A 72,089-nucleotide genomic window follows, 5' to 3' on the forward strand; every position below is an offset into this window, starting at 1 on the left:
TAGGAAAGATGCTACAGTGACGGACTGGAACTGGGAAAATGCGGTACGAACAGGTGTATGTGCACACTTGCACCGGGGGCAGGGATACAGATGTGTCCGTACGTCTGTTTCCTAGCTCTGCCCCTCCAGGCCCCTCTAGAGGGCCTAGAAGCAATGATATTCTAGGAGCCATGAGTATACCTCCATATTCAACCTTGTCACATCAGGGACTCAGAGGTAGATAAGCGGCTAGAGACGTCCCTGTATTTTAAATGTAAAATGCAACGCTAGCAAAATGGAGTTGCAGGGGACACTCAGGGAAATCCTATAATACCTTCTAATTTTATAGGAAGAGACAAGCTTGTTTTCAGACGTTAAACAAGAAGAAAATAAATACCCGTAATCCCTCATCCAGAGGTAATTAATTGCCTTTATCATTACAGAATGTATCCTTTACGACTGTATCTATGGAAATGTTTTTGCAAAAGTGAGGAAATACTAAACGTGCTATTTTTTGCAACATGTTTTTTTCACTTGGTTCTTGTAAATACCTTTTCACGTTGCATTCATTCTGGCTCTTGTTGGTGACAAAAAATTAAACCTGCTTTAAGCAAAAGAGTGAAAAGTTCAGGTGTCATCTGACATCAGATATGGTAGAATCTAGGATTGAATCACGCCATTGCTGAGTTTGAGACCCACAAGTGGTATGGAGTTTACTTAAAAAAAAAAAAAAAACAACCCAGAATGCTGCTATGACTACTTTAATATAAATTTTCTTCTACATTTCTGATAATTTTCTTAAACTGAGTTTCCCAGAATGGGATTACTAAGGTAAGATGAATGAATGCTTACATTTTTTATGCATATGCAGTTCTGAGGTTTTCAATCCAAAAATTTTTTTAAATGTTTATTTATTTTTGAGAGAGAGAGAGAGAGAGAGCATGATCAAGTGAGCTGGGGCAGGGCAGAGAGAGAGGGAGACACAGAATCAGAAGCAGGCTCCAGGCTCTGAGCTGTCAGCACAGAGCCCGATGCGGGGCTTGAACTCACCAACCTGATCATGACCTGAGCCGAAGCTGGATGCTTAACTGATTGAGCCACCCAGGCGCCCCTGAGGTTTTCAGTCTAAATTAATGAATCCTAGACATGATGCAAATGTGTACGTTCTCATCACATGATTAAAAAAACAACACTTTAGTGGACCGAAATATTTTTGTAATTTAACTTACAGCTTCACTGATAAACCCAAGGGTAGGTGGACACAGAAGGCATCAAAAGTTGGCTTGCTGGCAGGGTGGTGTGGCCTGGCCGTAGGTGAGGTCTTTGTCAGGAGAGCAGCAGGAAACAATCTTCCGGAGCCCAAGTGAGCAGAGGCTGGCGGGTAGATGTGCAAACAGAGGTAGGGAGCTACTGCTGGCCTGCGGCCTGGGGTCTGCTTCTGGGAAGATGGGGGGCAGGTGGTTCCTGGGCCCAGGTCCGGTCTGTGACATTGTCATAGCCAAGGGACTATGCATGGTGGCGGCAGAGCACCACTCACGGAGATGCCTTCAATCTCATGCTCATGGCTGTTAGACTGTGCAGCAAGGGCAAGAGAAAGCAAAATGCAGCAAAAAGGAACCAGGAGGAGATGCCCCTTTCCTCCTACAAGGTCCCTCCAGCGCCCTCTGGGGAGGGGTTTGACAGTGCGCTCACAGGAAAAGAGAAATGCCTGAGTCCAGTCTGTTAGTGCAGAGCAGGTCCTTCAGGGTGAACGTGGAGCTCAGAAGCAATCAGTTGATAACTAGTTGACATGATGCTAAAAGCTACCAATAACTGCTCACTTGAACCTTTTGACCTACAGGAGAATTAATTTCCTTTTACAATTAAATATTGAGAAACTCAGGTGGTCAGTACATGCTGTGGGACACCCCTGATGTGACAGTGACAAATGTAACACATTCTAAGAATTTGTGGACCAAGTCAGACAACCTCGCCCCTAAAATGAAAGGAGGGAGTTCACATTTTGAAACTAAGAAGAATCAACCTTAAATGGATATGAGTAGCTATCTGTGGAAATCTTCTGTGTAGATAACATACTACAGTAATGATTTATAAAGATGCTGCTGATAAAACTAGGATGCAATCTAAATCTCAGACGGGCCTAGGTCATCTCCTTGAAAGGAAAGATAGAAATCTAAAATCCTAACAATCAGGACTAAACTGATGGGAAGACTCGTAATTCAGAAGTCAACGACATTGTTAAAAAGAGCTTTAGAGGGGGTCCTGGGTGACTCAGTCGGGTTAAGTGTCCGACTTCAGCTCAGGTCATGATCTCACGGTTTAGTGGGTTGGGGCCCCGCGTCAGGCTCTGTGCTGCCAACAAGCTCAGAGCATGGAGCCCGTTTCCGGATTCTGTGTCTCCCTCTCTCTCTCACCCTCCCCCGCTCATGCTGTACTCTCTCAAAAATAAATGTAAAAAAATTTTAAAAAGAGCTTTAGAGGGTAAGAATTTGTTACTACACCCCCAAGGCTTCTACAATTCTGATTTTGATAATACAGCCAAAACATAAGCTTGACTGACACTGGGAAAGGCCAATTGATCTGGTTCTAAAGTTCTAAGGGCATATAGCAATTCCTTCTCCTCAATCTTTTGCTCTCATAGAGAAACTTGAAATACAGTGGTCAGCAAACTTTTTCTGTAAAGGGCCAGATGGCAAATATTTTAGGCTTTTTGGGCCATGAGGTCTCTGTCACAACTACTCAATTTGGTCACTATAGTGCAAACCAGACCATACATGATGTGTAAATAAATATGTGTGGCTTTATTTACAAAAACAGGATGTGGCCAGAGAGGGCCTGTGGGCTTCACCTGCTGACCTCTACCTAACCTATCATTGATCTGACCAGACTGGTCCAACTAGCCAGGAAGGAGTGCCTTGGGAATAGATGCAGGGCATATCGCGCTGTTTACAGATCAGCACCTTTGGGTGTGGTCATATCAGTCAGTTCTGGATGAACTAACAGTTTCTTCGTTCTTAACCTTGGAAAGTTAAGGCTAAGAAAGTTAAAGCTAAGACTAGCTCATCTGTCTCATTCATTTACCATTCTCTCTCTTTCTCCCTCTCTCAACCTCTTTTCACCATCTGTAAATGACAGCACCAATATACTAATTTTTATTTTTATTATTAATAAGATTTAATATGGATTACTAACCAAACAGGCTTTTCTTTAGGTTTAGTTGTCAGTTTATATGCATAAGAGAAAATATCCAGTTATAACAATTCAGCTATTATCATCAAGAGTTGTTATCTGCATTAAAAACACAAACTATTATGAAAGATTATATTTTTGTCATCTTGGGGAGCCATAATTAAATACCACAGACTGGATGTCTTAACAGGTTTTTATTCTTCATAGTTCCAAAGTCTGGGAAGTCCAAGATCAAGGTGCTAATTCAGTTCCTTGGGAAGGCATTCTTCCAGGCTTTCAGAAGGTTGCCCTTCTCTGTGTCCTCACAAGAGAGCTCACTGGCCCTGGTCTCTTCCTCTTTTTATAAGGACACTAATCCCACCATGTGGTCCTACCCTCATAAGCTGATCTAAACCTAATTACCCCCCAAACAGCCCACCTCCAAATACTAGCACAGGGGGGTTAGGGCATCAACATAACTTTGCAGGGCAGGAACAGAATTTAGCCCATAGCATATTAATTTTGCTTCTTTATGAAACTGTCATCAAAGAGGCCACAAAAGAGTTGAAAACCTAACCAGGAAGCTCCAATAAACTGTTACCGAGTAATGCTTTCAAGTATATAATTAATGTTCCCTAATAGTCAAGGAACATAGGAAAACAATAAACTATTCGTGGTAACTGACATTACAGAAGCCAGACAGAAGCCGGGCTTTAGGAATATGCTATTTTGGGCCACCTTAACTCCTTATTCTTGTGGCTTCTCAAGCCCCTTGTTGGGCTTTTCAGTTTAGCTCCTATTCTTCACGAGACCGTTTGGCTTAACAACTCAGTTTGACTCAGTCTCATGGATTTTGACTATTTTGGCTCCCTTCCCAGGTTGCCAATAGGTCTACCCACTGAAATAATAGATAAGAAGCATTTCCGTCTCAAGTTAGTGGTCAGAGCTGACCGTGACCCAGCCTGGGTTGGATGAACATTTTCTATACATAATTTCTCCCTGTGAAGAGTCCTCAAAGCTAGACTTAAGATCTTAGGGTCCTATTTTTCACGTCATTTGAGCCTTTACTGTATTAAGATTAGTAGAAAGGGGAGAGGGCTTGGTGGGACAGGGAGTAGTTTAGTTCACTTAACATTTCCTTTTTAATTTTATAGTGAGAGAGAGTGAGTGGGGAGAGCGGCAGAGGAAGAGAAAGACAGAAGCAGGCTCCACACTCAGCACGGAGCTGAGGTGGGGCTCCATCCCACACTCAATGGTAGCACCACCTGAGCCGAAATCAAGAGTCAGATGCTCAACAGACTGAGCCACTCAGGGCCCCAAAAATGGTTTATCTTGAACACAAGTCCCCTAACTCTCTCCACCTTCCAACCAGATTGTTATCTTACGCTTTCTTTTTTTTTTTTAAATTTTACTCTCTATCTATCATCTATCTATCTATCTATCTATCTATCTATCTATCTATCATCTATCTATCTATCTATCTATCATGTCAGAGAGAGAGAGAGGGAGCATGAGTGGGATAGAGGGAGAGAGGGGGAGGGAGAAGACAGAAAGAGAGAAAGAGAGAGAGAACCTTAAGCTCCACACTCAGTGCAAAGCCTGACTCGGAGCTTGATCCCATAATTCTGGGACCATTACCTGAGCCAAAATCAAGAGTCAGACGCTGAACCGACTGAATCTCTCAGGAGCCCTACCTTACACCTTCTTCTGTAGAAATTCTGGAGCCACCATTGAGCATGTATACTCAGAAGAAAATACACACACACACACACACACACACACATGCACACACACACACAGTCATGGGACTGTTGCCTCCATAGCCACCTTTCCATTCTCACCAAGCCACTCTGGTGCAAATGTAATGAGCACTTTGCTAATCTATGTAATAAAACCGCTAAAGCTATTTCTCTTTCTCTAGTTTCTTCCGATTCCAGTTCAACTGGGCTGATACTGCCTGCTCGTGTTCTTAGTCCTCTGCATTCATCGTGATACTCTTACTACTCAGAAACCTTTGACAGCTTCCTAAAGTCAAAAGATTATGTGTTCAGTTGATTTTCAAAGTTCTTCACAATTAGCCCCTAAATGCCTTTCCAGACTTACCTATTACTCTCAGAGAACTTTCCACTTGGTAAAGGNCATGGGACTGTTGCCTCCATAGCCACCTTTCCATTCTCACCAAGCCACTCTGGTGCAAATGTAATGAGCACTTTGCTAATCTATGTAATAAAACCGCTAAAGCTATTTCTCTTTCTCTAGTTTCTTCCGATTCCAGTTCAACTGGGCTGATACTGCCTGCTCGTGTTCTTAGTCCTCTGCATTCATCGTGATACTCTTACTACTCAGAAACCTTTGACAGCTTCCTAAAGTCAAAAGATTATGTCTTCAGTTGATTTTCAAAGTTCTTCACAATTAGCCCCCAAACGCCTTTCCAGACTTACCTATTACTCTCAGAGAACTTTCCACTTGGTAAAGGTGGTCAACTTATTTTTAAATCACTGTAGATGGTCCTCACCTTTGGGCCTCTCTTAGTGCTGTGCCCGTGCGGAATCCTGACTCAAATCTCACGTCTCTTGAACCCCACCACGGTGCCTGGTGCACACAATGCTTGCTTTTCTCTTGGTCCTTCAGCTACCCCACTGCGATTTCTCTGTGCAGATTCCCAAGCCTTTTCTGCCTCAACTCTCTACTTTGACATATTTTGAATAAGATGTCATATTTTGAATATTAAATCCTTCCTTCACTGATGTAGGGCTCATGCTCAATTCTTCCTAGATGTATACAATGGAATTTTTCAGTGACTCTCTTTCTATCTTAGTTTTGGTTACAACAATTTTGTTAAAGAATTATAGAAACACTGCACCTATGATAATCCCTTTTTATAATTACCTGTGGCAAAACTTTGAAGGATAACCCCAGTCTGAAGGTTTGAAGGAGGGAGTAACAATATTACTGGTATACCGGTTTCAAGTTGCTTTTTTACTACTGGGACAAAAATGAGTAAGAAATGGTTTTAAACAGATGAAGTTACTTGCTGCTCTTCTGAAAGTCAGAGTTGCAAGGGACCTCAGAGATCATCTACTCTAACCCATGCATTTGGACAATGAGGCTGAGGAAAATTACATCATTATCCAAAAACACGACTGTGACTCTGTAAATCCAGTGTTTGCTCCATAGGAATTACAGGTGATCACCTGGGTTTTAAAACCACACACTCCCTTGGGGCACCTGGGTGGCTTAGTCGGTTAAGCGTCCAACTTTCGCTTAGGTCATGATCTCGCAGTTCGTGGGTTCGAGCCCCGCGTCAGGCTCTGTGCTGACTGCCAGCTCGGAGCCTAGAGCCTGTTTCAGAGTCTGTGACTCCCTCTCTCTCTGACCCTCCCCTGCTCACGCTGTCTCTCTCTCTCTCTCTCTCTCTCCTAGAAATAAATAAAAATATTAAAACAACAACAACAACAAAAAAACCACACACTCTCCTAATTTTCCTCTTCTCTTCGTCTCCTTTGGAGGAAACTCCTCGCCTTCCCTACCTTTATAGGTGGCACACCCTCAGGGCTTACTGAGTCCCTGGCCCTCTTTGGTCTATACTCACAACTGAAGCAATCTTACCCAGCGACACAGGGTTAAATGCCATCTATGTGCTAACTCCCAGTTTATATCTAGTGCTTCCTCCTTCTACTGAGTTGAATATTCGGCTGCCCACTTGATGCTTTCATTTAATTAAATAATATCACAATCTTTACATGTTCAACCTGAATTCTTGATTTTCTTCCATGTCCCAGGAGAATCTGTGCTCCTTCCATAACAATCTTTCCCATCTGAAATAAGAGGACTTTTATTCACCAGTAGCTTAGGGAACAGACTCTTGGGGGCTCTTCTGAACGCTCTTCCCAGTAAAGCCTGGAATTTGGCCTTCTGTGTCTATCTTGGCATTGCTTAATTTTAGCCAGAATCCTGTTGGCATCTGATTGGGTCCCTCAACCTCTACTGTTCCCCTGGTGATGTCTGATCACCCTGGCCCACCTTCAGCAAGAATCCTGTTGGGTTGGTTTAGCCAGAATCCCCCCTTACCCCTGATGTTTCCTCCTAGTAATTTTCCAACCTACCCCCTGCACCCAATCCCTTGGCTATAGATTCCCACTTTTCCTTGTATTAAAATTGAGCCCAGTTCTGGGCGCCTGGGGGACTCAGTCAGTTAAGTGTCAGACATTGGCTCAGGTCATAATCTCATGATTGGTGAGTTGGAGCCCCGCATCAGGCTCTGTGCTGACAGCTCAGAGACTGGAGCTTGCTTTGGGTTCTGGGTTTCCCTCTCTCTCTGCCCTTCTCTGCCCCCTCGTATTCTGTCTCTGTCTCTCTTTCAAAGATAAATAAATATTTAAAAAAATAAATAAATAAATAAAAGTGAGTTCAGTTTTATACTGAGGTCTTCGTGCTCCTCCGTCCCCCTCTCCCCCACAATTGCAATAGTCACTGAGTAAAATCTGTTTTTATGGCTTCAACTACTATCCAGCTCTGGTTTTTCTTTGACATAAGTAAAAAAAATCCTTGAAGTCATTTCTTAAAATATTTTCTATACACTTTCTCTCACATACCCAGTCCATCAGTGTGAAAAGTAAGGGAGATGATTCATTTTCAGAAATACCAAATAAAAGCTGTCTAATTAACAACAGGTTTACAGCCTATTGGAAATATGTATGAACTCTGCACCCCCAAACACACAATGGAGTCCCAAGCCCTTAGACACTTCACTTCCCAGTTCTTCTTCCACTCTCCATTTTGCAGGCTTGTTTTCGTGGGCGTTGCAATGAGTGCGCCAAAGAGCAAAGGAGGGGCTGAAAGTCTCTGCGTCATTTCAGGGAAAGTACGTTTGTTCCAATCAGACTACCCTTGGCCTTATTTGAACATAGGCGACTTCCGGGTAAGGCTGTAACCTCTGTAGTACTCAGCCAATGAGGAACCAGGGGAGGGACTTGCATGCTAGGAGATAAATGTGTGTTATGACTGCCCAAGTGTGCCTGTTCATCAGACACCCCCTCTTGCAAGAACATTGATTAGAGCCTGGCTTTACTCTGCTCCGAGTCCCTCCTTTGATTGGGTCAGTGGGCTTATTTCTAACAAATGGCAAACACTACTGTTTTTAGCTTCAATAACTTCCCAAATCTGACCACTCTCACAAATATCTGAGCCTAACCAAATAACTTCTACAAATATCGGAACCTAACCAAATAACCTCTCAATTAGACCTCCATTCTCTTGGCTCTCCATCCTGCTCCTCTCTAGTGTATTCTTCCAACACGTCCAGAGAGTCCTTATCATAAGGCCAAGGTGTGTACCTAGGAACCCTGCTTGCTCTCATTTTCTATCAACTCTCCCTTCATTCATACGGCCCCAGTCACATTGGCCTTTTTACTTTTCAAACACACCACACTCACTCGCTCCTGCTCCCAGAGCCTTGTCCCCGCTGCTCTCTCAGTCATGCTCTTCTGCATGGCTGGTTCTCTCACTTCGGTTAGGGCTCCGTCCAAACGTCACTCCCAGGAGCGTTCCCCAACACTACCTTAGTTAAAAATGCCCCCTCTCATACAGAAATGCTGATGCATAGGAGCACATGTACCCCAATGTTCATAGCAGCACTCTCCACAATAGCTAAAACATGGAAAGAGCCTAAGTGTCCATCAACAGATGAATGGATCAAGAAGATGTGGTTTATCTATACCATGGAATACTACATGGCAATGAGAAACAATGAAATCTGGCCATGTGTAGCAACATGGATGGACCTTGAGGGTGTTATGCTGAGCGAAATAAGTCAGGCAGAGAAGGACAAATATCATATGTTTGCACGTATAGGAGGATTAGGAGGAACTTGACGGAGGAACAAGGGGGAGAAGAAGGGGGGAAATGGTGGGGGAAAGGGAGAGAGGCAAACCATGAGAGACTCTTGAATGCTGACAAAAACTGAGGACTGATGGATGTGGGGGGGAGGGGGGATGGGCATGGAGGAGGGCACTTGTGGGGATGAGCACTGGGTGTTATGTGGAAACTAATTTGACAATAAACTATTTGTAAAAAAAAAAAATGTCCCCTCTCCATCAGTCTCTACCCCCTTTGTTCTTCTGTAGGGTACTGTCACCATCGACACATTACAAATGCCTTTGTTCATTTTCTACCCTGTCCAGGAGAGCAAGAATTTTTGTCTGTTGTTTCATTGTTAGATCAATGACTGGCACGGACTAGGTATTTAATAATTGTTTAATGACTAAATCAATGACCAGGTGGGCTTTTATTTAGTTTGCTTATAAATTAAAAAAAATACTGTTACCGGTGTTTGTTCCTAGTTTAGCAACCCAATAGTCCCTGTCATTGTGGGGGCTTCTGCAAAGGAGCTGGACTTTTTCCAGGCAGGTCGTAGCAAATGCGGTATTAGATGGCAGAGATTACACAAGCATGGCTTTGCTCTGGGGCAGAGGAGCACCCAGCTCCGGATAAGTGGCTGCCCCTGTGTACAGACAGAGTGACGATCATATTTCTTCCAGAGCACTTAAAGCCCTAAAGTAGTTTCCTTTTTTATGCAGACGATTCTAATTGCTCCTGAAGCACTGAGTACATTAAGAAATGTTAGTCTGTTTCTATTAAGCCTCTACTAGGCAAGCTCTCAACTTTGGGTTGCTTTGTTTTTATTCTCTTGATAAGTTGATTTTGGCTAATAACAGTACAGTACGCCAAAGATTTTATCTGATCAAAATAGCATAGGAGACTATTGTGATGGCAGATCCAAGAGTTCTATAGTCTTGAATGTTGCAATGAATCCAGTTAAAGGAAATTCTAAGTTTATATATATATATTTTTAAACTTTTTTTTAATGTTTTATTTATTTCTAGGAGACAGAGAGAGACAGCGTGAGCAGGGGAGGGTCAGAGAGAGAGGGAGTCACAGACTGAAACAGGCTCCAGGCTCTGAGCTGACAGTCAGCACAGAGCCCGACGCGGGGCTCGAACCCACGAACCGTGAGATCATGACCTGAGCGAAAGTCGGACGCTTAACCGACTATGCCACCCAGGCACCCCTCTAAGTTTATATTTTTTAAAAATAGGAATTTTAAAAATCAGTAAGTTCTTATTTTTAATGAGATAAAAAATTCCACCAGACACTGAACACCAAAGTCAGATCCTTTCAGTATTATTTTGAACTTTTCAAAATACATAGCACAAACAAAAGTTATTTCGCTGAAATTAAATCTTTGTGAGAGCTGGCTTTAATAGACTGCTTTTTTAATGTTTTTGAGAGAGAGAGAGAGAGAGAGAGAGAAGGAGAGGCAGAGAGAGAGGGAGGCACAGAATCAGAAGCTGAGCACAGAGCCTGACGTGGGGCTCAAACTTATGAACTGTGAGGTCATGACCTGGACCAAACTTGGATGCTTAACCAACTGAGCCACCCAGGTGCCCCTAGATTGAGTTTTTAATGCCAGAGTTAAAGAATGATCATTTACATAGAGGCTTCTTTGAGGCAACAGGCTTGAGCAATGGAAGGTAGAAAGGGCCCCCAGTGACCCCCTGGCTGAATACAGGCAGGCCCATCAGGCGACCCACCTCAAAATATCCAGAGGCCACACTGACCAGTGGGCTACGTACAACCTGGCAGTTACCAAAAAAGGGAGAATTCCATACGTGGCCACACTTCCTCATCTTCCCCCTTTAGGCACAGCCACCACCTCATCGCAGTCTCTCCTCTCCTGTCCTGCCTGCTGCTCCCTTGCACTGTATACTGTATTCAGTAAACGTTTATCACCTTTGTTCTGTCTCAGGTGATGCACTGTGAGATCATGACCTGAGCTGAAATCAAGAGACACTTAACCAACTGAGCCACCCAGGCGCCCTAGACACCACAATTTAGTGTACCGATAGAAACAGTTATGACACCTAGTTTTTCCGTGATGTGCTTTAAGTACTAATTAGACATTATTTGATAAGTAAAAAGAATGGTCCCTCCAGATAATAAAGGCTGAAAAGGTCCTGAGAGTGATGTGCAGTCCCCAAGCATGATCAGTCTAACATCTCACTCCTACTTGAGATAAAATTTCATGTTAAAGGATGAAAAATCTGAGGCACCTGGGTGGCTCAGTTGGTTAAATATCCGACTTCAGCTTGGGTCATGATCTCCAGGTTCCTAGGTTTGAACCCTGTGTCCGGCTCTGTGCTGACAGCTCAGAGCCTGGAGCCTGCTTCAGATTATGTGTCTCCCTCTCTTTCTGCCTCTTCCCTGCTCATGCTCTGTCTCCCTCTGTCTCTCAAAAATAAACAAATGTTAAAAAATGTTTTTAGAAAGATGAAAAATCTCCCTCCTGTTGCCATTTCACAAATATGCCAATATAAGTACCATATTAATCACTAAGGTCTAGATAGTTTCCTTTTTGATACATTATCATACAGGTTTATAAAATATCAATTGTTTCAAGGAATCAATAAAGTTATATTTATTTCAACTGAAAAAAATAGCCCTTCAATATTTTTATTTCTCCTGAATTGTCTCCCACGGAAGTTATCCTCACAATTGGCCTTAAGAGGAAACTGCAGAAGCAATACTCTATTTTATACATTTTTTTCCTTAAAAGGTGGTGAGTGACCTCTGGAGGCAATTGGAAAAAAGTATCCTTCTCCTTTCAGGAGTGAAGGAGGAGAGGTAGACTTAGAAGATCGATCCTTCCATTTAGAGGAGCTTCTGTTTTTGAAAGTTTAATCAGGATGAGTTAAACCACTTAACTTTAAAGTTAAAACCACTTAACTTTAAAGTTAGTTCAGTGACCCTCAATTCAGTTAGGTCATATTTATTAACGGTGTAATACAATGCTACAGGGGAGATAGAGATGCAAAACCTTCTGAGTTTACAGTCTCCCAGGAAACTAAAGATAAGTGCTAAAATATTTATAATACAAGCGAGAACGTGTCAGAAAATTGAGGAGTAGCGTAACCACACAGGAATTCGGATTTTTGGTTAGGGTGACCAGAGGAGGTCTGCTACATTCAATATTTCCTAAAGACCCACTGTGTGCTGGGCACTGTGCTGAAAGATAAATAAGACACAGTACCTGCCCTTTATACACTTTGAGTACATACGGTGGGGAAGATGATGCATGAAGAGGAACATTCCGTATGCAGCAGGTGGACCTTCGAAGGGATGCACAAAGGAGTGAAACTCAGACAGCCTCATGCTGGAGAGGAAGGTCAGGAAAGGCTTGCCACAGGAAGTAACACCTAAGCGGGTTCTTACAGGTAGGAAGAGTTCTGGGACAGCCTTGGCATCATAAATCTACTCTGGTCCATCTCTCCCACTCATTACAACTAAAAGCTCATGACAAAACACAGCAGCAATGGCCTGAGGATTCCGCAAAGTAACAGATTGTGAAGGGGAGGCAAAACTTGAAAAAGAAACCTGCAAGGGGGATGGGTTGCCTGGCCGCCTTTCCTTTCTCTTGTGATTTTGTCCTGAGGGGAGGCCCCAGCTGGGAACTGCTCGGCTGCAAGAGTAGATAGAAACCCTGTCCTTTATCCAGGGAAGCTGAGGGAAGGTCCCAGGAACTGAGAAAAGGTTCCTCTGTGAGTTGGAAAGCGAGGAGGGAGAGGACAGAGCCACAGAAGGTGATTCCGAATTTTGTGTAGGAACCACTTTAAGTTGTAGGTTTGTTCACTGCTGAGTTGCACTTGTTTTCAGCTAAAGCAGCAAAGCAAAGGCTTTGACAACTAAAAGTCAAACCCCAGGCCAAATCTCAGACTAACCCCTGAGTGGTACATGTTCAGGACAGACCCAGAGCAACGGAGCAGAGGCTTTGAAAACTGAACTGAGAAAGAAACTCTCACCCATGGAAGGTGACATAAAACTTGTAATGTGAATGAACTCCACCAGGTTGAAAGCCTGCTTAAACAAACATACACTCTCCAGAGGGGGATTTTAACAGGATCCAGCGTCAGCACAATGTTAACTGTCACAATGTGCAGGACGTGATAGAAAACAACCTGTGAAATAATTAATGGAAGGAAACTTTGTTTAAAATGGAGTCAAGGACAGTTGGTTAAGTGTCCGACTTCGACTCAGGTCATGATCTCATAGTTGGTGAGTTCGAGCCCCACATCAGGCTCTGTGCTGACCCCCTCAGAGCCTGGAGCCTGCTTCGGACTCAGCTTCTCCCTCTCTCTCTGCCCCTCCCGAGCTTGTGCTCTCACGTACTCTCTCTCTCTCAATAATTAATACGTAAACTTAAATAAATAAAATAAAACAGAATAAAATGGAGTCAAAAGGCCAGCAGGGGGAGCTCTCTCACCCCACCACTCACAGTCAATTGCAGATCCAACAGCAGGAGACATGCCTGGCTGTTTGGCAAGTTGGGTATTACTTCTAAATACTACTTGACTATCCTAGGAAGAAGGGAGAGAGGTTTTCCTCCTCCTCTGGCAACAGTCCAGACAATGAGAGACTGTCGCAAGTCAGCCAATGAGAGTCCACCACACTGTGAATTCTCAATTTACTCCAATGGATGTTTTGTTTATAAGAATTCTCCCAACTTCCCTCTTCCCTCTATAAAAGAGTGTTCCTCTCCTTTGTTCTCTGGACTTGCCAATGGTTTTGCGTAGCTTCCTGTCCCAGACTGCAATTCTTTGCTATTCACAAATAAATCCTTTTTTTTTTTCCCCCAGTAAAATAAATGGCTGTTTTAGTTTTAAGGTTAGCACCTGTCATACAAAGACAGGAAGCTGTGGCCAAATCCTTCGGGAAAAGACAATCACCATAACAACCCCGAGATAACACAGGTGTTGGAATTTTCAGACAAAGACTCTAAAAGGGAGTTTTAGGAGGTAAAGACAAACACACGTGACACAAATGTAAAGGCACATTTTCAACAGAGAAACAAAGTATAAAAAAGAACGGAGTGGAAATTTTGAACTGAAAAGTACAGTATCTGAAAGAAACAAATTCATTAGATAGGTATAATACATACCAAAATGGAGATGATGGAAGAAAGCAGCAGGAACTTGAAGATAGATGAGTCAATAGGAATGATCTAAACTGAAAAGCAGAAAGGGAAAAAAAGGGTGGAAAACAAAACATAGAAGCATCAGAGACCTGTGCAACAACATCAAAAGGTCTAACATACAAGTCATTTGAGTTCCAGAAGGACACGTGAAGGAGATTGAGAAAAATTATGTGAAAAAGTAATGGCTGGAAACTTCCCAAATTTGGCAGAGGGCATATCTACAGATTCCAGAAGATTGCTGGACCCCGGCACTTAAATTCAAAGAAAATCATGCCTAGATCTTTCAAAATCAAACTACCGAAAGGCAGTGATAAAGAAAAAATCTTGAAAGCAGCCAGAGAGAAATGAAACCCTACATAAAGAGCAAAGATCAAATGACTGCAGAGTCCAGGATAACGAGAAGATGCTGGAACAATGCCTCTAGGTGTGGAAAGTAAAGTACAACAAAGCCTATATCCAGTGAGAATATTTTCAGTAATGAAGGTGAAATAAGGACATTCTTAGATAAAGGAAAACTTAAAAAGCCATTGTCAGCAGACCTGCCCTAAAAAAAAAAAATGCTAAGGATGAAGGTAAAGGATACCAGAAGGAAACCTGGATTCTAGGAACTGAGGGATGAGCAGCAGCAAATTTAACTATCTAGGTTAATATAAAAATCCTTATTTTTTTATCTTAAACTTTTTTTAAAGTAGGCTTCATGCCCAGCGTGGAGCCCAATGCAGGGCTGAAACTCACAACCCTGAGATTGAGAACTGAGCTGATATTAGGAGTCAGATACTTAACCGACTGAGCCACCCAGGTACCTCTCTCTTAAATTCTTTAAAATATGTATGATTATTGAGAAGATAGGCAGGAATAAGGCTCTTAGTTATGGGAGACTAAGGTACTGTAACAAAAATCCAGTTATTTAAGAAACAGGTTTTTTCTCTCCTAAAAAAGGAGGCATTATTTCTGGCATTTCTGCTCACATTCTATTGGCATCCTTTTAATTTATTTTTTTATTTTTTTAATGTTTATTTATTTTTGAGAGGGAAAGAGAGAGAGAGAGAGAGACAGAGCACGAGCAGGGGAGGGACACAGAGAGACGGAGGCACAGAATCTGAAGCAGGCTCCGGGCTCAGAACTGTCAGCACAGAGCCCGACACGGGGCTTGAACCCACGAGTGGTGAGATCGTGATCTGAGCCGAAGTCGGGCGCTTAACCGACTGAGCCACCCAGGTGCCCCTAACTGGCATCCTTAACTGCAAATTCAGCTGGGAGATACTGTGGAGCTGGGGCAGTCATGCCCTGGGTTATAGCTTCGTTACTTAGGAAGAAGGGGCAAATGGATTTTGATGCATAGCTAGCAGCCTCTCCCACAGCGGGTGAAAGAGAAAGGAGGCATTTTGGACAAGAAGGGACAATATGATCAAAGGTATGGAATAGAGAAACAGTAAAGAGCTAATACCAATTTTGATGTTGTTGGAATGTAAATAATGAGATGAAGCTAGAGAGGTGGGTTGCAGTAGAGGAAGCTGGATTTTATTCTTGAAGACTTCAAAGGTTTTACATAGCAGACTTTCATTTCAGTGAGCTACTCAGGGGTGAAAGATGGGAGAGCAGAAGACTAGAGGAGAGAAATGTAATTAGCAACTTAGGGGAATAGTTTTGGTGAGAGCTGATAAAGTTTCAAAAGTAGGCTGTGATCATAGCATAGAGGCCTGGTTTTAGAAATATCTGGGGGCGCCTGGGTGGCTTAGTCGGTTGAGCGTCCGACTTTNGAGATAAACTGAGGAGAAAGGAAGAAGTGAGGCAGGATCTCACATGCCTTACAAAGATGGCCGGGTGGCTGGTGGTATCAGCATGGAGTATCCCTGAGCAGCAGCAGATTGATTTAGGAAAAAGAGGAGTTCGGTTTTAGGTGATAAACATAAAATATTGTGAAGCTTGAATTCCCGCAGAATATTGATTATATTAAATCTCAGTGAGAGAGCTGCAGTGTGTAGCCCAAGACCAAACTCTGGCTGGCATACAGAATCCTCTGTAATTTGCACCTAATTGAACACTCTGATCATCCTCTATTCTGTTTAACACTGTATGCCTTTTGCTTCAGCCACATCAAACTCTTCTCAGAGGCCTTCCTGGGCTCTGAAATCTAAAAGAGCATCTCTTAAATCACAGCACCTGTACTTTCCCAGGTAAACTGGGAAGGGCTTAATGTCCAAATGGATGGGGCTGGAGAGATGGGTTGCAAGGGAAATGATGAGGAGACTCAGGTTTGTAGTCTGGGAGCCCAAGTGGGTAAAAGTAATCAGGTGCAAAAGAACATTTCTGATAGACAATAAAGAACAACAGTTACATGTTCTGAGGCTGTGGTCTGATCAAAGGGCAAAAGGAATCAAAAAGCTGGAATCGGATAAAGAAGACAAGGCCTTTCCTCCTCGCCCAGAGGCATACCTTTACTGAGGGATCCTGAAAACCCAGCTCCTGCTCCACATTTTTTTTATTTTTAAAATTTATTTTTGAGAGACAGAGAGCATGAATGGGGGAGGAGCAGAGAGAGAGGGAGACACAGAATCTGAAGCAGGCTCCAGGCTCTGAGCTGTCAGCACAGAGCCTGACGCGGGGCTCGAACCCACGGACCACGAGATCATGACCTGAGCTGAAGTCGGACGCCTAACCTGAGCCACCCAGGGGTCCTTCCACTTTCTTACAATAACGGTATTCGCAGGGACTGAACCAGAGTGTACTTGAAACCTTGACTTTGGGTCCAGATTTCTCTGGAGCTACTGTTACACTGTGTATGTACAGCCCCTGATTCGCTGACTGACCTTGGGCAAGTTGCTACTCATTCTCTATGACTTAATCCTCCTTTCCATAAAACGAGGATAACGTGGAATTTGGAGTGTTGTTATGAGCGTTAATTGAGATGATGCCCATGAACGCTTTACATGAGGTTCAACAAATGCTGTGGAGTGACAGATGGACGACATAGTTCAAACGAACGAGGGCAGCAATTCTAGGAAGCTGTCTAAGGCACAGACCTCCGGGCTTCCTTTGCCCAGCGAGGACCTGGGGAGCGGTCGCAAAGCCATACCTTGCAAACCTTGGCCCGCATTTCCTCGTGACAGTGTGGCCGCGTCCTTCCTCACGACCCGTCGGGCCCCAGGCTGCAGCTTCAGCTGGCTCCGCCACGTGGCGCCCTCTCGCTGGGCCTCTGTGGGCTCAACGGCGTGTGATGCCCGGGCCCTTGCGCGGAGCCTGGTCTCCCAGGCAACCGCATAAACTTCCGGTTTGAGGCCGGCCGAGGTTGGCGAGAGGCCACATTTCCGCCACGTGATCCCCCCAGGCACCTTGCAGGCTGAAGGGCGCGCGTCCGGGGCCTGCAACGCGCGGCGTGTTCCGAAGTTAGACATCCCGGCCCTGACGGGGGGCAGGTCCGGGGGAGGTGGCGCCAGCGGGGACAGCCGGGCCTGGAGGGGCGGGGCCGGGACTCAGCTCACAGTTCCCGAGGCTGGGCTGAGAAGCCGGGCGGCAGCAGGACCGCCTCTCCAGGGCCGCCGCGCTGGAGCTGGAGCTGGAACTCCGTGGGGCCGGGGCCCCGGCTGCCGGGCAGCGGCTCCTCCAGTCCGACGCCGCGGCGGAGCATGAGGCGGTGGCGGGTTCCCGGCGGAGCCGCCGGCCGGGAAGCATGCTGCGCTGGTTCATCACCGTGATCCTGTGTGCCGCCTTCCTGGGTCTGGTGAGAGCCGGGGCTGGAATCCTCCCGGGCCAGGGCGTGAGCAGGCGTCCTGCGGAGAGCGCGGTCTTCCGAGTTCGAGTCTCGCCTCTGCCTCTTGCAAACTGTGCGACCTTGGGCGCCTTCGTCTGCTCCCAGTCTTAGTTTCCTAATCCGGAAGATGGGCACAGTTCTATTCTTGGAGGGTTATTGTCAAGTGCGAAATTGATTTTCCCAATATATTTTCCAGCTCCAGGAAACCGTCCTACCTCTCCCTAAGTGGGGTGGGGAGCTGCGAGGGGGGGGGGGTGCCAGGCTTATAGCCCCTCCCCCTCGGCCCACGCAGACCCCGTATTATTACACAAAGCTGCTTTTCTGGCATTTCCTCTTCCTCGTCTGACAAAATAGAGCTAGCTCTTTATCTTTGCAGATGGGGAAAGAGAACCAGAGAGGGAGAATGCCTTTTCCAGATCACACAGCTGGCTTTAAGTGGTAGAGCCAGGAATAACATGTCACTTACTCTGCCCACACTCCTATGTAAAACCCGTAGATCCTTCGGTGTTTTTCTTAGAGTAAACTGCAAGGTGAGAAGCGCCTTTTGACCAACCCCTTGACCTCCCAGCCATTCCCTTATTTCTGGACAGCTCCCTCTCCTCACGTGTTTGGAATATTGGGATCTGGGGGGTTTGTTAGGGTGAGTCCTCTGACGAGAGTCACTTCAGGTTACTTGGCGGCTTTCTCTTGAGCCACAACGGATTCTTAGAATGTTTCTATGTGAAAAAAAGAAAAATCATTGCGGCCGCTTGGTGAGTCCTCACCTTGTGCCAGGTCCTGTTTTAAGTGCTTTGCAGACAGGAAGTCATTTGATTGGAGATTAAATTTGATTGGGTGCTCACTCTGCCCTTAGTCTGCCTTGGGTAGGAGGCACACCCAGTGTTTAGAGCCGAGCATTCCAAATAGAATCAACTATTCTTAAAGCCTAGTTCCATTAGAAACATTTTTTTTAAGTGTCCAGCAAATATCCTCTGATGGCTTGGGGTTTTATTTGAGGAAAAATGTAGATTCAGAATCATTTAAAGTGCTTATCTCCTGCGTACTTTGTATACGTCAGAGGAAGGACCCCATGTGCATCCAGAAATACTGCTCTGTTTTAACGTCAAAAACCAGGAATAATATTTTAATGGGTTGATAATCAATTTTAACATCTAAATTCTTATTTTTTCCAAATAATCTAGTATATTAAAATGCCAAAACTAAAAATATTTTAATGTTACATTTTACTGCCAGTACAAAAGAGTCTTTTATGGTATTGTTTGAAAAGGAAACAAAATTGCAGCAACGAGCCAAAAAAATATTTTTTTTAAAACTTGAGAGTTGTCAAAACTAAACCAGTAGGATTTGACACACCAGATCCAGAAGTCTAAAGCTCTAAGATACTAGTACTGTCATCCTGAATTTTTCCTGACTGTAAGACTTAAAGTAATCCCCTACATTACGCCGAAATCCCCTCCTCCCTTTTTAACAGGGAAGAAGGCTACCACATAGATATTTTAAGGATTGTAAATAAGAGACTTTGTCTTTTTACATTTTAGGGAATGAGTGTTGCTATACTGGGGCCCACGTTTCAAGATTTGGCAACAAATGTGAACCGCAATATTAGCAGTCTTTCTCTGATTTTTGTGGGCCGTGCCTTCGGATATTTGAGTGGCTCTGTGATTGGTGGAGTTCTTCTTGACAATATGAATCATTTTCTACTCTTGGGTAAGTAAAACCCCAATTGTAGCTTTTTGCGAATTACACGGAATTTACAATTTGTTTTAGACTATGAAATATACTTGCTTGCGGAGTGGTTGACCAATGTGTAGTGTTCCGGCATCCTCAGGGGAGGTCAGGGTTCCTTGGCGCCTGTTTTGGCTTGGCAGTTACAGGGAATCTGTGCTGGGCCAGCTGTGGAAATTTAGATCAGCCCTAGAGTGTGCTACCCGTCTTTAGCCTTCCTGACCATTACTGTAACTTAGGCACCACCCCTGGATCCACTAACCAACATACCAGTTGTCCAAAGATCTTTCCTTGTCAGGGCTTAGGGCAGATCTCCTAGGGCCACTGTAGATCAGAATGAATTCCTTGACCCTGCCCAGGCTAGACCCTGGACTGAGCATGAAGGTGGGAGGGAATGGTGGGTGAAATGATGTAGGCTAAAGTTTTGTCCCTGTTGCCCCATGTTAATGACCCCGGACCTCTCTACCTCACCCACAGACTAGATGGCTGGCTTTTAACTTACTCTGTTTTGAATAAATAGATATATTTAAAGTTTATTTTTTGAGAGAGAGAGAGAATCTGTCTTTCTCTAGAGAGAGAAAGAGCATGAGTGGGGGAAGGGCAGAGAGAGAGGATCCCAAGGAGGCTATGCATTGTCAGCACAAGCCCAAGGCAGGGCTCGAACCCACATACTGCGAGATCATGACCTAAACCAAAATCAAGAGTCGAATGATTATCTGACTGAGCCACCCAGGCGCCCTTGAATAAATAGATATGTGTAAAAGAAAATCTGGGTAGGGGCATCTGGGTGGCTCAGTCAGTTGGGCGTCTGACTTCAGCTCAGGTCATGATCTCATGGTTTGTGGGTTCAAGCCCCACGTTGATCTCTGTGCTGATGGCTCAGAACCTGGAGCCTGCTTTGGATTCTGTGTCTTCCTCTCTCTCTGCCCCTCCCCTGCTCACGTTCTGTCTCTCTCTTTCAAAAATAAATAAAATATTTTTAAAAATCTGTACTAAGGTGATAAAACTGCTTTGAAAATAAGGAGAATAATTTACTGTTATTGATGAATAACAGATTTCCAAAGTGGGTTGAGAACACATCTCTGTCTGGTATTTCCCTCCCTATTCCCAACCTAATTATTTAATACATTTCTACAACAAACTATAGTAATTGCATTTTATTTTTCTCTTTTTAATTTCTTACCTTTTATCTAAAAACCCTTTTAAGTTATTAAATATGAAATACTTAAATAATTTTTGAGCTGTCTGTTTTGCTATAAACTTTGCCTTGTGGTATCTAATTTGATTATTAGCATTGCTAGGAATGTACTCATGTTAGGATAACTTAGATTTTATAGTCCATACAGATTATGAAAGCTTATAGAGGAAATAACCATTTGTAGATGCTGAACCTCTCATCCACGTCTATTATTCAATTGTAATTTCACTTCTATTTATGGAAGTTTTTATGATGTTGACTTGATTCATGAGTATTGTTTTTTATGGCTGCCCTTTACTTTTCTTCTCAGGAGTGTCAATGTTGGCCACCACAGTTGGTCTTTATCTTGTTCCATTTTGTAAGACAGCAACATTACTGATTGTCATGATGTCCATCTTTGGTGTTTCGATTGGCATTCTGGATACAGGTCAGTGAGCCCTTCAGTGTCGTCTCTGGGAGTGGGGACTTCATATTAGAAAAAGTAGAACAGATGACCTCAAATGGTCATTTGCAGGGTAAAATGACACCAGCCTACTGAATTGCTCATGGGGTCACCCAGTCAGAACCACCCTTTTGGCAACTACTCTTCTTGCCAAGTAGGGTGACTGCTTTTGAGCAGCCAGCCATGGAGTTAATTTAACGAACTTTGTTCAGCGAGAGATTATTGCTCTATGGTATCCAAACAGGAAAGGGTCTGCCTTGCAGGTAGCTATGGTGCAGGTGAGGGAGCTTTCATTTTGGGAGAGAACTTTGTCGGTGCAGTATGGGAAGAATTGATGGATTCCTAGGTTGAACCAACTGCGGAACCATTATTTGGCCGAGGAATCCTAGAAAGCAGTTATCGGTTGTAAAAAGCCCTCTGCCTTTCTGAGAAACCTGTCCTCTGTAGTATTTTCCTTCTCTTCCCCCCCCCACCCCCCCCAAAAGCTCCTTCCTCCTTCCAGGAGAGCCTCTCCATGGGTCTTGGTGTCTTTTAAAACCGGCTAAATAACATACATGGCATTTTTGCCCACCCCTCAAAGCAACTCTTCCCCTGCTCTACTGTTACTTGATACATCAGGGATGTTTCATACTTTAGGCTTGGTTTGGTTGTGAAATTACAGGGTACAATTGTAGGTTCATCTGAAAATATGTTATAAAAAAAAAAGAGAGAGAAACAAAGAAAACCCAAGACTTGATTTTTTTGCCTTTCACCTTGTAGAGAAGGCATCGTGTCCTGGGCACAGAAGAACTCCGTAGTGTTCAGGTTTCTGAATATGTGTTGTGCATCTGTTATATATATGAATCGTTTCCCTCAACTGGCTGTTTGGTAATTTGGCCACTATCTGATGATAATATGCACTTAAAATGTTTGTAAATAAATACATATCCCCCCTTGCCCTGCCAGCCTGGTATTTGAACTGTGTTATAAATAGCCTCCGGCTCCTGTCCTTACCTCTAGGGAGCGAGTAAGCTCCTGTCCCTAGGAGACAGTAGTTTACTAGCTTGAGGAACCCATTTGTGAGTATGTGATGTTACACTGTTTCCAGTTCTCTGCTGGTGGGAGGTTAGAGTGCCTTACAGAATTGACCGAGTTGTAACATCTGCTGATTTAGAATGTTATAATCCCTGCGCACCATAAAATAGGCTCTTCCTCTCTCTCCTAGTAATGAATTGGTTTTTGCCAAGTTTCTGGGATTAAATCCTTTTCCTCATCTTTCGTTGGTAGGTGGTAACGTCCTAATCTTGGCTCTTTGGGGGGACAAAGGAGCCCCACATATGCAGGCCCTACACTTCAGTTTTGCCTTGGGCGCCTTCTTGGCTCCACTGCTGGCTAAACTGGCATTGGGCACGACGGTGTCTGGTGACAGTCACGCAGAAGCTGATGACCACGGCTCTCTCAACCAGTCATCTGAGGCCGACACAGAATCTCTACTCGGGATACCTGACAACCTGAATTTACTGTGGGCTTACGCCATGATTGGTACTTACATTTTTGTAGTTTCTGTCTTTTTCTTGGCTCTGTTTCTAAAGAAAAGCTCAAGGCAGGAAAAAGCAAAAGCATCTGCTCAGAGGTCTCGAAGAGCCAAATACCACAACGCCCTTCTTTGTCTGCTTTTTCTGTTCTTCTTCTTTTACGTGGGGGCCGAGGTGACGTACGGCTCTTACGTTTTCTCGTTTGCGACCACCCATGCCGGCATGAAGGAGAGTGAAGCGGCTGGCTTGAACTCCATCTTCTGGGGGACCTTTGCTGCCTGCAGGGGCCTGGCCATCTTCTTTGCTACATGTTTACAACCTGGAACCATGATCGTGTTAAGCAACATCGGCAGCCTGGGGTCATCTTTATTGCTGGTGCTTTTCGACAAGAGTCCAGTTTGTCTCTGGATAGCAACATCCGTGTACGGGGCGTCAATGGCCACCACGTTTCCCAGCGGTGTCTCTTGGATTGAGCAGTACACGACCATCCATGGGAAATCTGCAGCTTTTTTTGTAGTTGGTGCCGCCCTGGGAGAAATGGCTATTCCTGCAGTAATTGGAATTCTTCAGGGAGCATACCCTGATTTGCCTTTGGTTTTGTACACCTCTTTGGGGGCATCGATAGCCACTGCTGTTTTATTTCCTGTGCTCTATATGTTAGCCACATCACCTCTCCGGCAACAGCGGAAAGACCACAGAAAAAGCGAGGACCAGAAAGCTTTGCTTTCTAGCTCTGAGCTAAATGACTACGAGGAAGAGAATGACGAAGACGATGCAGAAAAGTGGAATGAAATGGATTTTGAAGTGATCGAAATGAACGATACAATGAGGAATTCCGTAATAGAGACATCTAGAAATATTTTGACGGAGCCCTTAGCTGAAGTCTCCAGTCACTCACACGCCAGTGCAGTTTCATTGGAGTCCTCTCCAGTTATCACTGGCAGGTGCCCTGTGAATCACCTCGCAAAGAACCAGGCTAAAAGGGACTAATACCTAGAGACGATGGATTATTTACTGACCTCCTTGAATAATCTGTGGCTTTAATGAAGCCAGTCAGAGCAGAGCATTAACAGATTTTCATCATGCTTTGGGGAATCAAAATGTCTAGGTCAGAGTATGTATAGTAAATGCTAAAAAGTTTTGGCAGGTTCTGTAATTCCCAGAGTTTTCCATAAAGAACAAATGGTGTCATACAGCAGGATCTCGTTGCGAGGCTAGTGTTTGGCACGTGGCTGCTTCAGTAATGTTTTACCGTCTCCATCCCTCAGAGCGTGCAAAGGAGTGGTTGGTGAGAATTTGGGTGCCGTTCTAAAAGAGTGTGAAACCATCTAGCAGTTGAATCAATGAGCCGAACACATGATGAATCCTCCATATTCTGCCAGGGAGGTTGAGTGTCGTTTCATGAAAGAGCAGCTTTGCGAACGGATGGAGTTTTTTCCTTGCTTTGCCCTCTCTATCGTAGCGCACCAGGGAACGCTAACCCTCATGTGATTTCTGATTTCTATGAAGAGAACCCAGAACGGGACCTGAGAGACCTGGCTTCAAACCTTAACTGCTGCTTCCTACTCATCTGTTCCCACACTCAGTCACTTAACTTACGTAGGCCTCATTTATCTTCTCTCCTGATCTGTGATTCCAAGAGTGAAACTGAGGTGGTTTTCAAACTAGGGATCCATAAGTTTAAAGTATGTGCAAGGGGGAAAAAAACGTTTGTGCAAGATGTCTGTTAGAAATTAATATAAGTGCCATCCATTCTTCATTTCAAATGAGAAGTGAAACAAAATTGATAGTGTTAAGAATAGTACCAATTAGGAATACATGTCAGTTTGAGAGACTCCGTGTTTAATAATGGTCTGCAAAACACATTTTTAGTGCCTCATCCGTTCTAAGATGCACCTTTTTTCACATTTATTTTCACATTTTTAACATCTCTGAAATCAGAATGTGTCTTAAAGTCAGTAGTCTCTTAACACTGACAAAATTTAACTGACGGTTATCCATGTACATACATGAAGCAATGTTGCATGTTACAATCGGTGTCTTAAACAGGAATTCATTCAGTTATGGAGATTTTACTATTTTTGCAGATATATTAAAGAGAAAAGTATTTTTTTATGCTGACTTTTGTGATGTTCAAGCAGGATTTGGAGATGCAGTGTTCCGACTTGAAGAGCTGTTTCCAAGTTACTATGTTAGTAGTACGGCTGCAGACAGAGTCTACCTTAGCAACAGAGTCTGAGTCTGAGCCTTGTGCTTCCAGGATTTGGTCCTCGTTGAGTCTGGCTGGTAATCACATTATTAACACTGTAAACTAGGCTGCTAATTTAATTTTCAAAGAGGCACAGTCTTTTCCAGTGTTTGGAATATTTGTATCCCCTATCTAGGGCTTTTCTTTTCTGAGTTTGAAATATCTGGGAAACCAAAATAACGATTAGAAAGTGGCTTGCTGGCTTAGGGGTCCAGGGATCTCAAAGGGTACCTCATACAAGTGTGGCAAAGCCGGTGTGAGTTCTCCTTTTGATAAATAACTAGCACTGATGACAGTTTTTGTTTACTTCTCTTTACCAAATTTTACGGTGAATAACAGTTAACTCCTAGCCAATTGCAGTATGTTTGCTTTTTCTTATTTATCTCCTTTTTTCCTAAGTGAAATATGCTATCTTTCTTAACCACTGCCCACTCACCTTCTCTACCTGCTGTGTTATGGGTTTATATTAACAACCTAGCACTTTTGGAGAGGGCTGGCTGTACAGTAAAACGCGTGTTCTTGCTCTTTTTATATTGTACGTTTAGCTAGAACTTGGAGACCAGCACTGCTCCATTTAGTGCGTTTTCTCAGGTTGGTGGGATTTAGGCAGTCGCTACTGTTTGGCAGTCGGGGGGCTTGCTGGAACGGGGATTTTCTCTGCTGCATCTACATTTAAGGGGTGGGAGATGCAGCTCGGGGAGAGGAGGAGGATAATAAGAACATGGCAGCCAGTTTGGAAATCCAAACTGGAAAAGTCCACTAGCGTTCCACAAGCCAAAATGTGAATGGCCATGTGAGGTTATAGGCATTGTTACAGTTTGATGATGTATTTCCATATTGGAAGGATAAGACATGGTACAATTCCAAGAATTAGCATTCATCCTAATAATCGGTTCTTAGGTAAGTGTCTGCTGATGTGTAAGTAACCAGTAATGAAGCTTTCTATTGCTGGAGAGCAGATTTAGCAGTTTACAACAACAGACCTTTATTATCTCACAGCTTCCTGGGTCAGGAATCTGGGCATGACTTCCCTGCATCATCTGCTTGGGATGTCATGGGGCTACAGTCAAGGTGTTGGCTAGAGCTGTGCTGCTTTCTGGAGTGTAGGGTTCTCTTCCAGGGCCACATGTGTGGTGGTTGACCATACACAACAGTTCCTTGCTGTGGTAGGCCGAGGCCCCCTGTATTTTGCTGGCTGTCAGCCGGCACCAGTACCCATTCCTAGAACCAACCACAGTTTTTTTGGGTTTTGGGGTTTTGGGGTTTGTTTTTGTTTTTGTTTTGCCATGCTGCCCTTTGTAGATCCTCTCACAATATGGCATCCTATTTCTTCAAAGCCAGCAGGAGAATCTCTCACCCGAGTCCACTACACTGGAATCTTCTATAAAATAATATAATCACAGGCGTGACATCCCATCTCCTTTGCTCTCTGCTCTTGGCTGGAAGCAAGTCATAAATTTACCCCAACTCCAGGGGAGAGGCTTCTACAGAGATGTGACTCATTGTGGAGTCACCTTAGAGTGCGTTTGGTGCACTCTGGTACCCGTAGAACCGAGGTTTAAGAGAACTAAAAAGTTTGAGCTGGGGAACAGACACCCTTGGAAGTCATTGAAAGGGCGATAGGTACCAAACTGAATGAACTAATGTGGGTTGGAAGGATCCCCATTGGCCAGGCTGACAAACCTGATGGGGGAGAATCTTTTTGTTGGTGGGGCACTGGATGGGCTGACTCCGAGTTAGGCCTTTTTTCCTCTTGACATTTTATTTTATGTCCTTTACCACTGTGCTTTTCGCCTATTCAAATGCAGCTTACCATGAGGGAAATAGATAAATTTCAGCTTAATTATATTTTCATAGTAAAGTCCAACACTTTGAAAGCATTTTTTCAAGTACTCTTTTTTTTAAAGAAAAATTGTTTTTAAAAAGCAGTTTTATTGTATAGAAGTAATGAAGGTATAAAAAAAAAGGCTGTGCTGGAAGGTCAGAGAAGTACATAAAAATGTAAGGGACAAGTATAAGTAATTTATATAGTATTTATTTATTTACTTACTTATTTTTAAAATACTCCCTAAGCCCAATGTGGGGCTTGAACTTACGACCCTGAGATCAAGAGTCTTATGCTCTACTGACTGAGCCAGGCCTGTATAAGTAATTTATAATTCTAAACACCTAGAAAAGTTCTTAATTTCTTATCAGTGTAATTTCCTGGGTAAAGAGGTAAAAAAATAATTTCCTCCTACCAGATAAAGTTTCAGAAACAACTTGAATTTTGTGTCCAGGGTACATGGAACGCTATAGTTGCTGGACTGGTTATTAGTTTGAAGAATTATAATTTATTTTTAAAAAAGTGAAACGTAATTGGGGAAGATTAGTATAGCAACACACACCTGAAATGTGTGTGAGACCTGGATTACATGTAAAACGGTTTTGTTTCAGGCTGAATCGTTGAATGGTCAGGGGAGCTTTCTCATAACCATAACTTTTGGTTTACCATGGCAATGTGTCACTCAATCGTGCCACTTAAAAGTTATCACTAAAATCGAGCTTAAAGTTCTTGATGGAAGTACATCTATTCTTCTGGGATACCTTGTATCTGTGTTTGCTAAGTGCCAGTTATTCTGCTCATAGTGCTGTGAATGTGTGTGTGTCTGCATATGTGAACTCACAGAGACCATGTGTGTTTGATATTTTCCCATACTCTGGGGGGTGCAGTGGGGTAGAGATGGCAGAGAAGGGAAACCAAAAACCTTGAGGTATGATTCCAAGTTTGTTCGAGATGTGACATTTTTTGGTTTGTTTTTGGTTTTTTTGGAGAGTATGAGGGGGAGAGAAAGGCAGAAGAGGGGAGAGAGAGAGAATCTTAAGCAGGCTCCACGCTCAGCACAGAGCCTGATCCCACCACCCTGGCATCATGACCTGCGCCAAAATCGAGTTGGACATTCCATTGGCTGAGCCACCCATGTGCCCAGAAATGTTCCTTTTTTTTTTTTAGTTGAAATTTTTATTGTGATTCTTATAAATTTTCATGCAGTTGTAAGTAGTGGCTCTTTGTTTTTTGTTTTCAAATTTGCTGAGTTGAGGGATCCTTTTCTCAGTCTGCAAGGGTAGAGCACTAGACTAGTGCTTCTCAATGTAATGTGCATTTGAATTGCTTGTTAAGATACAGATTCTAGCTCAGTAGTATCTGGGGTAGGGGCTGAGAGTCTACATTTCTAACAAACTCATAGGAGATAGGGAGCGATTGGCCTGGAGACCAACCACGTTGGAATGCAAGATTCACTCTTTGGGAATGTCTAATTCTTTACTACTTTGGGGAATTCAGTTTGTTTTGTTTTAGCTTTTCTAAATCTGACCTTAAATCTGTAGGAGTCTATAGTCCCCATGCACCCCCTCCCCTTTCTAGGACTCTGTTCTGAAGTCACTCCAGTCCTCTCTATTTACTGTACTCACTGTTGAATATTTAGTTCTTATGTCTGTCGAATGCCTCCTACTGGGCAGTCTCTGTGGGAGTTGCTGTGCATACACTGGTGAAAAGATCAGGAGGTTCCTCCCTCCGTGGAACTTAGCCTCGAAGGCAGTGCTGTCCGGTAGAATTTCCCATAATGATGGGAACGTTTTATATCTGCACTGCCCAGTAGCCACTGGCCACATTTGGTGAATTGAGCCCTTGAAATAAGACTAATAAGACTTAGTGAATTTTTAATTTAAGTATCTACATTAGCTGGTGGCTGCCATATTGGATAACACAGGTGTAGTGGGAGAACCAAGGTATCAAGTAATCACACAAGATGTTTCCAGGAAGACTTTATTTTCTCTGATATTAGAAATTAACAAGTATTTGGGGTCAGAAAAGGTGTCATAGATACCTTGTAAGTAGCATGATATAAATTATCATGGCACTTAAGAAAGGCCTGGTTTTAACGGTTCATAGTGTTTAGTGATCTAAAAGAGGTTTGTCTTTCTTTGTGTGTCAAGGAAACAAACCAAGGCTGGTCATGTTGGTTGTCAGGAGGATTTAAGCTCTTCCTGCTTAATGCATTTGAACTAGGCTGAACTTGGATTTGTATTTAGCTATAAATAGTTTCATATTTAATAAGTTAAAATTTTATAGTGTTGAATTTTTGCAAAGATAATTTTTTATATTTTACAGCATTTTTTGGTAATTGTCTTAACTACATGTTCTCATGTGCTTTATTTCTGCCTTACTTATTTATTTAAATTCTTGCAGAGAAGATCCCTTAGGTTCTTGCACTGTGGCTGCTAATTCTCATATATTGTGTTCCTTTTGACTTCTAATTGCAGAATGCCTTTCATGTCTGGTCTCTAGGTTTATAGCAACTTGCCTTTGATGTGTTTATATATATTAAAAAGAAATGTTGAGGTTATTAGATGATGTGAATGATTTAAGGCATTTTAGCCTCTGAACAACCTGTTGAGACTCTAAGGTGCTTTTTAAAAGAGTTATGTCTATTTTATCACAATTAAAAATAACACAAAATTTACCATCTCAACCATTTTTAAGTGTATAAATTTAGCAGCACTAAGTACATTCACGTTATTGGGCAACCATCACTGCCCTCATCCACAAAACTGAAACTCTGTAACCCTTTAAATGCTGGAACTAACTCCCCGTTCCTCCCTCCTCCCAGCCCTGAAAACGATCATTCCATTTTTTGCTTCCTTCCTCCCTCCCTTCCTTCCTTCCCTTCCTTTCATTGTTTATTTAAATGTTTTTTAAATTTATTTCTTTTTTTTGTTTGTTTTTTTAACATTTATTTATTTATTTATTTATTTATTTTTTACAAATAGTTTATTGTCGAATTAGTTTCCACATAACACCCAGTGCTCATCCCCACAAGTGTCCTCCTCCATGCCCATCCCCCCTCCCCCCCCACATCCATCAGTCCTCAGTTTTTGTCAGCATTCAAGAGTCTCTCATGGTTTGCCTCTCTCCCTTTCCCCCACCATTTCCGCCCTTCTTCTCCCCCTTGTTCCTCCGTCAAGGCAGAGAAGGACAAATATCATATGTTTGCACGTATAGGAGGATTAAATTTATTTCTGAGAGAGAGAGAGACAGCATGAGCAGGGGAGGGTCAGAGAGAGGGAGATGCAGAATCCTAAGCAGGCTCCAGCCTCTGAGCTGTCAGCACAGAGCCCGATGTGGGGCTCCAGCCCACAAACCCTGAGACCATGACCTGAGCTGAAGTCAGACACTTACCCACCCAGGCACCCCTATCATTCTATTTTCTATATCTACAAATTTCACTACTCTACATACCTCATATAAATGGCATCACACAGTATTTGTCTCTAAGAACCTCAGATAAATGGTATCATACAGGCTGGCTTATTTCACTTAGCATAATGTCTTCAGGTTTCATCCGTGTTGTAGCATGTGTCAGAATTTCCTTTGTAAGGCATCGTAATAGAGTTTTGAATGCATATTTTGTTTATCCATTTGTATAGACATTCGGGTTGTTTCCACCTTTGGGCAATTGTGAATAATGCTGCTATGATTGATGTACAAATATCTGTTTGAATTTCTGCTGGTAATTCTTTTGGATATCTCCACAAGTGTGATTGCTGGATTATATGGTAGTTCTGTTTCTAATTGTTTTGGGTGCTTTCATTATTTGGCTTAGATCTCCATTTTTCCAGAAGAGACCAGCTCTAGGAAAGAGGATAAAGAAACCCATGCTTTTGTTAGTATTGCTTCAAACCCTAGGCAGACTTGTAGCCCATTATAATCAAGTTAGTATCACCCATGTCCTGAGTAGATGGAAAGTTCCATCAGACATCTACCTCAAAGTTTTGTTATCTCTGCTTCTGATTTTTTTTTTTTTTTAGTTCAGTCATTGAGTAAGTGTTTGAGAGCTTACTTTGTTTGAAATCCTGCCTGAAATGAAACCAAACCTGGATCTTTTGGAGGTTGTCCTTCTCTACAGGTTTTTACCAATCAATTTTGATTTGGGGACTTAAAGAGATAGGGATGACCTTGTAGATTGAGTACATCTGTATTAAGACTGCTCACTACTTACATGGCTTTGTACAATGTAAAGCTTATTTGAATAAAATATTGATACAAATAAATGCTTATGTTGGCTTCAGATAAGCTTGGTGTTTCATTTCATGAATGCTTAAAAATGAATTTGGCATCTCCAGAAATTAGTAAGAGAAATGTCTAGACTTCAGATTGTGAGAGATCCAAAACGTATATGCTAGCTGTCTTGGGTTCCTAAAATATGAGTAGTATGTATTTTTTCACTTCACATGGATATTTTAGAAATGACACCTAACATCTATTGATGACATCTAACGTTTCTGGCCCTTCAGCTTCTCTTAGGTTTATGATTCAATTTCTTTTATTATTATTATTATTATTATTTTTAATGTATATTTTTGAGAGAGTGTGAGCGAACATGAGTGGGGGAAGGGCAGAGAGAAAGGGAGACGCAGAATCAAAAGGAGGCCCCAGGCTCTGAGCTGTCAGCACAGAGCCCGACACAGGGCTCAAACCCACAAACTGTGAGATCATGATCTGAGCTGAAATTGGACACTTAACTGACTGAGCCGCCCAGGCGCCCTTATGATCCAGTTTCTAAATTTGCAAGTCCACCAAAGAAGCTCTTGTTAGCTGGATATCTTCGTTAATATTTTACTTGAATAACAATCCCCTAATTAAGAAGATTATAGTTCTGTCTCTGTTTCAGAATGGAAAGGAGGCCTTCAAAATTGCACGTGAAGCAGAAACGGGGGTGCTTCTCCTTGCTTCTCGTCTATACAGAACCCTGCAGCGGAAAGCCCGTTGTTAGTGACACAGCCCTTTCTGTCTTGTAGTGATAATTTGGTTAAATGCTTCTCGCTTGGAACATGATTCGGGTGTCCAGCAGCCTCTCCATCCCCTTCACACTTCACTGGAGTCTTGGGAAAAGATAGTGTTTAAAGTGGGAGCATTTGAGCTGAGAGAAATGAAACGACACACTCTCCCTGGTCTTGTCTGAGCAGTTAGTAATAACGCTGGAGGTGTCCTTGTTTGCTGTCATCTCGGCTTTCAGCGATCTAAGTTTACGGCTGGGCACTTTGCCCTGGGCAGGGATCTTGTACCTTTGCATCATGTCAGGGGCTCTGGGCGAAGCTTAGCCTTTTCTGGTTCCTCCTAAATGCAAAACTCTAGAAGCCTTGGCATTGGGCCAGATAGGATAGGCTTTCAAGTGAACTGGCTGTGATATCTAGGGTCCCAAGTGCTTTCCCTGATGAAGCAGAGGCTTCGTTTATGGTTCCACTCCTAGTTCATCCATGGATTTGGTTGGGCATGAGAGCAGGCTACGTGACCACAGCACCTGCTCTTAAGTGTTCCCGGGGTGGGAGGGGCGGGGTAGGAGATGTGGTTTACAAGGACACAGACATGGGGATCCTGCTACAACCTACTGGAAAAGATAATAGTTTGGGGAACGGAATTTTTCTATTTGCTCACTGTAGCAACTGTTTCATTCTCTGTCCTTCGGGAAACTTGAATGGATCCTATAGAGCACATGAAAAAAGCTCATGTGTGGTGTGATGGTTAAGTGTGGAATCTGGAGTCTGTCCGCCTGGATTTGAATTCTGACTGCCTTCTACTACCTTGGTCACATTACTTGATCTCTTGCCCTCTGTTTTCTTTCCTGGGATACGCAGTGAGACTTGAATGAAATCATATTTGTAAAGCACCTAGCATATTGCATCATACATACGTTTACGAGTGGAATTGTGCCCACCGCCCCCCCTTGCCCAAATCCCTATGTTGAAGTCCTAACCTCCAGTATCCCAGACTTAATATTTGGAAATAAGGTCTTTAAAGAGCCAATTAAGTTAAAATGAGGATATTAAGCTGGGCCCTACTCCAACATGATTGGTGTCCTTATAAGAGGAAGAAGTTTGCACACAGGCACAGCAGGAAGACCATGTGAAGACACAGGGAGAAGACCACCATCTACAAGTCAAGGATAGAGGCCAAAGAGGAAACCAGCCCTCCAATACCTTGCTCTCAGACTCCTACCCTCCAGAATTGTGGGAAAAATTTCTGTTTAAGATACCTACTCTGTGGTACTTTGTTATGGCAGCCCCAGTGAACTAATACACATAGTAAGTACACAGTGAAGGTTAATTACTATTATGATTTTTATTATTGTTTCCAAACCACTCAGCCAAAAGAAAAAATAAAGCAGCCACAAACGGGGAATTTTATTCATAAAGTAATATTTACTAGATTAGCAAAAGAGACCACCAACAAAATGGAAATAATAAAAATTTTTAGTAACTGTGGTTGGGAAGGTCAGGTGGGACACCCTAACTAAGCTAACAAGGTATGGGTCACAAGAACATTTAGTTGTCCTGCCACATCAGTAAGAAGACATGTGGCTGAGAGTTCACACACCTGGCCTTGGGAGCTCTCTGCTTAGGTACCACACAAAGGGTGGACTTCCTTGGACCCAACCAAATAGCTAAGGTTAATGGGGCCCACCAGCAATAAAAGAGTGAGAAACAGCGAGAGCACACAATTATTTTTAATGGCTAATACACGTGGACAGTAATATTATCAGTAACAGTACAAAGGTAAGTTAAAAGTAGATCTTATTCACCTTTGACCCTTAACCCCAACCCTCATTAAACCAACCACTCTTATTATTCTTTTTGTGCTTCTAGAGATATTTGTGCATATACAAAAAAGTGTTTATATGCACATATATAAAATGAATATAAATATATTATGCTTTCTTTTTATTGAAAAGTAATTGACATGTAGCTTTGAATTAGTGTTAGGTGTACAACAATTTGATATATGTATGCATTCTGAAATGACCACCGTAGGTTTAGAGAACATTATCACCACCCATAGTTACAATTTTTTCCCCAATAATGGGAACTTTTAAGATTTATTCGTAGCAACTTTCAAATATACAATATAGTTAACTATAGGCACAATACTATACATCCCCATGACATATTTATTTTAACTAGAAGTTTGTACCTTTTGACCCCCTTCACTCAGTTTACACCCCCCCTATCCCTTACCTTTGGCAACTACCAATCTCTTCTCTATATGAGTTCAGGGTTGTTGGGGTTTTTTTGGCTTTTTTTTTTTTTTTTTTTTTTTTTTTTNTTTTTTTTTTTAGATTACACATATAAGAGACATTCCTATCTGACTTATTTCACTTACCATAATGCCCTCAAGTTTCATCCATGTATCACATGGCAGGATTTCCTTATTTTTATGGCTAATATTGTGTGTGTGTGTGTGTGTGTGTGTGTGTGTGTGTGTGTATCACATTTTCTTCACCCATTTAGTTGTCAATGGAGACTTTCCATGTCTTGGTTATTTTTTTTAAACATTTTTTTAAGGCTTATTTATCTTTGAGAGACAGAGACTGAGCACGAGAGGGGGAGGGGCAGAGAGAGAGGGAGACAGAATCCAGAGCAGGCTCCAGGCTCTGAGCTGTCAGTACAGAGCCTGATGCAGGGCTCAAACCCACGAACCGTGAGATCATGACCTTTTTCGTCACTAGAAGTCCAATGCGCTATCCATTGCATGACAGAGCGACCTCATGAGATCATGACCTGAGCTGCAGGCGGATGCCCACCCAACTGAGCCACCCAGGCGCCCCCATATCTTGGTTACTGTACATAATGCTTCAATGAAGCATTGAGAAAGTGATTTCATCTCTTTTGAATAAATACCCAGAAGTGAAATTGCTGGATCATATGGTAATTCTATTTTTAATTTCTTATAACCTCCATACTATTTTCCACAGTGGCTGCACCAATTTATATTCCCACCAACAGTGCACAAGGGTTTCCTTTTCTCCACATCCTTGTCAATACTTGTTATTTCTTGTCTTTTTGATAACAGCCATTTGAGAAAGTATTAGGTGATATCTCGTATTGATTTGCATTTCCTTGACGATTAATGATGTTGAGCACCTTTTCATCTACTGGTTCGCCATTCGTGTGTGTTCTTTGGAAAAATGTCTATTCAGATTCTCTAATCTTCTGCCCATTTGTCAAATTGGATCTTTTTTTTTTTTTTGCTTATTAAATTGTATGAGTTCTTTATATATTTTGGATATGAGCCCCCATCAGATATATTATTTGGAAATACATTCTCTCATTTAGAGATGAGATCTAAACCTATAGATGTCCTTTTCGTTCTGCTTATGGTTTCTTTTTTTTTATATTTAGTTTTTTAATTAATTTTTTTTTTAGTTCACCGAAGTTTTATTTCTTTGCTTGTTTGNTTAACCGACTCAGCCACCCAAACGCCCCTTAATTAATTTTTTAAAATTTACATCCAAGTCAGGTAGCATATAGTGCAACAATGATTTCAAGAGATGATCCTTAGTGCCCCTTACCCATTTAGCTCATCCCCCCTCCCACAACCCCGCCAGTAACCTTCTGTTTGTTCTCCATACTTAAGAGTCTCTTATATTTTTGTCCCCCTCCGTTTTTATATTACATTTGCTTCCCTTCCTTTATGTTCATCTGTTTTGTATCTTAAAGTCCTCATATGAGTGAAGTCATATGGTATTTGTCTTTCTCTGACTAATTTTGCCTAGCATGATACCCTCTAGTTCCATCCATGTAGGTGCAAAGGGCAAGATTTCATTCTTTCTTATTGCTGAGTAATACTCCATTGTGTATATATACCACATCTTCTTTATCCATTCTTCCATCGGTGGGCATTTGAGCTCTTGCCATACTTTGGCTATTGTTGATAGTGCTGCTATAAACATTGGGGTACATGTGCCGCTTTGAATCAGCACTCCTGTGTCCCTTGGATAAATACCTATTAGTGCAATGGCTGGGTTGCCGGGTAGTTCTGTTTTTCATTTTTTGAGGAACCTCCATATTGTCTTCCAGAGTGGCTGCACTAGTTTGCATTCTCACCAGCAGAGCAAAAGAGATCCTCTTTCTCCACATGCTTGCCCACATCTGTTGTTGCCTGAGTTGTTAATGTTAGCCATTCTGATTGGTGAGGTGGTATCTCATTGTGGTTTTGATTTGTATTTCCCTGATGATGAGTGATATTGAACATTTCTTCATGTGTCTGTTAGTCATCTGGATGTCTTCTTTGGAGAAGTGTCTATTCATGTCTTTTGCCCATTTCTTCACTGGATTATTTGTGTTTTGGGTGCTGAGTTTGATAAGTTCTTTATAGATTTTGGATACTAACCCTTTATCTGATGTCATTTGCAAATATCTTCTCCCATTCTGTTGTTTGCCTGTTAGTTTTGCTGATTGTTTCCTTCACTGTGCAGAAGCTTTTTATCTTGATGAAGTCCCAATAGTTCATTTTTGCTTTTGTTTCCCTTGCTTCTAGAGATGTGTTGAGTAAGAAGTTGCTGTGGCCAAAGTTGAAGAGGTCTTTGCTTGCTTTATCCTTTAGGATTTTGATGGCTTCCTGTCTTACATTTAGGTCTTTCATCTATTTTGAGTTTATTTTTGTGTGTAAGAAAGTGGTCCAGGTTCATTTTTCTGCATGTCACTGTCCAGTGTTCTCAGCACACTGAGAAAAGGCTGTCTTTGTTCCATTGGCTATTCTTTCCTGTTTTGTCAAAGATTAGTTGGCCATACACTTAAGGGTCCATTTCTGGATTCTCTATTCTGTTCCATTGACCTGAGTGTCTCTTTTTGTGCCAGCATCACACTGTCTTGATTATTACAGTTTGTAATATAGCTTGAAGTCCGGGATTGTGATGCCTCCAGCTTTGGTTTTCTTTTTCAAGATTGCTTTGGCTATTCGGGGACATTGTTGGTTCCATAAAAATTTTAGGATTGTTTGTTCTAGCTCTTGAAGAATGCTGATGTTATTTTGATAGGGATTGCATTGAATATGTAGATTGCTTTGGGTAGTACTGACATTTTAACAATATTTTTTCTTCCTATCCAGGAGCATGGAATATTTTCCCCTTTTTTGTGTGTGTCTTCAATTTCTTTCATAAGCTTTCTATAGTTTTCAGTGTATAGATTTTTCACCTCTTTGGTTATATTTATTCCTAAGTATTTTATGGTTTTGGTGCAATTGTAAATGAGATTGATTGCTTGATTTCTCTTTCTATTGCTTCATTATTGGTGTATAGGAATGCAACCGATTTCTCTGCCTTGATTTTATATCCTGTGACTTTGCTGAATTTATGGACCAATTCTAGCAGTTTTTTTGTGGAATCTTTTGCGTTTTCCATATAGAGTATCATGTCATCTGTGGAGAGTTAAAGTTTGACTTCCTCCTTGCCAGTTTGTATGCCTTTTAATCCTTTGTGTTGTCTGATTACTGAGGCTAGGACTTCCAATACTATGTTGAATAAGTGGTGAGAGTGGACATCCCTGTCATGTTCCTGACCTTAGGGAGAAAGCTCTCAGGTTTTCCCCATTGAAGATAGTATTAGCAGTGGGTCTTTCATATATGGTTTTTATGATCTTGAGATATGATCCTTCTATCCCTACTTTCTTGAGTTTTTTTTTTTTTTTGTCAAGAAAGTTTTATGTATTTGGGCAAATGCTTTCTCTGCATCTGTTGAGAGGATTATGTGGTTCTTGTCCTTTCTTTTATTGATGTAATGTATCACATTGATTGTTTTGTGGATATTGAACCAGCCCATTACCCCAGGCATAAGTCCACTTGGTCGTGGTGAATAATTCTTTTAATGTATTGTTGGATCTAGTTAGCTAGTATTTTTGTTGAGGATTTTTGCATCCATGTTCATCAGCGAAATTGGTCTGAAGTTCTCCTTTTTAGTGGGTTCTTTGGTTTTGGAATCAAGGTAATGCTGACTTTATAGAATGAGTCTGGAAGTTTTCCTTCCATTTCTATTTTTTGGAACAGCTTCAAAAAATAGGTATTAGGATACCTGGTTGGCTCAGTTGGTTAAGCACCCTACTTTAGCTCAGGTCATGATCTCACAGCTTGTGAGTTTGAGCCCTGCATCAGGCTCTGTGCTAACAGCTCAGAGGAAGGAAGGAAGGAAGGAAGGAAGGAAGGAAGGAAGGAAGGAAGAGAAAGAGTGAGAGAGAGAGAGAGAGAAAGAGAGAAAGAGAGAGAGAAAGAAAGAAAGGAGAAAGAAAGAAAGAAAGAAAGGAAGGAAGAAAGAAAGAAAACATGTTAACTCTTCTTTAAATGTTTGGTAGAATTCCCCTGGAAAGCCATCTGGCCCTGGACTCTTGTTTTTGGGAGATTTTTTTATTACTAATTCGATTTCTTTACTGGTTATGGATCTGTTCAAATTTTCTGTTTCTGTTTTCTGTTTTTATTTTTCTGTTCAAACTTTTTCTTCCTGTTTCAGTTTTGGTAGTTTATATGTTTCTAGGAATTTGTCCATTTCTTCCAGATTGCTCATTTTATTGGCATATAATTGCTTATTATGCTCTCTAATTATTGTTTGTATTTCTGCTATGTTGGTTGTGATCTCTCCTCTTTTATTCATAATTTTATTTATTTGGGTCCTTTCCTTTTTCTTTCTATCAGACTGGCTAGGGGTTTATCAGTTTTGTTTATTCTTTGAAGGAACCACCTCCTGGTTTCATTGATCTGTTCTACTTTTTTTGGGCTTCAATAGCATCGATTTCTGCTTTAACCTTTATTATTTCCTGTCTTCTGCCAATTTTGATTTTTTTTTAAACTATTCTTTTTCCAGCTCTTTACGGTGTAAGTTTAGGTTGTCTACCTGAATCCTTTCTTTCTTTAGGAAGGCCTGAATTGCTCTATAATTCTCTCTTATGACCACCTTTGCTGTGTCCCAAGGGTTTTGGGCTGTGGTGTTATCATTTTCATTGGCTTCCATGTACTTTTTAATTTCCTCTTTAACTTCTTGGTTAGCCCATTTATTCTTTAGTAGGATTTTTTTTTAGTCTTCAAGTATTTGTTATCTTTCCAAAATTTTTCTTGTGGTTGATTTCAAGTTTTATAGTGTTGTAGTCAGAAAATATACACAGTATAATCTCAGTCTTTTTGTACTTGTTGAGGTCTGATTTGTGTCCCCGTATGTGATCTATTCTGGAGAATGTTTCATGTGCACTGGAGAAGAATGTGTATCATTTTTCTTTAGGATGAAATGTTCTTAATATATCTATTAAGTCCATCTGGCCCAGTATGTCATTCAAAGCCATTGTTTCCTTGTTGATTTTCTGTTTAGATGATTTGTCCATTGCTGTTAAGAGGGGTGTTAAAGTCCCCTACTACTAGGGTATTATTACCAATGAGTTTCTTTATGTTTGTTAATAATTAATTTATATATTTGAGTGCTTCCACATTTGGAGCATAAATATTTACAGTTGTTAGATCTTCTTGGTGGATAGACCCCTTAATTCTGATATAATGCCTTTCTTCATCTCTTGTTACAGTCTTTATTTTAAAATCTAGATTGTCAGATATAGGCACAACTACTCCAGCTTTCTTTTGGAGACCAATAGCATGATAGATGATTCTCCATCCCCTTACTGTCCATCTAAAGGTGTCTTTAGGTCTAAAATGGGCCTCTTGTAAACAGCATATAGATGGATTGTGTTTTCTTATCCATTCTATTATGCTCTGTCTTTTGATTGAAGCATTTAGTCCATTGATGTTTAAAGTGAGTACTGAAAGTTATGAATTTATTGTTATTATGTTGCCGGTAGAGTTGAGTTGAAGTTTCTGGTGGTGGTCTCTGGTCCTTTCTAGTCTTTGTTGCTTTGGTCTTTTTGTTTTGGTTTTGTTTTTCGTCTTTTCTCTCCTCAGAGAGTCCCCCTTAAAATTTCTTGCAGGGCTGGTTAAGTGGTCACGAATTCCTTTAATTTTTGGGAAACTTTTTATCTCTCCTTCTATTTTGAATGACAGCCTTGCTGGATAAAGAATTCTTGGCTGCATATTTTTCCAATTCAGCACATTGAATATATCTTGCCACTCCTTTCTGGCCTGCCAAGTTTCTATGGATAGGTCTGCTGTGAACCTGATCTCTCTTCCCTTGTAGGTTAAGGACTTTTTTCCTCTTGCTGCTTTCATGATTCTTTCCTTACTTGAGCATTTTGTGAATTTGACTATGATATGCCTTGTTGATGGTCAATTTTTGTTGAATTTAATGGAAGTCCTCTGTGCTTCCTGGATTTTGATGTCTGTGTCTTTCCACAAATTAGGAAAGTTTTCTGCTCTGATTTTCTCACATAAACCTCTACCTCTTTTTTTCTGTCTTCATCTTCTGAGATCCCTATGATTCTGATATTATACCTTTTTAATGAGTCACCAAGTTCTCTAATTCTTATATCTGCTATTTTACCTTAGTCTCCCTCTTTTTATCTGCTTCATTGTTCTCCATAAGTTTGTCCTCTATATCACTGATTCGCTGCTCTGCCTCATCTATCCTTGCTGCCGTGGCATCCATTCGAGGTTGCAGCTCAGTTATAGCATTTTTTATTTCATCCTGACTAGCTTTTAGTTCTTTTATCTCTGCAGTAAGGGATTCTAACCTATTTTCAATGCCAGCTAGTATTCTTATTATCGTGATTCTAAATTCTGGTTCGAACATCTTACTTGTATCTGTGTTGATTAAGTCCCTGGCTGTCATTTCTTCCTGTTCTTTCTTTTGGGGTGAATTCCTTCATTTTGTCGTGTTGGAGGAAGAAAAGGAATTAATAAGGAAAAAAAAATTAAAAATTAAAAATAACACAAAAAATCGAATGAAAAAATCTAGGATGCTCGATCCTAGGTGTGTTTTGCTCTGGTTGTTGAAAGAAGCTTGATAGATTAGAGAAAAAGAAATATAAGAAAAGAAAAAAATGGGGGGAGGGAAAGCGTTTGATTTTGCAAAATCATTTGCAAAAATGATTATGACAAAATAGAATAAAATGAAATGATGGAAGGTGGGGGAAAGGGAGAGAGGCAAACCATGAGAGACTCTTGAATGCTGACAAAAACTGAGGACTGATGGATGTGGGGGGGAGGGGGGATGGGCATGGAGGAGGGCACTTGTGGGGATGAGCACTGGGTGTTACGTGGAAACTAATTTGACAATAAACTATTTGAAAAAAAATTTACAAAAAGGGAAAAAATACAGTAGAAAAATTAAAAATCTTAATAAAAATGTAAAAGAAAAATAAATTTTGTCTCTTTCTGTATTCAAGAATAAGAAAAGAAAAACAATTTAATAGATGAACCAGGAAGCAGAATGAAATACTATTGAAATTACATCTGGTTTCCCTTAGAAGTCCAACTATGAAGCACTTTATAGTCTGTAAACTAAGCAGGCAGAAAGACTTGTGATGTTCCTCAAGAGCGCAGTTGGCTCAGTTGGGCAGGGCTTAGTGTAATGGCTCCATTCTCCACTAGATGACACTACTTAGATTACTGGGGTGGATTGTTGTGGCACGTGTATATGTGCATTCTTGGGAGGGGTGAAAATGGCATCACCCAGCTACCCAGTCTCTAGTATCAGAACTCTGTGCTCTCCCCAACCGGCAATCAAGCACCCCCTCCTTTGTCTCTGGCTTTTGTCCACTCCCTGCTCCTACACTGTTCATGACCAGGCCGTCAGGCTGCCAGGCAGAACCTGCCTCCTGAGTTTCATCTCAGATGGGGCAGTGTTTCCCAATCTCTCACTTCTTTTTTTTTTTTTAATTTTTTTTAATGTTTTATTTATTTCTAGGAGAGAGAGAGACAGCGTGAGCTGGGGAGGGTCGGGGAGAGAGGGAGTCACAGACTGAAACAGGCTCCAGGCTCCGAGCTGGCAGTCAGCACAGAGCCTGACGCGGGGCTCGAACCCACGAACCGCGAGATCATGACCTAAGTGAAAGTCGGACGCTTAACCAACTAAGCCACCCAGGCGCCCCCCAATCTCTCACTTCTGAGTGCAGCTTTGACCTGCTCAGACCTCTGGGGGAGAGTCTCATTGAGCAATGGTCAAGTGCCAGCCTGCCCCCAGGGACGTTCATAAGACTGTGCTGCTGCTGATACTGAGACTGTGGCTGGGTGGGTAGGTGCCAGCCTGCCCCAGAAAAAGTTCATGCAATCGTGTAGCAGCAGCATTTCAGGGATTATGGCAAATGACAATATACATCTGGCACCAGGTTTCACCTTTTACGTCCTTGTTTCAACACCAGCAAATATGATTGTTCTTCAGGGCTCCCTGGCACCTTTGTCTGTAGGCTATTTGCAGTTCTATACAAGATTTAGGATTCTTTGTTTTAGTTCTGTAAAAAATGCCCTATCTGGAATTCAGGATTACACTGAATCTTTATATTGCTTTGGGTAATATGGACATTTTAATAATATTAATTTTTCCAACACATGAGCATGAAATATCATTCCATTTATTGTGTCTTTATCAATTGCTTTCATCACTGTCTTACAGTTTTCAGAGAATAGGTCTTTCACCTCCTTGGTTAAATTTATTCCAAGGTATTTTATTCTTTTTTTTTTTTTTTACAAATAGTTTATTGTCAAGTTGGTTTCTACAAGGTAGATATTCTTTTTGGTGCAACTGTAAATAGGATTGCTTTCTTGATTTCTTTTTCTGGAAGTGCATTATTAGTGTATAGAAATGCAACATATTTCTGTATTGATGTTGTATCCTGCAACTTTATTGAATTAATTTATTAGTTCAAGTGTTTTTTTGGTGGAGTCCTTAGGGTTTTCTATAGTATATTATCTGCAAATAGAAACAGTTTTACTTTCCCTTTTTGATTTGGATGACTTCTATATCTTTTTCTTGCCTAATGCCTCTACCTAACACTTCCAGTAGTATGTGGTGGGAATGGACATCTTTGTCTTGTTCCTGATCTTAGAGGAAAAGCTTTCAGTTTTTTGGCATATGATGTTAGTCACAGGCTTGTCATATATTGCCTTTATTCTGTTGAGGTATGTTCCTTCCGTACCCACTTTGTTGAGAGTTTTTATCATGAATGAATGTTGAATGATGCTTCTTCTGTTTCTATTAAGATGATCATATAATTTTCACCATTCATTTTGCTAATATGGTATATAGCATTGATTGATATGCAGACAATGAACCATCCTTGCCTCTCATTTGATAAGTCACATTGGTCATGGTGTATACTCTTTTTAATGTGTTGTTGAATTCAGTCCTAAAATAATTTTTTTAAATGTTTATTTTTGAGAGAGAGAGAGAGAGAGAGAGAGAATATAAGCAGGAGAGAGGCAGCAAGAGAGGGAAACATAGAATATGAAGCAGGCTCCAAGCTGTTGGCATGGAGCTTGATGAGGGGCTTGAACTCATGAACCACAAGATCATGACCTGTGCTGAAGTCAGACGTTTAACTGACTGAGCCACCCAGGCACCCCTTTACTAAAAAGAAAAAAAAATAATGGATTTTTGCAACTATATTCATCAGGGATATTGACCTGTAATTGTCTTTTCTTGTAGAGACCTTACCTGGTTTTGTTTGGGGTAATAATGCTGGCCTAATAAAATGAATTTGGAAGTGTTCCCTCCTACTCTACTTTTTGGAAGAGTTTGAGGATTGGTATTAATCCTTTAAGGGGCACTTGGCTGGCTCAGTCAGTAGACCATGCAAGTCTTGATCTTATGGTTTAAGTTCTACACCTTGTTTGGTGTAGAGATTACTTAAAAATAAAGTTAACAAATTTTTTTCCTTGAAGCGTTTGATAGAATTCACCGGTGAAGCTATCTGGTCCTGGACTTTTGTTTGTTGGGAAGATTTTGATTACTGATTCTATCTCTCTACTAGTATCTGTCCAGATTTTCTATTTCTTCATGATTCAGCCTTGGCAGACTATATACTTATAGGGATTTATTTCTTTTAGGTTGTCCAATTCGTTGGCACGTAATTGTTTAAAATCTCTTATCCTTTCTATTTCTGTGGCATCAATTGTAAGGTCTCCTCTTTCATTTCTGATTCCTTTCTTTTTTTGGTGAGTTTAGATAAAGGTTTGTCAATTTCTTATCTTTTCAAAAAACTCTCTCTTTCATTGATATTTTTAATTGTCTTTCTAGTGTCCATTTCATATATTTTCTGCTCTGATCTTTGTTATTTCTTTCCTTCTAACTTTGGGCTTCATTTATTCTTTTTCTAGTTCCTTGAGGTATAAATTTAGGTTGGTAGAGATATTTTTTTAAGTTTATTCATTTATTTTGAGAGAGAGAGGCAGAGAAAGAAGGGGGAGGGGGATGAGTGGGGGAAGGGCAGGGAGAAGGGGAAAGAGAGAAGCCCAGACAGAATTTGTGTTGTCAGCCCTGAGCCTGATACAGACCTTGATCCCACGAACCATGAGATCATGGCTTGAGCCAAAATCAAAAGTTGGATGCTCAACCAACTGAGCCACCCAGGCACCCCAGTTTTCAGCTATTATTTCTTCAAATAAAATTTCTGACTCCTTTCTCTCTATTCTTCTGGGACTTGTATAATATGAATGTTATTATGTTTGATTGAGTCACTGAGTTCCCTAAGTCTAATCTCATTTTACATAATTCTTTTTTCTCTCTTTTGTTCAGCTTGATTACTTTCCATTATTTTGATTTCTAAGTCGTTAGTTGGTTCTTCTGCTTCTTCCAGCCTGACACTCATTTCATCAAGCATGTTTTCCATTTCATTTATTGAGCCCTTATCTCTGCTATATTATTCCATATCTCTTTGTTGATGGTCTCACTGATATAATCTATTCTTTTCTCAAGTCTGTTGAGAAAGCAATTATTCCTTTAAATTCTCCATCAGGCATGCTACTTATATCTGTTTTGCTTAGATCTCCAGCTGTGGTCTTACCCTGTTCTTTGATTTGGGACAAATTCCTTTGTCTTCTCATTTTCTCTAAGCCTTTGTGCCTATTTCTCCTTGTTAGAAAAGTCAGCTGTGTCTTCTGTTCTTGAGGGTAATGGCTTTGGGTTTTATTTTGTTTTGTTTTTAGAGAAGGGGAGAGAGCATGTGTGAGCTGTGGAGGGGCAGGGAGAGAGAGAATCTTAAGCAGGCTGTATGCCCAGTGTGGAGCCCAACAGAGGGCTTGATCTCATGACCGTGAGCTCATGACCTGAGCTGAAATCAAGAGTTGGATGCTTAACCAAATGAGCCATCTAGGTGTCCCAAGGGTAATAGCTTTGTGAAGATGAAGTCCTGTAGTGCCCTACTGTGTACTGTTCGCTTTTCCCCAGGCCCTGGCAATTCTGGGAGTGTCTCTAATGTGTGCTGCCTACACTCTGCTGTTGTGTCCTGGCCTCTTTATCCTTCAGGCCAGTCATGTGCAGAGGCTCTTTGCCTGCTGTGGGCAGTGTTTGGTCCCTGACTTGAATGTGGCAAGTTTTAACTAGGTGTGCTCTGGTCTGCTTGTGAAATGAGACCTGTTGCCACTGCCACTGGAACTGAAGCCTTGCAAAAGTCCTGGGTCCGGGGATGTAGTGTTGACAGGGTTGGCTTGGTCTTCTTGGGGAAGGGGCCAGTTGTGCTGGGACTGACGCAAGCATGACTGGGAAGGGTTGTTCTTCTGGAGTGTAGTGGGGCAGGGCTTGATGTAAGCAAGTTAGGTAGTGAGTGTTGGCCTTCTGGTGGTTCCCACAGGTGGTTCTATTTATGCTGAGGGACAGAGAAGGGAAGTAGGACCTGCCAGTTCCTTTGTTCCCAGAGGGATCTCTTTGTGAAAGCTGCCTCTCTGGGACATGCTCCAAGATGGGCAACTAGCTTCCCCACTGTGTGCCACAGGTGCTCTTCAGATTGCTGTTTCCAAGCTGTATGTCCCTGGGTGGTTTGCCCTGCCTTTTCTCCAAGAGCAGCTCCAAAACTTCCAAGCTCTCCCAGAGCCAAGCATGCTGACCTTTAAAACTCCAGGCTTTAAGCAAGAACTGGTTGCAAGAACTCAAAAAATTTGGGCCCTCTTGCTTTCTAAGCCAGTGCTGTGGGTTCCATTTTCCCCACGCACTTCCCTGTGTGCTAAGCTATCTCTTGCGCTTCTCCATGACTGTGGCTCTCTCCCCACCACAGCGGCCATCCCTATACTTCCTACCTTCTTTGATGTGGCCTCTTCTCTGCCTTTAGTTGTGGAGGTCTGGCAATCTTTAGATCTTTAAAGATGATTTGATAGTTGTCTAGTTGTATACGTGGGATGGGGTGAGCCAAGACCCTCCTACTCTGCTACCATCTTCCCCTCCAAGTCTCATTTGAATGCATTTTAGAGCTCTCTATTTTTACTCTCCCTACCCCACATTTTGATTTTTGATGTCACAGTTTAAATCTTTTTATCTTGTGTATCCAATGACAAATTATTGTAGTTATAATTATTTTTACTATATTTGTCTTTTAACCTTCATACTAGATTTACAAGCGATTAGCCATTATAATAATTATAATTATTATATTATTATAATCATCACATTAGATTATTTTGAATTTAACTAGATATTTACCTTTACTACTGAAATTTATACTTTCACATATATTTCCTCTTACTAATTNTACCCCCTCATTTTAGCTTGAAGAAGTCTCTTAACATTTCTTGTAAGGTTGGTGTAGTGTTGCTGATTCCTCTGGCTTTAGCTTGTCTGGATGACTCTTTATCTCTCATTCAATTCTGAAGGACAACTTTACCCAGTAGAGTTTTCTAATATGACAGTTTTTTTCTTTGAGCACTTTGAATGTGTCATGCCACTCCCTTCTGGCCTGCAAAGTCTCTGCTGAAAAATCTGCTTATAGTCTTAGCAGGATGTCCTTATACATAACAAGTTTTTCTCTTGCTGCTTTTAAGGTCCTTTCCCTGTCTTTAACTTTTGACGATTTAATTATAAGGTGCCTTGGTGTGGGGTCTGTTGGAGTTCATGTTACTTGGAACTCTGAAATTTCTGGACTTGGGTATGTTTCCTTCCCCAGGTTAAGGAAGTTTTCAACCATGATTTCTTTCAATGAATTTTCTGGTCCTTTCTTTCTCTCTTCTCTTTCTGGAATCCCTGAACTCCAGATATTGGTCCTCTTGATGTTGTCCCATCAGTCTCTCAAACTAGCTTCACTGCTTTTCATTCTTTTTTCTTTTTGCTACTCTGATTGGATGGATTACATTGCTATGTTTTTGAGTTAGCTGCTTCTTTCTTCAGCTTCATCTAGTTTGTTATTGAACCCTTCTAAGTGTATTTTTCAGTTCAGTTATTGTATTCTTCAGTTCTGTGAATTCTGTTTGGTACTTTCTTATATTTTGTATCTTTTTGTTGAAATTCTCTCTGTTCATGCATTATTCTCTTGACCTTGGTGAGCATCTTTATTTTTAACTCCTTATGAGGTAAATCATTTATCTCTGTTTCACTAAGGGCTTTTTCTGGGGTTTGCCTTGTTCTTTTGTTAAGAACACATTCCTCTGATTTTCCATGTTCCTTGACCTTCTGTGTTGGTTTTTAGATAAAACAGCCACTTCTTCTTATCTTAAAGTGGTGGTCTCCTGTTGGAGATGAACTTTATTGTTCAACCCTTCCTAGCTCTTGGTTGTCTCTCAGTTCACATACAGTGTTATATTAGTTTCAGGTGTACAATACAGTGATTTCAACAATTGTATACATTATCAGCACTCCTGTATCCCTTGGGTAAATTCCTAGCAGCACCAGGTTGGAATATATATATATGGCATCGTGTCATCTGCAAATAGTGAAAGTTTTACTACTTCTTATTTGGTTGCCTTTTATTCCTTTCTCTTGTCTTCTGTGGTTAGGACTTCCAGTACTATGCTGAATAACAGTAGGGGAAATACTGTCAAGTTTTTCCACCAGATGGGCATTTTAAACCCTACACTTCACTGTTATTTATCAGTAATATGAGGGTGTTATGCTACTGGTGGGTTATGTTGGGGAGCATATCAGACATGATCTTAGACTTGGATAGACTGCTATCAAAGGTTGGTATAAAAAATCAACTGTAATTATTATGAGCCAAAGAAGCACACAATGATATGGGAGCACAGACTTGGCTTTTGGTGTTTTGCACCTGGAATGATGTGGGGCAGAGGGTCTCACTTCAGACTTCCACTGAATCTCCCTGTTCTTAGTGGCATACCTAGTCCTGTCCCCATCAGTGCCCAGTGTCCCCAAGTTCAGCACCTCTCTGGTTCTCATTTGCTGTTGAGTAGGACTAAGGTCAACTGTGTGTGTAGGGGAGGGTGTGGTCACCTGAGTATGTGGAGTCAAGGTGGTCTGTGAGGTCTAACTTCTCCCTTTAAATAATTAGTTCACATCCGGGGTCTTCTATTCCTAAGCTTTTCTGGAGTTCTCTAATGCTGGCTTTCTCTTTATTATTTTTGGGTTCATCCAAGAGAAGAGGAAGAGGCAAAAACATCTTTATGTCATCATCTTGAAAACAATGTCATTACTTATCTCTCTCAACAGTGTGACAGACTTGAGGCAGTGGATTGCCTTAGTATTGTTAGATGAGCAAAATGCAGGGTGCATCTTAGGTGCTCAGTAAATATTCATTGCATACCTAATAATTTGCATTTGTGTAAATTTTTGCATTAATCCATATTCCCATTCATAGAGCCTCTATCAAGTAATCAGGGCAGGTGGTGTTATCTTGTTTTCAAAGAATGATTATTTTTAAACTTCTTAATCTCTATGACCAAATCAGTAGCTTTTCAAAAGGGCTGCATTCCTAGTAGCAGTGGTGAGAAAGACCAGGGCATATTATTTTCCTGGAGCCTCTCAGTCCTTCCCTTCAACAAAGGCATCTGTGATGGTATTAATAGCAAGTCAGGTAAAGACTCTGAGGCAGGAAGATGGTATTTTGATTTAAAAGTGCCTCCTCTATCTTCCTGGTCACACTCTCTCCTCCCCGAATATACACAGAAACCTGATTATAAATGCGAGAGTTCCCTTACAAGATATGTTGCTTTTAAGCTAATCTAGGAGCTTGGCCAAAGTGACAAAACAGTTATGGGTACGGGTGAGCAAGACAGTGGATTCAGTGCTGTCTTTTGACTTCTTCCTCAGACCTCAAATGCTAGAAGAAAATCCATGACTATTTTCCTATGTCGAACATTTCTCAAGAAGAACTCCGGGGCACTAATGGTATTAGATTTCATTCACTTTTCTAAAACCCCAAATGGCTAAAGGTAACCCCAAATGGTAAAGCATAACATCATATGCTCTAGGCAGACTGTTCTCTAAGAGGTGTAGGTCTTGCTGTGGGAGACTGGGACGTACGTGGCCTAAAAATAGCTACCGGCGGACCACTGCCTTCCCGCCCTTCTGTTCCTGGCAGAGCCCTAGTGTCATTTGTAGCCAAGTGTTTTACTTCAAAGTAAAATATATATGACTATCTTAAGAAATACTATTCTGAAGTTGAGAAATCACTTTAAAAGCTTATTTGATCGGCCTACAGGAATATCCCTGTCGTTATTTTGAAAATGTAAACAGCAGAGAATAAATGGAAAGATGAAGATTACAGAGCTGTAAGACTTTACTTGCATAAAATACTGCTCCGGAGAGACTTTTAGGCGCTCAGGGCAGCGTGCGTGCTGGCAGGGACTATGTACCTCCTGCGACTAATGGAGACGTGCCTGTGACGAAGAGCAGGGCTGAACAGAGTCCACAGCCTCTCTCGGTGGCCTGCGTCGGCCCTCACAGGACTACCTCCTCTCAAAATTCTCCTGCTCACATTTTTTGCCAGTTTTTCCCAGTGCCTTGGCCTTCTTTGCAGACACTTAAGAAACTGAAGTTCATGCGCAATTGAGTAGGGTAGGTTCAGCATTTGCCTCTTTCCCACCGCTGACAGGGCTCTCTGGGGAGTGGGGGAGAGAGACAGTTGTAAGTAGCTTCCGTCAATGCTCTACATTTAGGGAAAGGCACTGGCGGGAATTGGGTAGAATGAGAGGAAATGGTGTTTTAATAAACCTAAGGGAATGTTTAAGGACATTCTCTCTCCAGCATTACTCAGAAATGGAATTTTTTCTTTTTGTGGTCTGGGTGAAATACAAAACTTGTATTAACAGCTGACTAAAAAGGGAAAATAATTAGAAAGTATCTTGCTGCAAGCTTCTTGCTAAATATTCTTTTGGTCAAAGATGTCCAAGTTTCAGTACCCGCACAGGTGACAGTTACTGAAACAGCAAAGGAATCTCCCGGAGGACGGCGTTACAAGGGACGTACTTCCTTACAGAACTGGGGTGCAGAGATATGGGGAGGTTGTAACACTGAGCTAGCTTTGGGCACTCGTGGTTTAACGATGATTTGTTTGGTTGTGTTCAGTTTTAGAGAGATGAAGAATGGTTATTCTGTTAAGAATACTGTGTCCAGTTACTAGGGGAAAGCTGATGGGAGTGGGAATCCTAATAGCACAGAACTTAGAGAAGAGAAAGTAATTCTTATTTCTGTATTGTTTTCTACTGAAAAAAACTGATGTTTAATTTTTTAAAAAGGAAGAATGGAATTATTGTTTTCCCTCTGGAAAGTTCTGGCTTCAAGACTAATCGTATCCAAATGAAAATGTACACAGAAACTCAACTCTACTAAACAAATAGCTTCTTATAACTGTGAAAGGATGAGAGCTAGAATTTTTTCTAGACTATTTTTGCTGCCCACCCCCCCTTCAGTTCACATGGTTTGGTGAAGGAATTTGCAGCATCAACTGGAATATAACAATGAGTTAAATCTACCTCATTAATAAGATGCAACCAACACAGGCTAATACAACAGATGAAGAGAAATACCGTTTATACCAAGATAAAATCACACTGCCGTATTTCATATTTTATTCAATTTTAATATGGTTTCCATTATTTTAAAACAAAATGATTTCCAGTTTAGAAAACAATGCACTGACCACATAATTCCTTTTTCATTTTATACAGTTATACAAATATTCTAAATACACATTCTGTGTTCAAGATGATGGCAAATAAGATTAACTGTACAGTACATAAGGAAAGAAAATATTTTAAGCATATTTAGAAGCAATAGAAATGTCTATACAAAACAAGCAAAATGGAATAAAATTTTTATTTTTAAAGTATTGCAACAGGCCCACAGGTTTGTAACAAAAATGTCTTTGCACAGTTCCTCACAATGCCCCATTAATAGCTAAAGCAAGACAGCGGTTTTAGAAAATAAGGTTTCAAAATGCTACACATGGTACTATTGTTTGCACAGTTTGATCAAAATAACAACTCTACTCTGAGTCAAGCAAAACCTAGAGGAAATATACCTAACAACTTGAAAATCATCTGTATAAAATTCATTGCACATTATTTTACTCAGTTGTTTGAAAAGTAAAAAAGTGTATTTACAAAATATTTCGCAGTCAAAATTATAAAGTGAATGAGTATCTCTAAGTAACACGTCTTGATACAGACAGTTCAAGGAAAACACACGAATGGGTTGTTTTTGTTTTTTTTATAGAGGTTTTCAGTGCTCCTTCCACAGGGAAGTAAGTATGATCTACGCAAATGGATTTACAAGATGTTACACATACCGAAGCAAATTCAACACAGACGTTATAAAACAATGTTAAAAAGGTGAAAGGATGGAGAATTTGTACATTGTAAGAAGTGAGCTATTCAGAGATCAACAAGAACAATTTTTAATTCAGTTAGCATAAAAGCCTTCATAGTCTTCAGATAAGAGACAGTGAACATACTTGACGCGATGAAAGTTGAAAAAGCACCATGCACAACAGTTTAGTGGTAAACACTGAAAAAAATAGCACCTGGAATTCTGTGATATTGACAATTTAAAACTGGTCTAGTAACTGCCGGAGATATGGTGCCTTGGACAATTCTCTATTTACTCGGGAGAGTTTGAAAAGTACGGGGCAATTCAGAGAGACACACGGGATATGTCGATCAAAGCACCCTGTACAGTTCTTGCATATCTGAAAGTATAAGAGGAATACATAAAACAATAGGAAAGGTCCTATGCATATGTGTTAACAAACTGTTATAATCCCTCCTCTCTGACCCACCACAGGTTACTGGCAGACATCTAACACTTATTATAGGAAGTTTCATTAATTTTCATCTCTGAAGCCCCACCCTATGTTGAGGCATTTCTAAAAGGTAAGTACTGATACATTTTTTTTTTTAATCAACTCAGTACAGTACTATAAATGTTTTTTCTCTAACTTATGACTTTTCCTAGCTTACTTTATTGAAAGAATACAGTGTGTAATCCATGTAACATACAAATATGTGTTTGTCAACTGTTATCAGTAAGGCTTCCAGTCAACAGCAGGCTATTAGTAAAGTTTTGGGACAGTCAGAATTCATATGTGGATTTGAGGGTAGTTCCCCTAACCCCTATGTTGCTCAAGGGTCAGTGGTGTGTTAAGATTCATATAATAAGCTATCCAGTTACCATTAAAGACTGTCTTTTAAATTAGCCATAAACAATATTTTTTCAAATTACTCATTTAGCTTTTCAGATGCCAATAAGTTATACATTTTCTTATTCTAGAAAATGTCAGTATGAAAAAACCCCAAAAGATGTGAATTAGAAAGTAGCAGTCTAGACTCCAAACGAGTAGTTCTCATATTGCTATACATGAGCTTAAAAGTATACGAATACTTGGGCCCCAACCCAGACCACTGAATCAGAATCCCTGAGCAGGAGGGCCTAAGAATCTACTTTTTAGGGCCCCCAGGTGATTCTGATGTTTAATGAGAAAAGGGAAATAATAAGGCAATTTTAACAGAGGCAAAGCATTACAATGTCTTAACACAATGATGAGATCCTAAAGTCCCAAGTCCTATGTATATTAAAAAGATTATAAAACATGAAAAACATCAAAAAATTAAAAAGGATATTAGAGTGGACTAAAGGGTCAAGAAAATACAGTTTGGATTTTTTTATTTGAATAGTGTGTCTGGGTGATTTACAAAAGGGATAACAAATAGCTGCTTCTGCTTTAGGTGGTCTTCTGAGAAAAAACTCAGACTGCTCTAGTTCATTCTCTCATCTGTATCAGTCAACTGAAAAGGGGTTTTCCTGAGCACACTGGTTACCGTACCCACATGATGATGCTGTGCAAACAAACTGCTGAGAAACCACGTACTTACTCAGTGTGCTCTCTGATGACAAAGCATGCTGTTCTTCTATGAAGTCTTTCACTAAGGAGATCTCTGCCATGAGACTCAAATCTATCCCCAAACACCCAAGTTCTGTATTGAAGCTGTATGTACTGCAGCTATAGTCAGGTGTCAGGACAAACTGATAAATACTGATGCAACTCTCTGTGCTTATCTGATAAATAAGCCCGGATGGAATTACTTGCCTCTTTAAATTTAACTCAATGTTTAGTTTCAAGATCTGTTACTGGTGATTTCAACCCTGGGCACTCTAGCTCAATTCAGCTTATGTTACAAAAAACTCAAAATACCACCAACGAGATAATTACTTTTAACTCATTAGAAAAAAAAAGTCCGCTTTAGTCTTTTTGCTATCCTTTGAAAATTTCTGAAAAAATAAGCCAATCAGATGCTTATTTCATTCCTTCTCATTCTTTCCTGTTTATTATTAAAAACGTTTGAGGTGATGGAATTTTTCTCTGAGATTTGCTGTGGCTGTCTAGAATCTTACGTGTAGTGTTTAATAGGGAGTCAAAATTTCCCCAACAATCATTTTGTTTTCTGAGTTTATAATGAATTTCTGGCTTTATAGCATTGTATTGAAGAGTGTGACCAGGAGAAGGTAAATAATGGATAGAAAGAAAGGTAGCAGGCAGATGCCAGAATGGAGACAGACTAATAAAGCATACAAAGGAGTTTGAATTTAAATTTGTTTTTTTTTTAATGTTTTTTTTTTTTTTTTTTTATTTCTGAGAGAGAGACAGCGTGAACAGGGGAGGGTCAGAGAGAGAGGGAGACACAGAATCTGAAGCAGGCTCCAGGCTCTGAGCTGGCTGTCAGCACAGAGCCCAACGCGGGGCTCGAACCCACGAGCTGTGAGATCATGACCTGAGCTGAAGTTGGATGCTTAACCGACTGAGCCACTCAGGCGCCCCAGGAGTTTGGATTTAAAAAGAGAAAGTACTAGTCTTGTACTGTGAAAATATAATTGTTAGGGGCGCCTGGGTGGCTCAGTTGGTTAAGCATCCAACTCTTGATTTCGGTTCACATCATAAGCTCACAGTTTGAGTTTAAGCCCCACATTGGACTTCGCGCTCACAGTGCAGACCCTGGTTGGGATTCTCTCCTCCCCCCTCTCTCCTCAAAATTAGTAAAATAAACTTAAAAAAATATATACGTATCATTCTAATGTTAAGAATGGAGACAGTGGCAGGGGGGTCAGGGTAGGAGGCTGTTGCAGGAGTTTAGGGGACAGAAGATGGAGGTTTGGACTAGTTTGATAACAGACGGAGAAAAGTGAGGGTATTTAGCAGAGAGCAGGGGAGAGGGAAAAATCAACTTATTTCAACAAGCCAGGCTTCTGTGGTTGCAGGAAAATAATCATACCTTTAAGACTCTACCATCCTTAATGAGATCTGTTTAATGGATTCTAGATGACTGGCTATAGTCTCTAAAACTTAAGTTTCTGCCAGGACAAAATGTGGCAGCTAGAATGGTGCGGAGGAAATAAACAGTCTATGCTTTATCAATCCTCAGTCATCTTCGTATAATGCTCACATTTCTTCAGAGCCTAGTCTCCTAAGACATGGTTTCTCTCCCTGTTCACATTCATGGCAGCTAAGTTTTACTAAGAGATTATGGACTGATACTCTGTCTTGGTTCAAAAGCTTCTTTACCTTGAGGGCAAGGTGCAGAGGCGGCCTTCACATACTGGTTTGGATTACATTAGGGCTGTGAGGAACGACTGTGTAAGAGAATTTACAATCTCGGAAGTAGATGGGACCTATGAACCTGATAAGGGCAAGGACAATACAATGAAGTCCAGACTAGAATCCTGACTATCTTACTATCCTGTCCTTACTTTCAGCATGGTTCATTTTCCACTAAATCCTACTGCCTCTCAATTATCTGGTTGGTTTTTACACACTTCAATAACTTTACATATTGCTCTTTTACAGTAAGACAAAATAAAGTCCACTCCAAAATTGTTCTTCTCTAGCCTAAAATCTAAAAATGTACTTGAAATACAATGGTTTAAAAGGTATAATCACTCTGTTAAGAAATATACTACTTTGATTCTTTTTAAAATGTGCTAAGATAATGTTTTTACAGGTTTCATTTTCCAACTTCAAGAGATTTCTGTTGTTTCTTACTGGTAGAATTCCCACATTTGAAAAATCATCTCTGCACTTTATGTCTGTATCCCAGCCTGGCCACTTAGCAGTGTACATAACCACCCCCCGTCCCCGTAGTCTGTTTACTCATTTGTAAGAGGTCTCTAGCACATAGTAAGACTCAATCACGTTAACTATTAATTTTCTACCTAGACTCTTAGAACTGTGAACCTTCCAAGTTTACTAGCAATTCTCTAGACAACCCAATTTTTATGAGAATGGTAAGTAGATATGATAGAGAAATTGGTAAATACTATTATAAAAGAAATTGGGTAGAGGTACATTGTAGTTCTAGGTTTTAATATACACAATACACTATTCCATAAAAACAAAAATAAATTATGAAACAATCAACAAAACTTTAAGACAACGTACGGAATGGGAGAGGATATTTGCAAATTACACATCTGATAAAGGGTTAGTATCCAAAATCAAGCCATCTTTTAAATAATGTAGTTCAATTGTATTTTTGATATTTTAAGATGTTTATTAACCCAGAATCTTTACTCCTATTTTTCACACCGGTTTCATATCTCAAACCCTCAAGGGCTGATGATATTTCCCTGAAAGGTCTATCAAAGAAGTTCGTACCTTTACAAGCTGCTCCTGTTTACGTTCCATCTCCCGAATCTCTTGGTTGAGGATGACTGCAACATGCTGAGGTTGGTTCCGACATTTACCACAGATGCCGTGCTGAGTCAGGTCATCACACACAGGACAGTGTAAAGTGGTGAAGTACTGGGAAATAGTGCCTTTTCGCCCTTCAAGTTCGCTTCGAGAGGAGCTGGCTTTCTGGATCTATGAAAACATCAATCCAGAAGTAAGTCTCGGGGAGGTGGGTGGGGGGGGTGATGGGGATTAAGAGCACACTTATCATGATGGGTACCTTGTAATGTACGGAATTGTCGTACACCTGAAATAAAAGAACATTGTGTATTAACGTATCTGGACTGCTCTCCTGCTAACTGCAGCAGGCGTATGAAGGCACTATTTCATTCATCCAACAAGTGCTGAGTAGCTACTATATGTCAGGTACTGTTCTAGATAATAGGGCTACAGAAATGAACAAAATCCTCCTTTTCACAGAGCTTACATGTTAGCATCATCAGATATGATGTTTTTCTTTTTTCTTTTGGGGAAAAAAATTCTCCTGCCATTCAGTTTTTTGGTTGAGATACATGGGTGTGTGAGATCATACAGGGCAATGGAAGAAATCCATGTTGAGAGTGGATACTGTTTAAGGCTGCACAACTGGGCCGTGGAAACAAGACAAGAAGAAGGTTAAAAATAACTTGGTAGGCAGTAGGGTACAAAATTCAAGCAAAAATAAATCTGGAGAACTTCAAATGTAATTAGACCGTGTCACCTAAGCATTCTTCATTTGAAGTTAATACTGGTCTTCTGAGACCTGACTTCTGGTACTGCTTTTACACTGAAATAACATCATCATGTGATTATTATACCCTTGGTGCCTTTTCCTGGTATCTTACAAATGACTCTGCATAAAGATTATTTGGTCAGTCTCCTAACAAAGCTACTGGCTTAACATTCTTGCTGCTGACAAAATGAAAACCAGGACACAGCATTGCAGATGTCAGCCAGCACAGCTTCTCTGAAGCACAGCCTTCAACCTCAGTATTAGTTTCCTTGAGGCCGTATGTGCTTGTTGAGAAAGTGAAAATAATTTGAAGACCAATTTTTACCAGTTTCCCTGAATACCATCAGTCTTTCATAGTCTAACAGCAAATAACTGAGCAGATCTAATTCTCGGCAGTCGACTGAAACTGCTCCTCTCCTAGACTAACGCACATTATTACACAATCAGCTGTTGCTCCTACAGGCTTCCAATGAGTTAACAAGAAGTGTTCAAACAAAACTCCCTTTGCTAAGATTCCACATTCCACGATTTACTTTAGTATAATGCTATTTTAACATAGTTTCTTTAGTCTGATTTCTTCAGCACTATGTCTAGATACTACATTCTATATACTAGACACCACTTTTAAGGAATTTTTGCTCTCCATTTTTTTATTAGCTGGTTTATTATGTTAAGTGTTTACTACTGACATAGTGGTGGAATTTGTTTTAATATTCTATAACTTAGCTAGTCTGACAGAAGCTGGGAAGGTGTTTGTAGAAAAAAGTTTTTTTGTTTTGTTTTGTTTTTTAGGAAACCAGAAGAGTGTGGGACCTCTGTCAGTTTAGGATAATAGAGTATCTATGTTGCCTCTCATAGCACAGAAATAAAATCTTTAGTTCTACTAGAAACTGCAAGTGAATTCTCTCTGTAGCCACAGCACAGGTATATACTGTTTAGTAGGCTTACCCTTGGTAATTCATGATACCAGTTGAAGACATCAATCCCAATAAGTGAGAAGATTCTTGCCAGGGGTGGCAGGATCTGCTTGGTGATGTAGTACGTGGCGTTCAGTCTCAGAGTTGGGTCCTGCAGCACTTCCACTGGGCGCCGCACCAACTGGATAAGCGGTACTCCAGGAGCCCCATAAATGATGACGTACGGCACTCGCTCTCCGACTTGAGGCTCAGAGCGCCGATCGTAAGTAACCATCTTCCTATTTAAATCCACATAAATAGTCACTCAAAGACTGTTATGGAGGGCATCTTACCAGAAAATTAAGGGAGAGTGAAATAATTGTGAAACCATGAGAATACAACTTCGAGAGCTATAGACATTTTACTCAGCACCAAATGGGTATAAGAGTTTAAAACTTGAGCTGTAAATCACTGCTATCTGAAAAATGACATGAGTTGCCAGATATCAACTAGCTTAAAATGTATTAATTTTTATCTAAGAGTAAGAACGATCATAAATCTTTTTTTTTTTTTNGAAGAATGATCATAAATCTAACAGTGAAAGAGAAAATACAGCTGGCTAGATGATGTGATTCTAAAATGATACCATCTAAGTGCTTTGGTATCCATATTAAGGACTACCTAGTGATTTTGATGTGGGAAAAATGACAATTCAAGGTCTGTACCAGATGATAATTTCACTGAATTTAGTTTCCCAAGGGAAGCCCAGAAGAGGAGTTCCTTCTTCCTATTTAGAGCTTACAAAGCATGGAGGAGCATCTGTTTACCTTTAGTGAGGCTTCATTGGGGCAGGTGAAGAAACAATTGTGTGCCTGTGGGCTAGGTATCTTTTCTATTTCACACCACTCAGAATCCCACAACACTTGTTAGGTTCATAGTTGTGGTGTTGTATGCATCATCATTATTATTTTTTTAAATGTTTGTTTATTTGAGAGCGAGTGAGCACAAGCAGGGTATGGGTAGAGAGAGGGAGGGAGACAAAATCCAAAGCAGGACCTGCACTGTCAGTGCAGAGCCCAGCGTGGGTCTCAAACCCATGAACTGTTGAGATCATGACCTAAGGTAAAGTCAGATGCTCAACCAAGTGAGCTGTCCAGGTGCCCCCATCATTACCTTGTAAGTTCAAGGGCTGGCACACAAGCTCCAGGTTTATAAGAGGAACTTCCTCTGTATTCCTTGGCAAAGATAAAATCTTGGATGCTGGCTTTTCCTTCTAGAAGCTTCATACATTGTCGCTGAACATACTGTTTAATTAAACTTATATCTCTTGTTTCAAATAGCAGCTTTAGAGAACGCTCAAGTATCTTAAAAAAAAGAAAAAGGATATGTTCATACAGATAAAATAGCCCCTAGTATATTTAATCACTGTTGTTATATTTTCATTTTTTAAAATGTTTATTTTTGAGAGAGAGCATGCAAGTGGGGAGGGGGAGAATCCTAAGCAAGCTCCTTGCTGTCAGCATAGGACATGGGGTTTGAACTCATGAACTGTGAGATCATGACTTGAGCTGAAATCAAGAGTCTGACGCTTAACCAACTAAGCCACTGGGCACTTCTGTCACTATATTTTCAATTACATAACTACTGGGCAATTTGCTAATCTACCTAAACAATCTACTATTTACAATGACTGGATAATAAAAATTATCAAATAATTGGAAAATACTTTGGAGACTTTTTATAGCTTCCTATTTTTTTTCCCCCTTTCTGCCCTTTTTAAACTAAGCTTTACACCCAACATGACCCTGAGATCAGGAGTTGTACGCTCTACCAACTGAGCCAGCCCAGTGCCCCTAGCTTGCTATTTCTAAAAATTAACTATCCTGTAGTTTGAGGAAAATCTTATCAGACTAAAATGCAGGTAAAACATTTGCTATGTGATGAGTAACATGAAACACTTAGACACAAGAAGCCAGACATAACGTCATGTATTGTTTTTTATTTGCCCGTTACAGACTCAGGTAGACAGACAGAAGTATCACTATCACTAAACAGTGAAATAAAAATCAGTCTTTTGCTTTTTTATAGTATCAATGAATATTAATTTGTGATGGAATTTTCTGTGCTGGAAATATTTCTACTAGGAAGTGATTGACATGCAGTGGATTTATGGAATGGATTGAATTTAAATTAGTTCTAGGTGCAAGTTCTGTATCTTGTGAATACTGGAGACAATCTATATTTACTCATTAAGTTTGCTAATTTAGCTTAAGCACAATTCTACCCTTGGAGAAAGAATGCACTGGATATCTCTCTCAGGGACTAGTATTAAATAATATCTCAAATTCATATAACATTATACATATAGCATAATATACAGACATACTGACTAGTCTATTATGCTTTTTATGCTCTTATAAAACTCAGTGTGTAGAGTACTATTCCATATATACCATTTATTTTTAGTTTGTTATAGAAGGAGTCTGGGCCTGAGTAAATGACAAATATAAAATACTGTGGTTGAGAAATTTAGGTAGTTTATGGTACTGTTGTTCAGAAATCTAATTTGTATTTATAACTCAGTTTATCTGGAATGGATTACTTATAAAATTTTTTGATTGCTAGTTTCTTTATCCTGCTCCCTAGCTTTTGGGTGTTATTATTTAACATATTGTCATATCCAGGTGATAGACGGGAAATTCTTATCAAGTTCATGTGTTGTTTTTTAGCAGTTGTGATAAAAGGTTAAGGTGTGGGAAGAAGTCAGAAACTAAGGACTAAAATCAAATTAGTCATTTTCATTAGAAATGAAATTCTCAAAATCATATAGTTCCTCCACTGATAGTTACACAGTCATAGAGGCTAGGAGGACCACTTCAATGTGTGTTTACAGATTTTCACCAGATTCTATAGCTACTTATTTCTTAAAGATGGAAACAAGATAGATATACCTTACCTTAGAAACAGCAGGGCAGGAATCTCTTCTGACAGTTTCTATTCCTTTTGCATCAAATACCGGGTCCTTCTGATCCAGTGTTTCATACATGTAACCCACATACCTCTTTTTTGTTTGTAAGACACAGGGCAAATATACCTGTGATGGATTAACAAAATGTCTGTAAATAACCATTTTCCCCCACAACGAATATCTTATTTTAATGTCTTTTTCTTTTTAAAAAATGTTTATTTATTTTTGAGACAGAGAGAGAGCACACAAGTGTGGTAAGGGCAGAGAGAGAGGGAGACAGAGGATCTGAAGCAGGCTCTGTGCTGACAGGAGAGAGCCTGATGTGGGGCTTGAACTCATGAACCATGAGATCATGGCCTGAGGTGAATGATGTCAGATACTTAACCAACTGAGCTACCTAGGTGCCCTTTCTCTCTTTAACCAAATTAATCAAATATCAATTGCAAAAAAACTCCCACTAAAAACATCTTAGCGCCAATTAAATTCATGATACAACACTTAAAGGGGAAAGCACACAAAATGAGTTAGTTGTCTTTACTTCCTTTCCACTCAACTCCTTGTGTGCATCATCAAATTTTGCCCCACTGGAATTGACACTGCTCTCTCAAAAGTCATCAATCATATCTATTAAAACAATTAAAAATTACTTTAAGTAACACCTACATATTTAAAAGTTATAAGTACAACATTAAAAGTTGTAAGAGACTCTATACAATGAAAATCCCTGGTTCACTAGCCTCTACTGTCCCTGCCCTAAAGGATCCTCTGTTATTGATTTCCTGTATATTCTTCCACAGATATTTGTACACATAATGGTAGCTTACCATATACATCATTTTGTACTTTGCTTATTTTATTTAATAATTTATCTAGGAGAGCATTCCATCCTAGTACAGAAAGCTCATTTTATTTTGTAGATACATAGTAGTCCATGAAGGGAGGATGTCGCCATTTATATAACTGGTTACCTACTACTGTGGGTCATTTAGGATGTTTCCAATCTTTAGTTATTACAGATGCTGTTCCAGTGAACAATCTTGCATGAATTAATCTACAAAATTTCTTGAAGCGGATTTCCTAGATAAATGGAATTAATCCACCCCTTTTGAATGCTACCAAATTGTTCCTTTCTTCTGTCTCCAAGCTTTATCAATAATTGCACTAAGTGTAAAATGGTCTAAACATCCCAATTAAAAGACAGAAGTGGTCAGATTGGATCTGATCAAAAAATGAGGCAAGAAACTACTAGAAATCCATTTCAAATATAAGGACATAAAAAGGTTAAAAATAAAAAATGGAAGAAGATACACATGCTAACACTAATCAAACCAAATTGAACATTAATGACTAATCAAAACAAGTGTTTTGTTATCAGAAAAGACAAGAAGTATTATCAAAGATAAAAATAACAATTTATCAAGCAGATACATAATCCTGAATGTGTATGTACCTAAAGAGAAAACTTCAAAATATCTGAAATAGGCACATCTATGATAATACTTGGGTACTGTAGCACCTCCCCCTTTGAAATTGACAGAAAACCATTAAGAATATAGGCGGCTTCACCAACATCACTATTACCTTAAATTAAGTGACATTTATAAGGACATTCCAAAAAGCAGAATACAGAAAGCTTTTAAGGTCATGTGGGAATATTCACTAAGATAGACCATATGCTGGGCCAAATGACAAATTTCAATAAACTTAATAAAAGCATTAAAATCATAGAGTATCTTCTTTGACCACAAAGGAATTAAATTAGAAATAATGAGGTTATTTCTGGAATATCGTTAAATATTTGGAACTTAACACAATTCTAAATGATTGATGTATGAGTCTTTATCACTGAAACAAATGAATAATAATGGAAATACAAGATACCAAAAATTGAAGCTAAAGTAGTATGTAGACGGAAATTTATATCTTTAAACATTTAACATTAAAAAATATTTGTTTAGTATCAATGGTTCAAGCTTCTAAATTAAGACAGGAAAAGAAAAGCAAACTAAACCCAAAGCAAGCATAAGCATAATAAAGAGTGGAAATTAAAGAAATGGTTCTTCAAAAAGTTCAGTAAATGGATAAACCTCTAGGTAGGTGATTGAGGGGGAAAAAACAAAAAACAATTATCAATACCAAAAGTAAAAGGAGGAAGATCACTAAGGATATTACAGATATCAAAATCACATTAAGGAAGTATAAATAATTCATGCCAATAAATCTGACAACCTAGGAGAAATGGACAAATGCCTTGACAACCGCAAGTTGTCAAAACCGACATAAAAAGAACCCCTGAATATTTCAATATTTATCAAGGATGTTTACTTTATAATTAAAAATCTATGACCCACCCTTTCCCCCAATAAAATGTCAGCACTGGAGAGCTTCACTGATGAAGCTTCACTGATGAATTCCATCAACCACTTTTAAGAAATAACTGTGCTAATCTTACGTTTTTTTTCCAGAAAATAGAAATGGGAATACTTCAACTCATTTTATGAAACCAGCCCTCCCTTTTTTGTCCCAAAGCCAGACAAAGACAATACAAGAAAAAACTACAGACCAATATTCATCATGAACCTATACATCACAATCCTTAACTAATGTTTGTTTTAAGAAGTTATGCAGTTTTTTGCTTTTATGTTTAGCTCTGTGATCTATTTCAGGTAAATTTTCATGTCTGGTGTTATTTTCTAGGCAGGCGATTCTCTTCATTTTTGCCAGAAGGGTTGTGTCCATAGTACCAAACGTGTACTTTATTCTTACTTTGTTTTCTAACTGTTCTCCCCGACTCTGCCCCAATTAGAGTTGCTCACTCTTCAGGGCAGATACCATATCTGAGTCCTCTTTGAATCTCTTCTATGACAATTCTTGCTTCGAAGTAGGTACTTTTATCCTTTTCCACACCTGTTTTCTTAAATCAATCGTTCCTAATTCCTACGGATCCTTCTTTCTGTTATCTCCCGAATGGCCCTTTATCTTCCCTAGTTGAGGCTATTCAGGCTGCATCCTGTCCTGAGCTTCTGCTCTTCCCAAACCATCTTGCATACGATGGTGAGACTAATCCTCCCCAAACAGCTCTCATCACGTCGTGTTCTTGTTTGATACACTTTTCTGGATCAAGTTTAAACACTTTAGCTTGGCATTCAAGACACTCTATGATCTGGTCTTAACATTATTTTCCAGACTTCTCTCCTGTTACTCTGTATTCTCATAGTGCTTTACCAACCCCCTATCTTCCTACATACCATTTTCTTCTATGCAGAGTGACTGCAGCCCCATGGCTGTGTACTGAACTTCTAACCATTTCCTGAGACACAGTGCAGTATTAGCTCTACATGGAGTCTCCCTGTCCCACCAAGAAGGACACGATACCTCCTTGTCTTTGTGCTTGTAGTGTTTAGGGAGATTGCTCTCATGACTGTTGGCTCTTAGTGGGACTGCATCTTATGCTTCTTTGCATCCCACACCTCTCCTAGTTTCGTATCTTCTTTGTGGAAAGAACTAAATACATATATGATATGTCAGCTAAAGTGAAAACAGTCTAATAAGGTCCTTATGGCAGACTGTACCGTCCAAAGAAATAATATCTGCCATTCGACATGGCCTTACAATGTGATTCTGACATTCTTCCCATTAAGAGATGGGCATCTATGTTCTCTCTTAAATCTAGACAGGCTATGATGCTGTGGGACTTTGAGATTATCTCATAAAAAACAAAACACCTTTTGTCTGTTTTTTCTTTGGGATGTTCATTCCTGGAACTCAGTGCCACCATGCTGTGAGGAAGAACAGTCCCAGGGAAAGGCCAAGTGTCGGTGTTCGAGCTGACAGCCCCAGCTGGTGTTCCCAACAGCAGCCAGCATCAACCCAAGACCTGAGAGTGAGCAGGCTTCAAGGTGGATCACCTTCAGCCCAGTTTTCCCAGCTAAGGACCTAGACATTGTGGAGCAGGGACATGCCCGTCCCTGCTGTACCTTTTCTGAATCCCTGACCCATAAAATCTGGAAGCATAATACAAGAGTGGTTGTTTCACATCATTAAGCTTGGCNAGGCGCCTCTGAGTTCTTTGCTTTCTAAAAAATCTTTTTTTTTTTATTTTTTTTTTTTTTTTTTTTTTTTTTTTTTTTTTTTTTTTTTTTTTTTGGGGGGGGGGGGGGGGGGGGGGGGGGGGGGGGTCAGAGAAACAGCAATAATTAATTGAAACAATCTTTTAAATTCTTTATATAAGGACATTACTAAAATTTTTTTGAGGAAATTATAGAAAACTCAGGAAAAATATTTTAAATTTAACAATTTATAGACATTATACTGTTAGTGATTCTGAAAATGTATTATGCAAGACCAAAATCTCTAGAAGGTATGTGAATTTCCTATGTTATTGCCAGTATTAATTATAGTTCTCTTACCTTTTCAAACTTCAATTTCACTGGTTTAGGATTGGTAGCAGTTACAGCTTCAGCAATTTCCTGACCAATCTTAAAAGACTGCTCCTTAGTGGCTCCTTTCAGTAGCACAAACATACTAAGAGGATTAAAAATGAAGAAGTCATTGTAATAAAAAAATTTCATCAAGAGTAACTTTCCTGGCTAACACTCTAATACCACAGAAAGCTTTTTTCCTCCCTTACCCTTCCTTATGAAGTTCCTTCCTGTCTAAGCTCTCTTGTTTTATCATATTTTCCTTGTATTATTGGAGATTTTAAAGACATCTAATATTTCTAGTTTAGCTTCACACAGACCTGCTCAGCTGTCAGAGATGCCTAGGTGGTCTTGGGTCATTCCTAGACACACAATTACATTAGTCATAAAATAAAAGAAAATGTGATTATAAAGAAATGAAAAATTTACTTGTGATATGGAAGGAAATTTCCTTCCAGAACCACCCAACTTAAAACAAAACACACATATATTCTGTAATATATGTTCACTGAAAAAATGTTAGAAACATAAAGCACAAAGAAGAAAGTAGCCACCTAATCTTACCATTCAGAAAATCGGCACTACAAACCTTTCTGTGTATATTTGTAAATCTCTTCTCCTTTGGGATCACAGATCATACTGTTGGATAACTGTTCTTCCACTTAATTGTACATCTTAACATTTTCTCACATTGCTCAGTTCTTTTACATTATTTTAACAGTTGTACTGTATTTCAATGTATAGATGTGTTATAATTTAACCAAACTTCAATCACTGAAAATTTAGGTTAAATTTTTTTGCTAATATTTCCTATATAATAATTGGGCACACCTCTGATTGTATCTTTAGGACAAATTTCTATCAGCGAAATTTCTGGGTAAATGGTATACACTAAAAGTATTTTTTGAAAGATACTGTCAAATTGAATTCCAAAGAAATTTCTGATGTATAATTCCACCAGCAGTATACGCAGGTCAAGATGGAAGGATTTTTGTGGTGCTTGAGTGTCTCAGCCAGTTAAACGTTAACTTCAGCTCAGGTTATGATCTCATGGCTTGTGGGTTCGAGCCCCGTGTCGGGCTCTGTGCTGACAGCTCAGAGCCTGGAGCCTGCTTCAGAGTCTCTGTCTCCCTCTTTCTCTGACCCTCCCCTGCTAGCACTATCTCTCCCTCTATCTCTCAAAAACAAACATTAAAAATTTTTTTAATTATGTGCTTTTTCGTTAAAAATTATACCCCGATGAGGTTGATATCTTAAAAAAATATTATTGTAGGCTGCACATATGAGGTTTTACCCAGTAGTTAGTGGGTTTGAGTCCATCTATGTTGCTTTGGCCAGTTTTATTTGGAGCTAAGCTTCAAGATGGCTGGCCAAGATTATTGGAAATTTTTGATCACTTAACAGAATGGAGGTGACTGGCCTACAAAAAGAGAAAGATGACTTTAAAATTTGTTTGTTTGTCTCTCATTGGTGCTTTTAATCTAGTTAAGTAACAATCTTTGTGTTGAGGGATCCAAGCACACATAGAGTAGTGATTTTCACACAGTAGGGGGTGAGTGGGATATAGCAACCTAGGAGGCCTTTCTCAATTATACTCAGATGAATTTTTCAACAGATTCTTTTAATAAAAAAATATTTACGAGAAATTGAGAATAGTTGACCCAAAAGATTCTGATTCTAGCTCCACACACTTTTCTGCTGCCACTTTATACAGAGTGACCATCACTACTACAGAGAAGTCCTGTAACTGATGGGTGGGAATAGGTCATATCCCACTAGGATGCAGTAAATATGACTAAGAACACTCTTCTATAAATTATAAAATAACTGTTTGAACCACTAGTCAGTAATATTATAATAAATTTGTATGGAGACAGCTGGTAGCTACACTTATCATGGTGAGCATTTTGTAATGTATATTATGGTCATATCACTGTATTATATAGCTGAAACTAATACTGTAAATCAATTTTATTTAATTTTTAAAGTTTATTTTTGAGAGAGCAAGAGTGCATGAGCAGGAAAGGAGCAGAGAGACAGGAAGAGAAAACCCCAAGTAGGCTCTGCACTGTCAGTATGGAGCTAGACGTGGGGCTTGAACCCATGAACCATGAGATCTTAATTACCTGAGCTGTAATCAGAGTCAGATGCTTGGGGCGCCTGGGTGGCTCAGTCAGTTAAGCATCTGACTTCGGCTCAAGCCATGGTCTCATGGTTTATGGGTTCGAGCCCTGTGTTGGACTCTGTGCTGACAGCTCACAGCCTAGAGCCTGCTTTAGATTCTGTGTTTCCTCCTCTCTCTGCCCCTCCCCAGCTTGTGCTTGGTCTCTCAAAAATAAATAAATGTGGGAAATAAAGGGTCAGATGCTTAACCGAGTCAAGCACTCCCAATTATATTTTAATAAAAAATATCACTTAATTGAAAAAAGAAATACAGTCTATTTACTATACTTTCTCCCAAGATTCATAAAATCAGCAGTCCTGAAATTGGAGGGAGGCAATGATCATTCACCATCATCTATTAGATTTCCTTTATTCTGATCATGAGGCAACTGAGTCTCAGAGAGGCTAAAAGACTTGTTAATGGCCAGGCAAACAGCTAGATGTATAGCTAGAAAGAGAATCCATATCTCCTCATTCTCAGTTAAGAACTTTTTCATTTCACCAAGCATTATCTATTATCCCTAAAGCAGTGTTTCTCGATCTTTTATCATTATTGTTCTCTCAAAAAATTAAGAGTTTTTATTAAAAAATTTTTAAACTTAAAAATGGTTTTTAAAATATTCTTGAGAGAGAGAGAGAGAGAGAGAGCATACGAGCGAGATAGAGAGCGAGAAAGGGAGACATAGAACTTGAAGCAGGCTCCAGGCCCTGCGCGGTTAGCATAGAGCCTGATGTGGGGCTTGAACCCACAAACCATGAGATCATGACCTGAGCCAAAGTCAGACACTTAACTGACTGAACCACCCAGGTACCCCAAAAGCAAATTTAATAAGAGCAAGTAATTATCAAGAAATAAATTTTGTTGGGTGGTTGAACTTTGTGGGGCCAAAACCCATTGTACTATCCAAGTGGTTTTGCTCCCTAAGAACCAATTTGTACCCTGTTAGAGTGATACTGTTACACTGATAATGTATGTTCTACAGTGAATTGCCCTTATATAGCATATTTCAATTATATGTTGAATGAATTAGATAGTGAATGGAGAGGAAAAGTTCTAATAATATTGCAAACAAATTCTTTGATTGGAATCATAGAGCATCTGTGAATTCTGATGTACTGAGACAGCACAAACTAGGAATCGAAAAACACAGAGTACTAATTTACGGCTCCACTGCTGACTAGTCAGGTGATCTTAGGCAAGTTTCTTATCTTAGGGGAATGTGCTTTTAAGCAGCGCATGAGAATGTGCCTCTAAGGGTTCCCTCCAACAGTGTGAGAACTGTTGCCCTTAACAGCACCAAGGTTGTCCAGTTCTGACATTCTGTGCATCTGTGTTTTTTTGGTTTGAATTCTTAAAGATTTTAAATGCTAAACAAAAATACAGTGAGAATCATGCCAACTTCTGATTTTGTGTGTTATCAACCATTGGTATGACCCTGAATTAAACTCAACAGTTAATGTTTAACTTTGTCTTCTTCCCTAGCTTCTCTAAATATTTTGCAAGGAGCTCTCTGCTAATAAGGTGCAAAACTACGTTCTAGTAATTTTTATTTTGCTAGACTATTCAGCAGAAGTGGAAATACTGAAGTCAAGTGGAAGAGTGGCTTTTGATGGGAACAGTAGACACTATGGATAATTGGGGCCTGGATAACTTAAGTATACCCACCTGTTAGTAATGAAACAGCTGCTATGTAGGCAAGTCTCATTCAGCATTAATGTGATTATGCTGATTGTACATGCATTAAAGAACTGGAGAAGATTAAGTACTCTTCAAAGATTACCTAGAAGCTATTTTTAATGATTAGAAACATTATGTCTTACAGCTCCATTGGGCTGTAAAGTGATCAGAGCTCCTGATGCAAGTGCTCTAAGCATGATCACACTGTGAATCTAAGTCTTCAATATGAAAAATATCAGACTCTAAGAAATCTGCATAATACCTATAATCTGGAAGAATTTTATTAAGTCATACAAATAAGATATTACATAAAACTGGGCCCTAAAAAATACCAAAGTAGGCAACCAGGCTGGGGTTATTAATTCAGGACCCAGAGGCAGTCCTATTCTTTGTCAGTCCATGGAAGTCTGTGAGCCTTCTGGGATCAAACGGAAAACTATTTTCCTATATGCACTTTCTGTGGAAGGTCAAAAATGTTTTGGGGCCAAGGAAAGTTAACCACTCATAGCTTTGGCAGTTATTTTTCAAAGTTAAGATATGTATTTAAATTAATAGAGCTGCAGCTGTATGAAGAATCATTCACATTAAGAGCTTTTTTTTTTTGTTTAAAGACTATACTCCTGTGTATACAGTTTTTTGTGGGTCACTATCTACTTTGCTACCTGCAGGGATGCCCTAGGAATCTCCACAAATCTGTGGCTCAGGACACTTAAATTTTCTGTCTCTTAAGGTCATATCTAGTAACTTAGCACTTGTGCTAATTCTGATCACAAGATCATAAGGACGGAGGAGGACTTAAGTAGAACTCTGTTTTCAGGAAGGATTACCCTTAAGCCATTTCAAACACTGAAATGAATATGTGAAGAGATGAAAAAAGACAACTATAAAGCAGGAAGTTCATTACCTGTCAGTATCTCCATATACAACCCTAGCGCCCCATTTCTTGGTATCATTCACCAGTTTAATAGCTCGTTCCAAGGTCTCTCTGGCTTTGTGAACAATACTATCACCAACCTGTTGGTACAAACACATTGGAAGTAGTTTCTTAACATAGCTTGGTATATATTAGTAGACTTTAAACTTTAACATACAAAATTTTCATTACTAAATATTTCTAAATATGAAACAAGGAGAAAAGAACGCAAAAAAGAAAATAGTCATCAGTGTCATAGTTATTTCTACAAGTACTCATGAAGAAAATAAAGTGAAAAATTTAAAGAAAGGAACTAATCAATATACAGACTCGTCTGTGTCTTAGTAAGTACAATGGATTGTACTTTTATACAAGGTAATAGTTACATTTGATTCCTGGAAGAATAAGCCTGGTTTATTCAAGGACTTTCATATAGGCTTTAAAAAAAAATATTTATTTTTAAGGAGAGAGAGCGAGCACACAAGGTAGTGAGGGAGGGGCAGAGACAGAGAGGGAGACAGAGGAACCAAGTAGGCTCTATGCTGCCAGCACTGACAGGCCTGTACTGACAGACACGGCGCTCAAAGTCACAACCCCTGAGGATCGTGACCTGGGCCAAGGTCAGACACCTAATCAGCTGAACCACCCAGGCACCCCTCATATATGCTTTTATAACCAATTCGGAAGGAAATTACACAACGTATGTGCATGAGTATATGTGTATATCTTTCAAAACTTTTCCATTGGGGTGCTATGATAATTTCTTTCAATATCATTAAAGTTAACACTGAACTTCAATCCCAGTGACTGGCTATACATAATTTTTAGATAATACGGAATATAATGAAAAATGTATATGATGGAAAATATAAGTGTTCAATTTAAATCAAGTACACAGATATATGTCTAACAATAGTATTTTTTTTGGAGACTTTTTTTAAAAAGTAATCTCTCCACCCAACATGAGGCGTGAACTCATGACCTCCAGATCAAGAGTGCATGCTCCACCAACTGAGCCAACAAGGCACCCCTAACAAGGATAGTTTCATTGGTGATTAGTGAGTTTAAACAAAGATCATGGCATAAACTGACAAAACAAAAAGATGGTAGATCTTGACAAATAAAGCTAATTATATTTTAAAGTTAAGTAAATTAAGGAGACCAGCATAGGACTATTGCTTTTTTATTATTAAGATTTTATTTTTAAGTGATCTCTACACCCAGTGTGGGGCTTGAACTTACAACCCCAGGATCAAGGATCACATCTTCCACAGACAGTCAGATGCCCCCATTTATTAAACTTATTAAAATTAAGGGCTGGGGAAAATTGCCATTCGGCATAAATGGCGCATTCCTTTTAAAATTTTAAAGTAAGAATTATGCACTTTTTCTTTGTGTTAAAAGGCAAACAATAGTTATAAATGATCTTTCTCTTTTTACTGTAAAATTTGAATCACCTGAACTAAATGTAAGTTTGAATAAATGTTTAAAAGGCTCTTTATAGTTGCTTTACAAAAGAAATATTAAATGAACAAAGGAATAGATTTAAAAAACTGGTAGCAGAAACTTAATTTGGGTTTTAAATTAAGAACCATGAATTCTGTTGAGACCTTCAGTATATCAGAAAACTCTGAGAATGTGAACTATATATACCCTGATCCTTTTAAAAGATCATGTTATCTAATTGAAACTCAAGTTTGAATAAAATGGTTAATTAGTCACCTGTTGCCACTTTCAAAACATGACAAACTTTAAAATATGTGACGGCAAATAGCTGGAAGGGTGAGCCATCTAGTGTCAGAATCAAATATGCTTTTGAGATACACACATATGAATAGATACGTACACATACTGACCCTAAATGTCTGCCTCCCGCTGCCTACTCTGACCCATTTAAGTTACACCTGGAAGAACAGAACTATTCTTATTAAAGAGAACTCTTGCAGCTGCCCTGAAGACCTTGCACTGTGAAGGATTTAGTGGCAGGAGAGGGAGAGGGAAGGTTATTAAATTAAAAGTGATTCTGCTACTTTGTGCCATCATCCCTAATTTGAACATTACTCCATTAAAGGGCTATGAGCTTAGATTTAAAAAGAGGAAAGTAACTGGTTTTACAGCTTAGCCAAGGTTGGGATCCTTAGAAGTCATAGTAAGAAAAATATTAAGTACAAAATTTCTGAAAATAAGTAGTGTTAGCAAGAATAGGAAAAAAGGGAACTCTTGTGCCCTACTGGTGGGGGTGCAATTGGTACAGCTAACATGGAAAACAACATGGAAGTTCCTCAAAAAATTAAAAATAGAAATACCATTATGATCCAACAATTCCACAACTGGGTATATATCTGAAGCAAATGAAAACACAAACTGCAAAAGATATATGCACCACTAGGTTCACTGCAGCATTATTTACAATAGCTAAGCCATGGAAGCAACCAAAGTGGCCACTGACAGAT

General features: G+C 40.1%; 2 protein-coding genes and 1 long non-coding RNA gene across 4 annotated transcripts in view; 1 reads left to right on the forward strand and 2 right to left on the reverse strand.

Annotated features, from left to right (window-relative positions):
* Window positions 1-1,172: 1,172 nt before the first annotated feature.
* On the reverse strand, window positions 1,173-17,393 carry LOC144244710 (uncharacterized). Its single transcript, XR_013339031.1, has 2 exons — window positions 17,253-17,393; window positions 1,173-1,813 (listed from the first exon to the last, which is right to left on the reverse strand). It is a non-coding gene; the product is annotated as an uncharacterized LOC144244710 (long non-coding RNA).
* Window positions 17,394-17,721: 328 nt separating this feature from the next.
* On the forward strand, window positions 17,722-24,093 carry SLC60A2 (solute carrier family 60 member 2). The gene is made up of 4 exons (XM_077779954.1): window positions 17,722-17,897; window positions 19,466-19,634; window positions 21,161-21,277; window positions 22,559-24,093. Exons 1-4 carry the CDS (start codon window positions 17,847-17,849, stop codon window positions 23,794-23,796), a joined length of 1,575 nt encoding a protein of 524 aa, XP_077636080.1. The 5' UTR covers window positions 17,722-17,846; the 3' UTR covers window positions 23,797-24,093.
* Window positions 24,094-50,963: 26,870 nt separating this feature from the next.
* REV3L (REV3 like, DNA directed polymerase zeta catalytic subunit) overlaps window positions 50,964-72,089 on the reverse strand; it is a 175,192-nt gene continuing 154,066 nt past the window's right edge. For both annotated transcript variants that reach the window (XM_077779953.1, XM_077779951.1), the window contains 7 exons: window positions 69,628-69,737; window positions 64,871-64,985; window positions 60,450-60,587; window positions 58,667-58,857; window positions 57,546-57,792; window positions 55,811-56,017; window positions 50,964-51,853 (listed from right to left, as the gene is read on the reverse strand). In XM_077779953.1, coding sequence (XP_077636079.1) covers window positions 51,713-51,853; window positions 55,811-56,017; window positions 57,546-57,792; window positions 58,667-58,857; window positions 60,450-60,587; window positions 64,871-64,985; window positions 69,628-69,737 — 1,149 coding nt within the window. In that variant the 3' untranslated portion in view covers window positions 50,964-51,712. The remainder of the gene's footprint in view (window positions 51,854-55,810; window positions 56,018-57,545; window positions 57,793-58,666; window positions 58,858-60,449; window positions 60,588-64,870; window positions 64,986-69,627; window positions 69,738-72,089) is intronic.

This window comes from Crocuta crocuta, unplaced genomic scaffold (genome assembly GCF_008692635.1).
Source record: "Crocuta crocuta isolate KB4526 unplaced genomic scaffold, BGI_CrCroc_1.0 scaffold147, whole genome shotgun sequence".
In the NCBI taxonomy this organism is placed as follows: Eukaryota; Metazoa; Chordata; class Mammalia; order Carnivora; family Hyaenidae; genus Crocuta; species Crocuta crocuta.

What these genes read in the sequence shown, in the direction of transcription:
- SLC60A2 (XM_077779954.1), top strand. Translation starts at nt 17,847, where the DNA reads ATGCTGCGCTGGTTCATCACCGTGATCCTGTGTGCCGCCTTCCTGGGT. An exon ending in GTGCCGCCTTCCTGGGTCTG is followed by an intron (nt 17,898 to 19,465) that starts GTGAGAGCCGGG and finishes TTTACATTTTAG; the next exon opens with GGAATGAGTGTTGCTATACT. An exon ending in GAATCATTTTCTACTCTTGG is followed by an intron (nt 19,635 to 21,160) that starts GTAAGTAAAACC and finishes TTTTCTTCTCAG; the next exon opens with GAGTGTCAATGTTGGCCACC.